At 38.6% G+C, this 60,355-nt stretch overlaps 3 protein-coding genes across 8 annotated transcripts; 1 reads left to right on the forward strand and 2 right to left on the reverse strand.

The window, feature by feature from the left end:
• The first annotated feature begins 281 nt into the window (after nucleotides 1-281).
• SLC27A2 (solute carrier family 27 member 2) lies at nucleotides 282-18,661 on the forward strand. Its single transcript, XM_062584254.1, is given in 11 exon segments — nucleotides 282-773; nucleotides 3,773-3,982; nucleotides 5,214-5,372; nucleotides 5,884-6,008; nucleotides 10,964-11,158; nucleotides 11,515-11,605; nucleotides 13,212-13,287; nucleotides 13,289-13,408; nucleotides 14,011-14,108; nucleotides 16,727-16,857; nucleotides 18,334-18,661. Coding segments are annotated over 11 exon segments (1,860 nt in total). The 5' UTR covers nucleotides 282-295; the 3' UTR covers nucleotides 18,511-18,661.
• A 2,105-nt stretch (nucleotides 18,662-20,766) lies between these two features.
• On the reverse strand, nucleotides 20,767-31,068 carry HDC (histidine decarboxylase). The gene is made up of 12 exons (XM_062584262.1): nucleotides 31,041-31,068; nucleotides 29,393-29,565; nucleotides 28,194-28,307; nucleotides 26,716-26,838; nucleotides 26,012-26,146; nucleotides 24,888-25,031; nucleotides 24,601-24,667; nucleotides 23,880-24,042; nucleotides 23,688-23,778; nucleotides 22,758-22,856; nucleotides 21,920-22,021; nucleotides 20,767-21,735 (listed from the first exon to the last, which is right to left on the reverse strand). The coding sequence occupies exons 1-12, from the start codon at nucleotides 31,066-31,068 to the stop codon at nucleotides 20,974-20,976; spliced, it is 2,001 nt and encodes a 666-aa protein (XP_062440246.1). The 3' UTR covers nucleotides 20,767-20,973.
• Nucleotides 31,069-34,771: 3,703 nt separating this feature from the next.
• On the reverse strand, nucleotides 34,772-57,671 carry GABPB1 (GA binding protein transcription factor subunit beta 1). 6 transcript variants are annotated; one of them, XM_062584256.1, is made up of 10 exons: nucleotides 57,407-57,488; nucleotides 51,954-52,095; nucleotides 50,435-50,542; nucleotides 49,389-49,556; nucleotides 48,717-48,911; nucleotides 47,509-47,620; nucleotides 47,176-47,289; nucleotides 42,361-42,546; nucleotides 40,997-41,112; nucleotides 34,772-35,798 (listed from the first exon to the last, which is right to left on the reverse strand). In XM_062584256.1, exons 2-10 carry the CDS (start codon nucleotides 51,996-51,998, stop codon nucleotides 35,646-35,648), a joined length of 1,197 nt encoding a protein of 398 aa, XP_062440240.1. In that variant the 5' UTR covers nucleotides 51,999-52,095; nucleotides 57,407-57,488; the 3' UTR covers nucleotides 34,772-35,645. The 6 variants fall into 6 exon arrangements, with proteins under 6 accessions (XP_062440240.1, XP_062440241.1, XP_062440242.1 ...); XM_062584257.1 differs by lacking the exon at nucleotides 57,407-57,488 and adding an exon at nucleotides 56,605-56,774; XM_062584258.1 differs by lacking the exons at nucleotides 51,954-52,095; nucleotides 57,407-57,488 and adding an exon at nucleotides 57,645-57,671.
• Between the last annotated feature and the right edge of the window lie 2,684 nt (nucleotides 57,672-60,355).

Genomic DNA, 60,355 nt, shown 5'->3' on the forward strand with positions numbered 1-60,355 from the left:
CGTTGGTTCCGCCCCCCCCGCCGCGAGGCGCGGCCGTTGGTCCCCCGCTCTCCCCGCGGGGCGCGGCCGTTGGTTCCGCCCCCCCCGCCGCGAGGCGCGGCCGTTGGTCCTCCGCTCTCCCCGCGGGGCGCGGCCGTTGGTTCCGCCCCCCCCGCCGCGAGGCGCGGCCGTTGGTCCCCCGCTCTCCCCGCGGGGCGCGGCCGTTGGTTCCGCCCCCCCGCCGCGAGGCGCGGCGGTGGTGACAGAGCGCGCGTGGCGCAGCAGAAGGGACGAGAAAGGGCGGCAGCGCGGAGCCATGATGCCCGCGCTGTGCACCGCGCTGGCGGGGCTGCTGCTCCTGCCACTCCTGCTGCGCTGCGCCTGGCCCTACTTCTTCCAGGACTTACGCTTCGCCCTCACGATGGCGCGGGTAGCGGGGAGGGCGCGGAGAGCCGGCGCCCGCCGGCCCGCCCGCACCCTGCTGGATATCTTCGCGCAGCGGGCGGCGCGGACGCCGCACAAGCCGCTGCTGCTCTTCGGCGGCGAGGTCTCCACCTACGAGCAGGTGGAGCGGCGGAGCAGCCAGGCGGCGCGGGCGCTGCGCGACGCCGCGGGGCTGCGGGCGGGCGGCTGCTTAGCCCTTTTCATGGGCAACCGGCCCGCCTACGTCTGGATCTGGCTGGGCTGCGCCAAGCTGGGCTGCGCCATGGCTTGCCTCAACTGCAACATCAGGGCGACGTCCCTGCTGCGCTGCTTCCAGAGCAGCGCGGCCACGGTGCTGCTGGCGGCCCCAGGTGAGGAGAGCGCCGCCCCGAGCCCCTGCCCGGACGGCCGGTGAGGAGAGAAGCCGCTGAGGCGGGCCGCGATGGCCCGGTAAAACCCACGGGCGAAACGAGCGGAGGCTCCTCCGCGCAGGGCTGCGCGGGGGCAGCAGGGCCAGGTTGCTCCCTTGGGGCCTTCCCCGAGGCTCCCGGGGCGGCTGGGGCCGGGTGGCTGGCTGCTGCAGGGTGCTGAAGAGCCGGGCCTGGCTTCTGCCGCGGGTATCCCGGCATCCAAGAGCTGAATTTGGGGACTGGAGAGGTTACATCAGATCAGGCGGATGGAAGAGTTTTCCGTACAATTTGCACCATGTTTGCATTACCCGATTAAATGCAGGACATGAGAATTGAGCTCGGGTGCTTTGTTATTTGATAAGGTTGATGAAGCCATAGTGCTAAAATAACCCTCAGTCATACACAACATTGTTCCCAGTAACGTTCAGATTGGAAACAATTAAGGTCATGCAGAAGAGTCCTTTTAGTGCAACTGAACAGCAACTTAGACACCTTAAGGTGGTTCCAGTCTGTATAAAAGCTTGTGTCAAGTTTTAATTCAAAGACAAAAAGTGAATGCACCTCGATGAACCACTTTGTTTTTTTCATAAAATAGACATATTGGTATGTTTTCAGTGCAAAAATGCATTCTATTCTGTACTGAATAGTGACCTTATTTCATACATAGTCTTTCAGCTATCTGTATGTGTATTTGTGTGTATGTGAATCTATGAATGCCTGACTGTATGGGAAGTCAAAGGCACTGTTTATCTGGACACATTTAAAAACATTTATACCCATTCTCGGAGAGTTGAACTCATTCTTCTACTGCACACGTTCAAAGTATTTTATATGCTCCAAACTTCAGGAGTTCAGGCACCAAATTTTCGCCTTTCTGGATCAATTTCTACCTCACTGAAAATAAGTACTGTGGAATCTCTGAACTTTCAAAATTAATTGGTGTTTATCAACAGGTATGGGGAAAACTAAAGTGTGCAAGAGAAAATAAAATTTTCTTCTTCCTTCTCAACAATTTGAGAAATCAGGTATTGGCCTCAAATTTTCTAGAAAAGCCTTCATCTCTGGGAAGGGAGTTATTAGAGAAATAGTTTGCTGAAATTTGAGCTTTATTAATGAAATCTTACTGCATGCTTAAATCCATTAGTGATCACTGAATATAAGGAGAGGAAAAAAGTCTTTTCTGTTGGACCTTGATTCTGTCTATCCTTATTATGTTTTATTCTTTATTATCTTGCTTCTCTAAGCAAAGGTAAATATCGCCACTTTAGAACTTACCATCATACGTGATCATATCTGCGTGCTTCTACAGACAAGTTTCTAGGAAAAAAAATGCTGAATTCATTAATAGAGATTATATGCTATTAATGATATCTACAACAAAAATGGATTTCCAGGTTTATTGGAGGGTTATTTATCTCTTTGAAAGTTTATTGGAGGATTATTAATCTTTAAGGTGCCAGGTTGTAAAATGTGTGCATAAAAGGCCTTACTTAATTTCTGTCATGCCTGATTGCAGCAGAGGAGTGAAACTCTTCTCCCATCCAGCTTTACTCTTTGTGCAGCAAGTATGCCAGACAATATGTTAGAAAAGAGGAAAACAGGCCAGACAATACTAATATTTTGAGATTTCCTTAACTGTTCGCTGAAAGAAGCCTTCATTAAATGTTCACAAGTAGCTCAGTGATAAAGGGAAAGATATCCCTTGTAGTACCAGGATATTGTTTGTTTTGGACCAAAGCTGCAGCAGGGGTTCAGAACTGCTTGATAAAGAATTCCAAAGTCTGTCAGGCTTGAAAAGTTTGCTTTTGTGCAATTGGGACGAGCTTCTAATGCAGGTCTTGGCTTTATCTATAGTCAATAACTTGGAAATACAGTTTTGAGTGAAAAATACAGAGATTTAGTTCTCAGGATTCCAAAGAGCTGTTAATTTAATAATAATATATTTACTCTTTGTTTTGAAATAAAATGAGTGCTGAAAAATAGATAACATTATGAAAAAGTTTTATATTATGATGTTTCAATGAAACTGATGTTGAGGATTCATTTAAATTTGTTTAAATGGATAATTCTTAGGGAAATTGCCTGTGATCTGGAGACATTTAATCTGGATTTTTAAGGAAATAAGGTATATACAATTGTATCAACTGTCTGCTCATCTTCGCTGGTAACTCTTGAATCTGTTACCCAGTTCAATTCATTAAGGGAATGAAAGTCTCAAGGATGATTACGTACTTTCAGACTTGGCAGAAATTGTCAGCAGGTAGAAGAGAAAGACCAACAATAGTGCTTCAATAAGAAAAAGGCAGGCAGGACTTGATGATACAGGGAATATGCGTACTCAAATTGCATATAACTGCAGTCATAGTATCTCCTGTTGGTTGGAGATAGTGGAGGGAATATACAGGGAAATGAGATGTGGAGAAGACAAGCATAGGAAGAGGTAGAACATAACTACCTAGGAGTCTAGGCGTTAGTAGTTCCATTACTTGCGGAGTAAGTCACCTTTGCAGTTTTTTTCTGTATGCTGAGACTTGATGAAGGTGAAGTTCATCTTTGTGAAAAAAACACTGAGATTTAAGCAGCACCTACTTTTGCGTGGGCAGTTGCCAGGTAAGGCGTTTACGACTGTGAAGAGGGAACATGAGCAACATGGAGCTGGTTAGGCCAAGTGCATGCTCCCTCAGGGTCCCACAGGGTATGCAGGCACAGGGAAGCGTGCCTGGCTGCCATCCCTTTGATTCTGTTTGTCCATTCAATCGCCTGTTGCAGAAGATCATATCAGTTCCAGTTTTGTGGGGAGACACTGTCTCTTCAGTCCTTTTGCTGGATTCTGAAGTGACTTGAGCATGAATTTCTCCAACAGAAATTAAACATAAAAGCTTCTGAGGCAAAAGAAGTGATAGTACAGTTCACTGAATAGTACAGAATTTTCTTGTAATACCTTTTTTCCTCTCTTTAAGAGCTGAAGGAATCTGTTGAAGAAATACTGCCATTCTTGAAGAAAGAAAACATTAAAGTTTATTACCTAAGCAGGACATCTGTAACAGAAGGAGTTGAGAGCTTTCTTGATAAAGTAGATGCTGCTTCAGATGAGCCTACTCCATTGTCGTGGAGATCAGATATAATCTTTAAAACCCCTGCCATGTACATTTATACCTCTGGTACTACAGGTAATGTAAATTCATAAAAGCTACATGGAAGGCCACACATGCTTCCTGACACTGTGGTTTTCGAGTGAGGATAGAATCTATTACTTCACATAATTCTTGTGCTTATTCATTCCCTCTGAGGTGACTGAAAATTTGATATTGATATCTAACACCAAAAAAACGTATAGAACGTAGACTGACTTTAAGCATCAAGTCTGTGTGGAGGGAAGGGTGTGGAAGCCAATTAAATGTACATGTTTTCTGCCAGTAAAGTAACCATGCCTCTGCTGTCTCTTATTCCTGGACACACTGCTGCCTTAACTATATGTCTCAACACCAATCTCACACCCAGAACTTTGGATCATGTACTCTAGATGCCAGCCGTTAAGTCCTCGTGTGCCAGAGTACCAAAAATAGTGAATGCAGCACAAAGTACAGCTAGTCATAGGCACTATGCAGAGCTGTAGCTGGTGTAGGAGCTGTTGCCTGCTTTACATAAGGTATCTAGTGTTAAGAGCACTTGGCTATAACACAGACCGAGTGTCAAGGATGAAGAAAGGGTAGGGTATGCTTCCACCCTAGCTTAGTCCTTTAGCCTTTCAGTGAACAGCACTCCCTTGGAAGGGAGGAAGCATGAATTTGAATCCTTTTAACCTGTGGAATACCAATCACTCAGGTGTCTTTCCTCCCTGGTAGGAGTTCTAGCAGCTCTATTCTTAGATAAGCAGCAAGCAGTGCCATCATTTTGTCTTCTAGCATCTGTTTTGCAAGAATAAATAAGAATAAGAAGCAAGTTCAACAGTGTATGATGGGAAACCAGGAAAAGATCTTGTAATATAAATTCCAATTTCACATAAAATCATTCAGAGCTATAAGGAGATACCAAATTCCGGGAGAGACGCAAGATTTGTGGCTCATCAGTGCTTTAGCATTACTGTTTCCATTGCTTGGCACACTAGATTCTTCAAATCCTATTCCTTGGTAGCTATTTTTCCCCATTCTCTACTACTTATTCCTAAATACCATAGTATTGGAAATTTGGACACTTAATGGGAGATAATCCTCTAAAAGTTACTTGTGGGAAGACACAGCCTCACTAAGGCTAAACCCTAATATGTTTTCTACTCTGGAAGTGTAATTTGCCTAATCAAATGCAGGCATCAGAGAATAAGGGAGGAAACCCTTTCTTAAACCCTTGTGAAACTGAGTGGTCTTACTGGGTTTATTGTTCATCTTTTTGGTTGGCTTTAAGGTCTTCCCAAGGCTGCGGTAATAAACCATGAACGAATAATGCTAGCTTGTGGTTTGTTTGATGCTGGCAAGGTTACCTCAGAAGATACTGTGTATACTGCTCTACCACTCTATCACAGTTCTGCCCTCCTCGTTGGAGTCCATGGATGCATCGTGAAAGGTACAACACACTTATTTGTACAAAGTGTTACTGTGCAGAATTCATGCACAGATAGAGTTGCTCCTTAGCTACCAATGTTGAGGTGAAATAGTTGGTTATTTAAATCTCAGTAATCTGGAACCCCATAAGCCAAAAGACGTTCTCATTTCTGATTCTTGTCTGGTTTTCACACAACTTGCACTGATCCTTGCCATAAGCATATTTTATTTCAGCACCTGGACAAACAGGATATGTCCTATCCTAAATGACAGCTCCTTGCATAACCTTTGGGTTAAGCAGTACAGAGTGTCATGTGTTTCATCTACCATAATAGCTTTTAACTCTTTGATGAATAGAAATAGAGGTTGAACTAATTATTCAGCATGGATCATATTTCAACATCTTTTAGGAACAATGTTTCTAAAAACCTATTAAATCTTAATTCTACAAGTTTTCTACAATGTTGCACTAAGAAATTCTATGCAGTATTATAACAACTGTTCCTTCTGCTGTTTTTCTTCTTTCTGCACAGGTGCAACTATTGTTTTGCGTACCAGATTTTCAGCAAGCCGGTTCTGGGATGACTGCAGGAAATACAACATAACAGTGATACAATATATTGGGGAAGTGCTTCGGTATTTATGCAGTGTGCCACAGGTAACTTAACTACTTTGTGTGTGTTTGTGACTAATTAGACTTCTAGGAATATTGTCTATGTTAAAAAAAATCTAACTGTAAGGAAGAAATAACACACATTAACAGTCACACATGATCCATAAGTGAGCATCTATCAGGTAATTGAGTTTACTGTGCACTACATGGACAAAAACCAGGGGAAACCTTAGAGCAGAAACATACTATTTGGTTTTACAAAAGTTTTTCTCTAAATCAGGTTGATCAGTTCCCAGTTAACTTTTTCCTTGAAAATTTAGCAAAAATCATTACTTTATTGGCAAAACATTCTTTGATAAGTATGAGCTGCATGTGATTCACTTTTTCATTATGCTTTGTTAATCAAATTTTAGTATACTGTTACTGCAAAAGGCTTCTCACTGTTTTTCCACTAGATGTATGCAATGTGCTCTCTGGTCTGGGAATGCTTTTGAAAGCCAAAGTATTATAATGAAAAGTGCATAGACTGTAACAATAATATTGTTGAAAATGTTTAGGTATAATTTTGTGTAGTAAGTTTTACATTTAGATAGTTCTTTGTGCATGAGTACTAAAGTAACTTTTTGCAGAATATTAAAGATATTACTCAAGATGAGATCTTGCTGACTTCCAGACGTGAGCTGGGACTAGTAAGAGTTCAAGGAACCAATTCTAGATGAAATAAACCATTCCAAAGATTTGAGTTTGGAAAAACTTTACATATTGATCATCAAATACATCCAATTAATTAAAATAACCCAGTAAGCAGTGTTCTTATTTACCATTTGTACAGTACCAAAGAAAACAGATTGTTAATGTAGGAGATCTTAGGTAGTACTAGAGAGCTATACTCTTCTCTAATGAGGTTTACAATCTCATAGCACACTAACAGGCATTTTTTTCAAGGAAAAAGGAGCTGGTGGCTTGATTTAACCACTCCTTTCAATAGTGGAACAATCACAATTAATCCTTTAATTGACATTCTGTTAAAGTATATGGAAAAAAACCCACAGACTTTATGTGATCACTTGTGCTGCAAACCAAAAATCAGTGAGAGACTCCCTAGGAACAAAAGGAGTTGTGTCATTTCATATTTAGGCAATGTGATACTTAGGTTTTTTGAAGGTAGGAATCTTAGCTCAAGACAAAGAAGACATCCCTCCCCCCCAGTGAAAACTTTAATGTGATTATTTAATGATAGCTATTTCCAAAGATACACTTAACATACTGTCACCATAGTGCATCTATTCCTAAATACTTTCCTGCTAAGATCCTTCCAGTCATTTTAGTTAATCCTTCATTTCAAAAATGTGCTTGCAGAAAATTACTGTGTGGAGGGAGACCTTGTGAATAGCAATTAGAATTTAGTAAGAATGCAGCTCATACCAGTTTTCCTAGTACTGCTTGATAACCATAAGTCAGAACAGAGAAGCGAGTCTGCAGTTTCTTTGTGATTTATGTATGTGTGCAAAATATCAGATATAAAGAGCTTTTTCTGTTGCTGGTTACAGAGATATGAAATAACTTCACTGAAATCAGTAGAATTTTTCAGAAAACTGGTATATAAGCAAAGTTGGGCTATTCTTAATATTATCTCTTCATGAGTTGTTAACGCAAAATGAGCAGTTAATAACATAAAATAAAGTTTTATAGTAATCTTAAGAGTAAGCCTCTGGATCAGAGCAGTAGTTGTCATCAAAAAGTGTGAGTGAAAAAGATTTAAGCTGTATTAAAGAAACTGGGCACTTGAAACATGTACTTACAGGTGGTGGTAACTTACCTAAGAGTCCTGCTGTTCTTGGAAAATCCCGATTAGCAAAGCGCTCATCCAGTACTCAGTTGGTATAAATAAAATATACTGGGGGGTGCGGGAGGACAAAGTGAAGAATTATTTACTTCAATATAGCAATTTTATTGAGGAAAACAAGCTTAAAGAATGAGCTCATATACTCGTGTGATAGAGTTATATCCTTTTACAGTCAGGATTCATATATGAATATAACTGAATCACAGTGCATACTCTGTAACTTCCTGAGTTTAATCAGTATCTAACAGACATTTGCAGTTGCTGGCAAAGTATAAATCAGTTCCTGAATGGTCTGAGTGAGTCTGGTACTGCTAGCCACATAGAGACATTTAATTTAATCCTTAAAATGATCTGGTAATTAAAAACAACAGATTAGTTAGATAAGCTGATGAACCTGAAGACTAATGAAAGAACTGAATGGTGCAGCTGAGTTGTATTTGAGGCAGTCTTAGAGGTTACTCATTATTGGCTTATCTATGAAGACTAGATTTTAAGAAAGAGCCAGGTTGCTAAGCTTCCATTATTTAATAGAAGTTTTTTTATTTACTCAGTACAGAGAATGCAACATGAGTGGAGAAAGCACTTTTTACATAAGCAAAGTTGACAAGCTTAGTGTCTGATGCATGATACTTACTTTGAGTACACGAAACTCCCAGAAAGATGCAGTTAACACCTTAGAATACAAGAACTTGATCCTGTGTACATTATTGCTTAAATAGTAGTGGTGCCAAGAGGGTTTGGCCCATTGTTACAAATGTAATAAAGAGACAGTGTTTGCCATGAGAAACTTGCAGCATGAGCAAAATCTGCACTGATGTAAGGTGTTAGCTGCCTTAATTAATGCCCTTTCTGAGCCAGCAATGTGCCCTTGTAGTCAAGAAGGCCAATGGTATCCTGGGGTGCATTAGGAAGAGTGTTGCCAGCAGGTCAAGGGAGGTGATCCTGCCCCTCTACTCAGCCCTAGTGAGGCCACATCTGGAGTACTGTGTCCAGTTCAGGGCTCCGCAGTACAAGAGAGACATGGAACTACTGGAGAGAGTCCAACGTAGGGCTACGAAGATGATGAGAGGACTGGAGCATCTCTCCTACGAGAAAAGGCTGCGAGAGCTGGGCCTGTTCAGATACCTTAAGGTATTCACAAATACCTTAAGGGTGGGTGTCAAGAGGATGGGGCTGGACTCTTCTCAGTGGTGCCAAGCAACAGGACAAGAGGCAATGGACACAAACCAAAACAGAGGAAGTTCCACCTAAATAAAAGGAAGAACTTCTTTACTGTGAGAGTGACAGAGCACTGGAACTGGTTGCCCAGAGAGGTTGTGGAATCTCCTTCCTTAGAGATATTCAAAAGCCACCTGGACACAATCCTGGGCAATGTGCTGTAGGTGACCCTGTTTGACCAGGGGGATTGGACTAGATGATCTCCAGAGGTCCCTTCCAACCTCAACCATTCTGTGATTCTGTGATTACTAGTGCATTTCTTTACTGCACTAGTAACTTATTAGTGCTTTACTGCACTAGTAACTTATTAGTGCTATCATTTATTTCCCTTGCATATCCACAGAAGAAAAGAAGGTCAACGTACGTCCCAATTTTCTGGCTGTATTTGCAGCTAACTTAAGTAGTAATGTCAGAACAAATGAACACTCCAGGTATTACAGAAATCTCCTCAAGGAATACCCCTTCTTCCTTCCAGTAACTGTAACTAATTAATTGCTAAATAACAAGTTTTCTCTATTTGCCTAAGCAAATAGCAGGGAGCGGATTGAAAATACAGATTTCAACAAAAGATGTGGGACATTATGGAGCTAAGCAGCAACCTGTCTCCAGTGAAACAAAATAGATATGTTTTAAGTTTAGACCTGCAAATCCGCAATGAACTAGACTTGGGAAAAAACTTCCCAGGAAAGACAAGGGTATTGTGCACACCATTGTAGAACATCATATGCAAGAAAAAGATTTTGTAAAAAGTGAACAGCAAGTTGTTTGAACAGTGTGCAGACTTTCAGCAGATAAATTTGGTTGTTCCATTTGCAGTTTAGTTCTGTTCTAACATAGTAATGGCAGATCTCTCAGTATCTTAGAGAAGAAGGTATGTTAATACATTTCTTCTTTAGATTAAACTTACTTCACTGCTAGATTGTGTCCTGTAAAAAAATAAACAGTAATAAGCCAGAAGTTATATAAATGAAGTCCAAAATAAAGTTTTATAGTATTTAAAAATTGTACCTATTTTAATGTGCTGGGTTTTGTCCTTTTGGGGGAATATGACATCATAAAAACAATTTATTTTTGTCTCAATGGCCAAATGCCTCTCTTGAAGCACTGCTGAAAAGAGCAACATAGAAAAGTTTGAACTGTCAATGTTCTATGCTTGTCATCTAGCCCCATCGTCTAGAACCTTGTCCTCTGTATGGTATTCCCTGAGAGACACAGAGCTAACATAACTGTTCTGCACAAATGCACGCTCCTGTCAGTTGCTGATAGAATAAGACTACTCTATCAGTGAGTTATTCCAAGCTACTAAGCCGTTACATATTTAAAAGATTTAACTACTTAAAGAACTAAAGTACTTAGATAGTACCTTAAAGTACTATTAAATTATGTATTACAAGAAATAGTTGGGGAAAAAGAAAGTGGGACAAAATAACCTTCCCATATTTTGCTAAAATTCTCTCAACTGTTGTTTCTCATTAGCAAATTAGAAATATTTATAAATTACAAGTGTACAATGCAATTCATTGCTTCCTGTTGTTGAAGATAAATACAAATGTCTAAGAGAAGGCATAAACAGGACTATCATTACCAATATGTATTTGTCACTTCACTCTGTAAACAAAGAGGTTTCATAGCACTATTTAAAAAATGAATGAAATGCTGGGTTTCATTCTGGCTTTCTACGTATGGTTATTGTTCCTGTCCTCATCCAAATCAAGTTAACCACTAACAACAGATAGATATTTAGCCCAACTTGTTCAGTAATTTCTTCTCCTTTCATCCACATCATAACCACATGCTTAACTGTAATGATGTTTGCACATGTTTTATTTCAAAATACGCTCAATACTTTAGCCTAAAGTTTCCTTTGGAGTTTTCCAGATGTAGATGCTTTCACTTAGTAGTGAAACACTAATTCATGACTGTTCCTTATTTCCAGAGAAAAAACGATCAGGATCATAAAGTTAGACTTGCCATAGGAAATGGGATAAGGACTGATGTTTGGAGGGAATTTATCCGAAGATTTGGAAATATTAGTATTCTAGAGTTTTATGCTTCAACTGAGGGTAACATTTCCTTTGTTAATTATACCGGAAAAATCGGTGCAGTGGGAAGAGTGAACTGCTTGCAGAAGGTAAGATGGATAACAAAACTTGGCATTCTGGGATTTTTGCTGAAGTTTAGTAAACTGCCAAGGGCCCACACCGGGCGTGATAAATTGGGAAGCACCCAGGGTCCAGATACATGTTCGGCAGATATGCCCAGAGAGAAGAGTTACAGAGAAGTCCCCAAATACAGTCTGTAAGTACCTATGCTAGCTACCACTGACATCTCTCACTAGTTCAGGTAGGAGACCATCAGTACGTGCAGTTGAAATGTGCTATATTTGGCACCAGTTAAAGAGAAAGCTGAATATGTAGCATAATTATGAAAATATTTTTCAAAGATTGAATATTCACGTATGTATACATTTTGCAAATTTTCACTTAGAAAATCTTACGCTATGAACTGATTAAATATGACGTAGAGAAAGATGAACCAGTTCGAGATGAGAATGGATACTGCGTAAGAGTTCCCAAAGGTAAAAACTCCTTTAAAAAAAATTCAGAAAGGTGTGTACTTTTTAAAATACTGTATCTTTGCATCACTTTTTTTATCTGGAAAGATGCTGAGAACTGCCATTGAGTAAGCCAGTTTTTAAACAAAAGTTAGAAAATACATAACAAATTTTGTATTACTGTAATACCACTTAAGAGAAAGGTAAAAGTACCCTGGAGAATCAAGCAAGTGTATACTTTGATTTTCAGAATTCTTCTACTAATGGATACAGTAACATTTTTACCTTTGAGTACAGATCATGACTTTAAGCTGGAGAAACTTACTCTTCCCAGACTTTGTACTTAACATGCCACTGAAGAAACATTTGCAAAACAAATCCATTCCTTTTGTCATTGAAACTGTTCATCATTGGCAACAACAACAACAACAAAAAAAAAGCACGTATGAAAATACTTATACTACTCTTAATATCAGTTTTCATAGCTGGGGGGGGGGGTTATTTATTGGCACAGGCTTACCTGGGTATTACCAAATACTTTAGATACTTGTGATTTTGTTGGATTCTGTTGCATGTTCAGTCATTTGTGTGAGGGAGGAATTTGAGTGAGTACCCCAGGCTAGACGGTGAGACACTGTCTCTATCTATAATAGAACTAGGGTACAGGTAACCAGCTATCTTAAATTCCCATTGCTGAGGAATATACCAGCTATGTTAACAGAGAGTCTGCTCCATAACCATCCTCTCTTACGCTAACTGTCCTTATGGAGTCTCTTGAGTTTAGGTGAGGAGGGATGCCCACATGTACATTCCTCTGTGTTAGGATTTACATACGAACAATTAACATAGTTGTTGAACAGGAAAGGAGTGAAAAATACTTGCAATATAAGAGAAAAAATGTTAAAAAAAAAAAAAAAGTGAAAATGTAAAATCCCAGGCTTGAAACACAGGATGGTAACAGACTGTTATGTTGCAATTGTGTTTCAATTTACATAAACATGTAGGCGTTCCTTCTCTTCCGTGAATTACTTCAGCTATAGCAAATGAAAGAGTAGAGAACATTCTAAGCAGCCTTTGGGGCACTTTTATGTTCAAAGTAAGCAAGTTGAAACCCAGTGCATTTGATTTCTAAGTGCAACTGGTTCTTTTTGTTGAGAGGTCAGCAAGTCCCACATCATCTGAGATGCATGGAAGTAGCCTGTATGGAGAGTGACCTTCTGAAGACATTCCTGGTTTCATGTGTAGGTTTCCTGTGTAGATACAATTCCTATTGAGTTGTATGTTTTAAACCGATGTTTATGAAGCTGCCTGGAGAATCTGAGCAACTCTTTCCCACTTAACTGATATCAGACAAGACATCAAAGACCGTCTTCTGCATTAATACAGGCAGGTGATAATTTGTATCATCTACAAGTATTCCTACTGAAAGCTAATGAATCGAGAGCACAAGATGAAATTCTTAATCTGTACCTCCAAAGCTAATTTTTGAGGAAGATGATTATAGGAAAAAAAAATCTTAAGTAATTCTGTAATGTCTGCAGACCTCAACAGTATAATGAAAATTGATTAGCTTGGGCAATTTCCACTGTGTTTTTTTTAAATGAATAGCAAATGTTTTTCCTCTTCATAGGTAAACCAGGACTCCAGATCTGCAGAATCACCAAATATGCACCATTTAGTGGCTATGCAGGAGCAAAACACCAAACAGAAGAAGCAATTAAGAGATGTTTTCCAAAAAGGGGATTTATATTTTAATAGTGGTGACCTTCTAGTGATTGACAATGATAACTTCATTTATTTCCATGATAGAACTGGAGACACTTTCCGGTTAGTGTATTTAAATGGTTATCACAGCAAAAAAAATATTTATTCAATCTCAAATCTGATTTCATGTTCAAGCATTTCATACTGACTGATGAAAGCTATTTTCTCTGACTTTAGTCAGAAAAAAAGGACTCACTTCTGTTCTATTTTGATCATTTGTGTTTACATGCACAAACTACAAGTTCAGTTTAGGATAAGTGAATGCTATTTTGAATATTTCTCAGTAGTCAGAATCCATTCACACTCATAAACCGTTGTAGTTTAACATTCACTACATTTTTAAAACTCATAGTTTATGGAGCCTAGGATAGACATTAATGTAAGTAATATTTTGGTGTTTTAGTCTATTTAAAGCTCTATTAAGCATGAATTAGCTGAGTGCATTAAATCCTACTGAGATTTGAATATTCTGGAACATGCTGATAAATTTTGCAGCATGTCTTTCTCTACTTTTAATAACAGGTCCCTTGTTCCAGTGGAAAAGTGCTTTCTGACCTCAAGCTCGGAGCTCAGCCCATTATAAAGTCAAACATTAAAATGCTACAGATCACTATGAGATCACTATGCATAGAAATTATGACCTTTATAAACTGCTTATATTCCAGGTGGAAAGGAGAAAACGTTTCTACAACTGAAGTTGCAGACATTTTAGGATTGATTGACTGTGTTCAAGAAGTTACTGTATATGGAGTATCTGTTCCAGGTATAAGTGAAACACTTGAAGTGTGATAACATTTTTTTTTTATATATGTTAACAAATTTTTTTTTACACTGAGAACTGTAGTGTATAGGTAATCCTCCTTTAGCTTCTCTATTTTTCATAAGTTACATTTGATGCATTCTATAATTTCAATGTATAAAATGCAGTATTAATTAGCTGAGAAAACATAGCCAAAGCTTATGTTAATATAATATACTAACAGGAAAAAGGAAGAAGATTTGAGACCAAGTGTCTTGGGTGCAGATGATGATGTATGTTTTACAGCAAAATAGCTCTACAATTACTGTAAAATGAGACAAACAAAATAGATGTGAAAGGAATTTCTAGAAGAACAAGAAATTGATCTTCTGTTGAGATTCACCTGTTCTCCATCTTTTTCAATCTGAAGCAAGGCATAGAGTTCTAAAACACTTGCTACCTTTTTTCTATTCCTCAAAAATTGTGAAATCTTAGAATTAGAACCTCTTTAAGACCTTATGACAGCTACTTAATCCAGATTCCCAGATGTATTGGTGGACAAAAGAGGGAACAGATGGATTTATTTTACTTTCTTGTGCTCCTGTGTTTTGGAGGTACCTTCCTGTCCATTTGGCTCACTTACCTAAGTTCCACAGGATGCCCCTCTAGTTTCTCACAGTAAATGTGTTGTGAGGGACAGTTAAAATGGAATTCATTCTTCTAGTGTAGTGCAGGGATCTGAAATCAAACAAACAAGTTTAGATCCGAAATGAAATCCTGAATATTTAACTTTGTTGCAGTTGTGATTTCGACCTGTTGGCATAATATATCATATGCCCTTCAGAGAAGTTTAAGAATGAGTCTAATAAGGAGGCTGCTATAAAAGTTAACAGACATCAAACTTTTTCCATAAAGCCTTCCAAACTAGAATATATTATAACATAGGTCACATCACTGACAAATTAATATTTCTGAATTGGAAGACAGTATTAGATATTCCACTCTTCCTGCATCCACTACCTCCATCTACCATTTGCTCAACACAGGAGAATTTCCATTAATATTTTGCTTCATCCAGTGTTTTCTCTACTGAAAGTGGAAAAAAATGACAATAGAAATTTTAGTGTTTCTGGGGCTAGAAGAATGAAAATGTTTATAAACCAAGGTGGTCTATGAGAATAGTGAATTTAATTCAAAGAAACAAAAAAAGCTCCTTTCATTAATCGTTCATGCCTCCACTATCTATTGAAGTAAAATTAAACCCTCTCTCTTTAAATCACTCGTGTTTTGAACTGCTTTGTGGTAGCGATAAACATACTGTTGCCTCAGAGACATTTCAAAAGCAAGGTAACCACATAAGTAGTCTAGAGTTCTTTATGTATTTCTCAAATTACACTGTAGGAGAAGAGGAAAATACACTCTTATTCCCAATGCTCTTGTAAGACCGTGTAGAAGAGGTGCTGATACCCAATTATGGATTGGCTTTATGAAAAGAAAAAACAGGATTGATTGTTCAAACCCAGTTCTTGCTTTGCCATTATGCAAGAACAGTGTAGATTTTGTATTTAGGTTTTTTTCTGCTTTAGGTAGTATGGAAATATTTTTACTTCAGTAATATAGCTGGAGATGATCATGTACACCACCTGAGAACTCTAACTTGGTACTCTAGATTCCGAATAAAGAAATATGAATGCCAGGTAGTTTAAGTACATTGTATGAAAGGTAAAAGAAAACAAAGATAGCTCGAAAGGAACTTTAGAGCCATTCATCCTAAACTTGTATATTATTGTGCTCTACTTTTTCTCTAAGTTTAGGTGACACTTTCTTTTTTCACTTGCTCTTGTGTGCAATTTTATGAAAGACTTAATATCATTCAAATGTGAAAATTTTTCCTACTGTTTTCATGTAATCAATTTAAACTGTACTTGTCATTCCAGAATTATGTCACAAAAATGTAACAGAAGTGAGCATAGGATTATTTATGAATAACTAATATACCCAGATCTGATCTTCTTGAAGTATTTGTAACCCCAGGCAACAGAAATATCACCAACAGTTTAGTGTTTATATTGTGCCACATCCCCAGCCCAGCCACCAAAAGGGGAGGACAAAAGCCCTCTCAGTAATGTGGTTAAACAAGTTGTTAAAAAAAAGAAAAGAAAGAAGAAAAGTCTGTAGTACTTGGATTCTTGCAGCACTTAATTCAGGTGGTGGGCAACAATATTAAACTGGGATCTTATTTCTTTCTGTCCTCTTTCTGCATGGATGAGTTTGTCAGTACACTGAGTACAAGCAGTTTTACAATGTTTTATAATAGAGTAAATTAACCCCACAGAGCTGAATGCTGCTGCAGGCAGAATTCCATCTCTAAGCATTGAGACCTGACATTCAGCTTGCATTGAAACATGGAAATAAGGATGATTTTTCAAAATGTGTCATCCATCATTCTGATGTTAGGCTTTCAAAAGAATTTGGCATCTAGGGTGCTGAAGCCATAAGAAAAATCTAATCACTTAGATGTCTAATGGAAAGTGTGTTTTCTAAAATTGCTTAGAAGGAGGGATTCATTTGTGAAAAAAATAAAGAGGATTAGTCTGAAGTCTTAAATGAGCTATGGTTATTTACTGTCATTGTTCCTTCAGGTTATGAAGGCAGAATAGGAATGGCATGTATTCGACTGAAGGAAAACTGTGAATTTAACGGTGAAAATACTTACAGACATGTTCACGCTCACCTTCCAAACTATGCGAGACCTCATTTTATAAGGATTAAGGTAAACCAGTGCTCCTAAATAGCTTCTGTGCGTCTGTCAACACTCTGTTTTCTCTCATTTCTGTGAGGAGTATGGACTTCCTAATTATGCTAGCAATCTCAAAGGGTTTTCGACTCTCACTTGCTCTTGTCATTTACCAATGTGAAAGCAGAACTGGACCCAGGTGTTTTATTTCATCCTGGAAAAACAAAGCTGCATGAGCAGTAACAGGATACAGGTATATTTTAACATATAAAAACAGGAAGATCTTTTAATGGAAAAATATCATACTTCCTGTTGCATTCCTTCAGCACACTGAGTTGTTTTCAGTTTACCACTTCTACAAACTGTTCTGCTCAAAATTATGATCAACCCACACATAACAGCTTGCAAAAGAGATTTTTTTTTCATAATAGTGAATAAATAGCTAAATTGTAAACTAAAGTTTAAGTTGAATTAGGAAAATGAGAGAACTTCACTCTAGCAGTACTTCTCAGGGTATTTATTTAAAATAAATATACCTCATTTTAGTTAGATTTTGTTTTCACTGAAATGATTCAAGAGAAGGAGTAACACAGAAATACTAGCATCCCTAATTACTTAGTTGATCTTTAACTTTTGAGTTACTATACAAATAAAGCAGCTGACCAGTCAAGGTAGTAGTTTGTCTTGCCATCTCATCCAAAGCATGCTGAGATTTGCCCAACTACCAATTGCCATTCTTTTCTGAGAGAAAAAAAAAGTTCTGATGAGAACAGGGTGCAGGTATGCTAATAGCACTCACTGTCATCAAAGGCTTTCCTGTGGGGTCAGTTTCCCTTACCCCGAGTAGTTTTTCTTAGAGCCTGACCTCCATCAGTTTCTTGCAAAGCACTTTTTAAAGAGATATGCATCAATCAAGAACTATTACTCTTTAAAATGATATTGCATCATATTGGTGATCTGAACAACTTAGTTAACTGACTACCACATTAGTTTTACTAAACAAAGTTTTAACTAATGGGTGTTAAGTGAAAACTCATCTCTAGTGTGCGATTAAATGAACTGCTGGATCAAAGCCATGAGTCTTTCTCAGCAGAAGTTGAAAATGGCATGAGTAAAGTCTCTAGTGTTTCCATGTCTCATTTAAAGAGGATAGGGAGGAAAGCCTTTCAGTAATCTATTGCTGTGGCCCCAGAGTTTCTTACGTTCAGATTAATAACTGACCTACATATTCAATAGTTGAACTATTATCAGATGGATGCAGATAGTTTAAACTTTTATTAGTAAGACTTTGACTTCTGTGCTGTATGGATTTATACACGATGCTCATCTCAGAGACAGGAAACATACATATTGTTCATGTTCTAATTACCTGTAACTATATAAAGACACTACCTAGAATAAAAGCTCAAGGCTGTTTTTTTTTCCAATCCTCTTTAAATGTGGAAAATTTAATCTAATTTGCCATAATTATATGCTGCCATTGATAAGTTGAGATTTAATTTTGTTTTGTAGAGCGCCATTGAACTCACAGCAACTTTTAAGTACCGTAAAGTACAACTAGTGAAGGAGGGTTTCAATCCAGCAGTCAGCATAGATTGCCTGTATATCCTGGATGAAAAAGAAAATACGTATGTACAAATGACACAGGCCATTTATAACTCAGTAAAAAAACATGATATCAGATTATAAGCATGTCCAAAAAAAATCCATGTTTTATAATCAGCTTTTAAAGCATCTGTTACTCTTAACAGTGCCAGGAAATTCGGTTTATTAATGTTAGCAAATATCTGTATCTGAAATAATATGTGACTATGTGATCATTTTAATAAAATAGAACTGCTCTGACACCAGTCATATTTCAGCCTGGATTCTGCTCTCCTTCATGCCTTGTATTTCTTACACACCATCTTTTTTTCTCCTGAGTTTTATTTTTTTCTAAGCTGCCTACTCTTAAGTAGGAGTGCTTCCATCACCCAGTGCATCGTTGCTGTCACCTTCCAACTCTCTACTGTTCTCAGGACTAACCCTGATTGTTGAGACATTTATGACTATTGTTCTATCAGAATTGATTGTCACACATTCACACTAAGGAAGGCATGTAAGTAGGTTTCCCCTTCTTGAATTAGGTGCTCAAATAGGCTGTACTAGGATAATTCAAAATTAGTCAGGTATACCCATCTCTTATAGCTGGAACTTCCCTTACCCTTTCCATAAAAACTTCATCATTGCTTGCATACTACATAAAGAATAAACTGGAATGCCACACTATTTGCTTAAGTCATATTCTGTAAGTAGGTCAAGTATTCTGCATCTAAAACTTGAGAACACTCCAGCTGTAGCTGCCATGTTTACCAGCACACTGAGACCATCATCATAAGTCCCAAGTAATTAACATTCAGGTTTGTTCTCAAACAGTTTAAATCATATACACATTCTCATTTGTATTTACAGAATTTTTACTAATCTGCTTATGTGAAGAGAAGGCCACAGTAGGATTAACTATCCTGGACAGCTAGTATAGCACAACCTTTTTCCCAGTGCGTGAATGTATTGTTAAAACTATGAATATTCGTATTGGGCATCTTGGCATTAAAAAAAAGAGACATCTTTATGTAAGTATATTTATATTCATGTTAGAAGGTGAGCCATGATAATTACATTAGTAAAAAAATTACATCCCTAGTGAAAACACAGTATTCATTAACAAAGACTGTTAATGAATCTTACAGGTATCTCAGATTAACTAATCCAAGAAAGTCTAGATTAGATGCTCACATTAACTTTTACCCATTGCACCAGAAGTACCTTCTCATTTTAATTTTCAGGCATCAAGTAATAAATACACAAAATAACAATTTGTAGTAACTTACAGCTATTTTCCTTTAGATGTAAATAGGGTAATGGCAGGCAAGATACTTCATTATGAAGTATGCTTTAAGTTTTTCTATAATTAAAAAATAAAACTCTACAAATAATAATACAGCATAGTATAAAATAAATACATACTTACTAGGAAGAGTTGGCAGGCCAAATTTTACTGCTGCTTGTAACACATGCCTCAGTAAACCCCACTGTGAGTTTAGCTGATGTTGTATAACAGTATGGAAACTGGTTTGATTGACCAGACTTAAATAACTTAAGAACAGCTCTCCTGGCCCAGCACCCGGCCTTGACAAATACTTATTGCAGCTGTCTGGCAATGACTTTGAAGAAGACAGCAAGCATCTAGCAATGCTTCCCCAGGATAGTTCCCTAGCAATCTTTGTTTCTTGACTCAACAGTAGACTTTCTGAATTTAAAACTCCCGTCAGTGGCATTTTCTCCAATTAATATTTTGAATTATTTTTGAAAAATATGTAAATCATTGCCTTCTTGTAGCAATGAGTTTGTTTGCTGCATGGAGATGCCTCTCCTTTTGTCTGGCCTGCTACCTGTTAGTTTAATATACCTAGTTCTTCTGAAATGAGAAAGGGTGAAATCATTCCTGTTCTCTTCTCCCATGCATTTGTGATTTACAGGCCTTAGGTAATGCTGATAAAAGTCACAGGTGCCCAGAAATGGCAAATCTTCCTGGTACAAGAGCTGCACAAAGCCTTCTTTGCACTGTAACTGATTAATTCAGACAGAAAGGCAGGTCTGCTGTGGTTTTAAATTCATAGTCAGTTTAAAACTGCATGGCAAGCCTCTTAGAAAGGTTACATCTTCCTTTTTGCACAGTTTACAAGTGACATAGTTACCCACGGGTCCCTGCAGCAGTCTTTAGAAAGTTTAGGTCATGGTATTAAAAGAATAAGTGGTGCAACTAGTGGGCTAAATTGTTTACACCCTATTGAGACCAGCATATTTTATTTAAATGATTCTACTCTACCAGCTGCGAATGGTCTATTAGTGTATTGTAAGGCAGATACGACAAAAATTTTCTTTTCTACAGTCTACAAACCAGAGTTTTGTGTTACAAGCTTACAAGATTTATTTGACATTTTAATCTAAAAATACACAAGGTTTTTCATCAGTAGAAGCACAGGAATTTTCTTAGTGGTTGTTGCCACTGTTTACATACTGAACAAAAAAAATGGTAGTATTGCATATGAATAAGCAAACTTTGGTTCTTTTCTACCTGGGGAGGCCTTAAGGACCAATCTCTTTCACTTGTTAGACAATGGCTTGCAGAGGACAGCAAGGCAGATGAAGGCCACACTGAATGCTACACTCCGGAAAACTTGGAACACTGTAAAATTTGATCAGTTTTTTGAAGGCACTTTTTTTGAGCATCATCACCTCTTCAGGCAGCCTAGAAAGGATTTGGGCATTTTTATGAGACTCTTTCTTGTCAGTGGCTCCAGCTTTGGGGTTACATTGCTCAAGACTATCAGTCATAGGCATGCTGTTGCAACTGAGGGAACGCGCTGTCTTTTTCTTGCCTTGAACAGATAAATAACTGAATAAGAAGGAGGTTAACTTATGTTTTGTAACATCTTGGACATCTTCTGGAAAACAGTCATCTAGAGGATCCCCTGGACCTTCCGCTTCTTGGTTAATCACACACATACTGGGACTCACTGGTAACTTCTTAGGCTGAACTACTATTTTTCTGGAAGGTGTTTTGTATTCTCCTTCATCTAGATAAAACTGAGAAGCATTATTAATGGTATTAGAACTAGGCTTAACTATCATATTAGGGAGTCTTTCCCCATCACCAGAATTGATGCGGTGCAACGCATAATGCCGGCTAACGATTTGGGCTGCAGTGTGTTGAATGATGCTCCAGTCTTGCAGAATATCTTCCCTGGTTGTGAACTGAGATGTTACAGTAAAACGAATGATGAACTTGTCATGAATGGTTGCTGGAATAAGGAAAAGCCTGCCAGAACTGCTCAGTTCTTTTAAGAGCTCTTCCGTCAGCCAGTTGGGACCCTGTTTTAAATATGGATAAGAAGAAATACTACAGTTACAATTGCTATGACATCCAAACATCTTTGTAAGAATTCTATCATTACAAATTCTTACATGAAGAATTTATTCACAGTAATTAATGCCTGGAGAGAGATCAGCTGCAGTCAATTCATTCCAAGAGAAGATGCAAATGGACCAATCTTACCTTTAAACGAAACACAACCAGTCCAAGGTGTCTCTTGGCAGGAATTTCAAAGAGCGGATCACTTTTAACCAAAGATTCAAAGTATTTGGCTGTTTCAGTACCCTATAATTAAAAAAAAAAAAAAAAAAAAAAAAAAGTAGTTATGCATTAGTTCGTCACAGACACAATATAAGACACTAAATTAAGTAATTAAAACACATCATTCCAACATGAATGATAACAAAGAATGACAACTAAGAATTTTGAAGACTGTCCCACCAAAGCCTATGGTAGGATCAGTTAAGAATCCAGTCCAAAATCTATTTTCAGTGGGTTTTGCAGATCCTTACAGACAAACCCTTGGGAGCAGACAAGGGTAACTGGTCTATACATACGAGTTTTCTAGAGAAAGGTTTGAAACTCCAAGTTAGAATCATCTTGTAATAACTACTGATCCACAGTATGATCCCTTGTATTTACATCTCACCAAGGATTTAAGCCTGTAGATTTTCATAGCAATGGGTTCACCCACTAGCCATCTATTACACACAGCCTCTCAAACAGCTGCCACTTTGCCTCAAAGAAAACCTCTGCAGATAAGTACTGCAGAATTTGCAGAAGACGCTGATTTAGCAAGTTGCTTTCCATTGCGTTCTGCTTCCCAGAAGTGTACAGGAAAAGCTTTATCTATGTAGTAAATATTTTCAGATTACTTAACATTAAAATCAGCATGCATTTAGTGTTTACATGCAAGGTTTGTATGTCAGAAGATTTCTATTATCGTATTATCACCAAGTTTAAACAAACTCAGCTGCCGATAAATGCACAACATTTATGCTTGAATTGTTAATTCACATACATGCCGGACATGAGCTTGAAGCTTTTTCACCCCAAATGAACGAATCACAAACCACAGCTTCAAAGAACGAAATCGACGACTTAGTGGAATTTGCCAGTGCTGAGGAAAAAACAAGAGTGCATCAGCAAGTGCAAAAATGACAGAAAAGAATGTCCTCTTATGTTACAACAGTCTGATTCTTCAGACTTGTACTCAGGTCAGAAATCTTTATTGACACAAAGAATTTCATATTAATGAAAACTAACTGAGCCTAGGAAATAGCCATCAAAGAAGAACTACATCTACATATTTTGTAAGTATTTGGAAAAATAAAATTTTGGCTATTCCCCTTTGTCTAAAGCATTTATTTTTATTTAAATTTAAATTTAGAATTTTTAGTTAACTACCAACTTATAAATAACTCCTGTTTACACTTAAAGAGCCTTATAAATATAGATGTGCCAATCTATACTTATGATTGAGTACTCACTTCAAGTCCTATAATATGCATATTTAAGTGCTGTTCTGAATGGTTTCCCAAAACAACCGTAAACAGTTGGAACAGATATAAGGTTAGACCCTTCCAGAGAAAATAACATCTACTGCACACAAAAGAGTGACAGAGCACACAAAAAGAGTGCTTTTAAGGATCTACAGAATGACTTGCATGGTCCTATTTAGCCACAAGAGGGAGTCAGTGATTTTTTTTTCTCTACACACAGACATACATGCAGATACATACACAGACTCTGCCTAAGGAGAATTGTGATATTGATTTAAAGAAACAATTATATTTTCAGGACATGGATGACAACACAGCTGAAACAACTGATAGTTGAATATTATGTTGTTTTACTACACTGAAATGTTCTGCAAGAAGAATCTGAATTGAAATGCCTCATAGCTCTCCTAATGGCTTAATCTGAAGGATCAACACAAATGGTGACTTACCATGAAATCGACAGCAGCTCCTGAATTGGGATGCCTGAGGTAGACAGGGTTAACACTGAAGGTCTGATGTAACTTGTATTTATCTTTAACCCTATCAATTGCAGAATGAACTGTTAGCAAAAAGACTGTGCAGAGAAAGACTTCGCACTTTGTGTATTATCCTTTCGGCGTTTGTATTTTGCCTTTACTCACCAAAATCCAGTGCAGTCAAAATGAACCATCATCCATTTAGAAGGATTAAAAGTAAATGAATCTGCATATTCAATTCCATCCAAGAACAATCGAAATTCAGGACATACAAATGCAGTTCCTGCATATGCAGCGTCAATATGAAGCCAGAGTCCCTCAGCATCACCTGTTGGAATTGATACTGTTGTATGTAGGCGACATAATAAAATCAAAGTACATGCTTATTTTTTTTCCTCTCTGAAGACTAGGTACATGGGCAGAGAGCAGAGACAAAGCTGCAGGTCTTCAGCAACTACTTGTCAGAATTTATGCTGGAGTAGAATCTGCAGCCACTTCAAATTTATCTGTTGAACTGGTGGCTTCAAAGGATGTTCTACTAACTAGCATTTTCAAAATTCCTTTGCTAGGTAAAATATTTGTTTATTCATTATACAATGGTGCTACACTCTGTACTGTACACCATGGATATTCCCTGGGAAACCACATTAAAGATTTATCCATTGGCAAATTTTTATCCATCTTGAGTAGAAAATATTTTAACATCCTAATGTAAATCTTACAGAAACCAGTGGAAAGACTACCACCAACTCCACAAATCTTCAAAATATATCTGAAAAACTTAGCTGAGTAGTGTGTCTATTCTCCTTGGTTTGGGCATGAAAAATCCCCACAATGTCTTCTCCGTAGTATCAAAGTTTAAAAACAAGCCAAAAAACATACTTACAAATTGGACCCAGTTCTGAGAGATTGTCAAATGCACAGACACCAGTTGTACCCAAAGTTGCACAAACCTAGAAGAAAACAAACTTGTTAAGATGGCATTTTTAAATAAAAGGATGTACTTTAAAACCAGACAAGCTATCAATTCACTCAAAAATGAAATGATACTAAAATATTTAGATGCAATAGAACAGAAATTTTAACTTTCAATTAATCTATTTTAGCATAGTAAGAAATAGACATGTTGACATTTAGAATACAATACTATGTCAATAACAAAGTTGAACATACAAAAACAGGCACTAGGCCTCTGTTTCTGTCTTCTTCAATGGCTTTCATCAAAGTTTCACCTCTGAGGGAAAAGTTCTCATCCACTGGCAGAAATTTCATCTTCACAAGAGAAATCAAGCCAGCCTTTTCTACAGAAGAATGCGCCTTAAAAAAAAAAAAGAAAGAAAGAAAGAAAGAAAGAAAGAAAGAAATAGAAAGTTCTGTTCTAAGACTGAACAACTGTGATGAATTATGGAATTATAAAAATGATCACAAGAAAAGCAGAGACAAGGTCCTAATTATAATTTGGATTAATATAAACCTGAAAGCTTGTTCTTTGTGAATAACTAAAGAAATATTACCCTGTAATTCTAAGGAATACATACACTCCATTTATTCAAATTCTGTTCTCTAAAATGTAATAATAAACATCCTTACGCTGTGTTTGGAAGGCCATTCATCAAAACTCAAATCGTAAAGGCCCTCTAGAAATGGATCAACCTCGGTTTATTCACTCCTCATTGCTCTAAGAGGAGAAAAAACCTGAAGTCAGCCCAAAGCCCCTCACAACAAAGGCCCTTTATTTGTATCAAGGGAGACATGGCATGAGCATGTCTGCTGTTGCTGTATTCACAGGGAATGTGTTCATTCAGTTCAGGAGCCAAAGCATGGAACAGGCTTGCGGGCAGAGTCTCAGCACTGTGCAGGCGTTCATGGTTTTCTCCAAGAACAGCCTCAAGAGCCTGCAGTGGAGAACCCAACCAGGGGCATCACTGAGTGTGCCTGTCTCTGAATGGAAGCAGACTGAAGAAACAAGGGCAGAAGCTGCATGACATCAGCACGTAGTAATGGAAGTTACTGGAGTACAGCTTTGTGGAAGACAGTAAAGAAGTGCAGAAATTAATTATGTAATTTCCTCTTTAAGTCTCTCCTCTGGGCTGTTGAAACCTTGCAAAACAGCTCACCTCACACTGATTCTTACTCCCCATCAGCAGAAAGCAACTTTAAGGGATTCATTCATGCTTGTGAAGCATTTATGTTTGTGTTTTTCTATTGATACAGAAATGCAAATTCACATTGTAATCTGTATGGTCTAGGTGAGACTGCAGAAGCAAATGTGTTTCTTTGTAACCATAAGAACCTACTTGATCAGATGCGTAAGCAATCAGACGAGAATTGAGTGAGGACTCGTCAGTATCTGGCTCAGAAACCTTCATTTCCAAAATTTTGTTTTTTCTTGCTGCTAGCAGTGCAACCAAGGTTGATTCACTCACAGTGCTCTGTAAAGACATTGTACTTTTACTGCAACCAATTGCTACTTTATTGTTATTTAGTCAGGGACTTACTAAAATCATTGAACTGCGCAGCTAACTCACCCCCCCTCTTTCATATCTACAGCTGCTTTTCTCAGATGCAGTGTAAAGACACTAGCTCATGAGCAGCTCTCTGAGCCAGCAACACAAAACAAAGCCTTCAGACCACTGCATATTTTTAATGTGCAAGAGGAAAAATGTGCAAGGGAGAAATCACATCTTCCTTTTTTTTCCTTCTGTGACTAAAATGTAGCATCTCCCATTAAAATTACACACCTGAGCAAAGCTCCTTAAAATACCCAAAGCCTTAGCACTGATTTCAAGGGATACTAGCTGAGGCTTTATGAAAGAAGGTAAAGATTCAAGCTTTAATCCGGAGGTTCTCAGAGACACAAAGTAGACATGAAAAGAGGAAGAATTTATTATGTGGACAAAGACTGCTGGCAGGAGGATAGTCACGACTGAAGTTTTCGCCTTCTCTAATTACATTAGACATTATTACCTGTAATAATTACAAGTAATAATTACATTATTACCTGTAATACTCCTCCTCCCACACTGTTGGGATGGTGGTGCAGGAACTTATCTGGAAGGCCCAGCATTTTAGCTAGCCAATCCATCACGTTCATTTCCAGTTCTGTACAGGCTGGACTGGAGGCCTAGCAATTCAAGCAAAGAGAATCAGCTTACTGCCACATATCACATTGTAATTAATATTTTTTATTGCCTTGGCAAAAATCTCACCTAATCTCTCTCTGTGTGTGCAGATTACAAACTTTGCAGTTCTGGATATTTAGACAGCTAGCCCTGTAAGACTATGGCAGATACCTCGCAGAATACAGTACCACTATAATGAGAATGATGGTGTCTGACCAGGTCTGTAACACAAACCTCTGCTGAGGCTGCAGGTGAGGGTGTGCTTTGGGTATCTTGCTGGTTCTCTCATTATCAGCAGCTTTCTTGGAACTTCAAATACAATCAGACTGTCATCAACCTCCTGAAAAAGCGCTCTCCAACTTACCAGCATCACCTCAGCATTGAGCTTCTAAACTATCAATTATTTTAGATGGTCCATTAAACAGAGAGATCAGGAGTCTTCTGAGACAAAAATCTGGATTTGTATTTCACCACATGTGGCATATGCTTTTGCTCCCTGAAGAGAATGGACACTGATCCCTCTTAAAAATGAGGAAGGCTAAGTTGGGCTTTTTGAAGAGCCATGAAAGTACGGTGGAAATTGTTCTGCAGTGTCTGGTTTTCCACTTATGAAAGAATCAGTTTACACTGCAAACTTAATTGAAGTCTAGTCAAAACTAGAGGACATAGAAATAGGCATTTCTGTTTATACAATGAGGTAATTTGAGACAAGTATATGGAGACTGTAACCTCCAATTTTTATTATTATTATTATTTCAATAGGTTAATGAACTTTTGCTGCTTTCTACAGGGAGACATAAGGCTAAAGATCTGGGCAACTTCACCAGTGGAGAAGATTGGCTTCAGAATGCCACTGAGGGCTGTAGAGTCATACATAACCGAGTAGCACTGTGTAGCTACAGGAGGACACTGGATACACAGACTTTCTGGGACAGGCCCCTTCATTTACAAGGGGAAAAGTAGGAAACTTGCTCTCTCAGCAGAGCAGTCATAGGTGGTGGCTATTTTATTGCCTACTCTGCTTGTGTAACAGTTTTGGGACTGACACTGGAGCTCAGGAGCAATGCTCATGTTGGGATACAAGAATTAGGAAACAGACCTTTGTGGTGATATATTTTTTCATTCTACCTCTTACTACTTGGTAACTACTGCTCTTGCTATGATGCATTTAAAAAAAAAAAGTCTTCAAATATTTATTTTTATGAGAGAAGACATTTTTAAGTTGTACAAAAAATTTTGAATGATTTAAAGTAGAGTTACACAGATCAACAAATCCAGAAAGAATGACAGTGACCTGCTCCCACATACTACACATTGAAGAAAAATATCCCAAGTATCAAAAACCAAAATCATTTACCCATGTGAATCCCAAGCAGTTAATTGCATCAGCCAACATATCTCCCAGGAGTGAAGGCCAAGAAGTAAGAGCTGGAAAGTAGGCGTGCATATGCGGGCTCTGCCAGTGGACTACCTAGAACAAAGTTAAGAAGAAGTCTGAAAATGTCACAAAATTCTGTAGCAGATTTAGCAGTTAGTATCTGGTTAGTGATGGGGAAGGACTGCAGCAACAGAATACGTGCAAGTACAGATCTGCCAGCTGAAAGCTACAGAGATAATATCAACAGGAGTACAATACTAACACATGATAACACTGCCGTTATTAGATAAATTCCAAACTGTAGCAAAAGCATTTATCTGAATTAAACACACAGACAAAGATTTTTCAACAGGAAAGAATGATCTTTTGACAACATTCCATTATGAGGGCTTTATTCTTGTTATAACGAGTCAAAAAGGTTTATCCTTGTACCTGGGAATCCTTGCAACAAAGTGGCTCCCAGTCATTTTATCACCGTGAAGCAACACCTTGCCTTCAGTTACACACAGCAACTTAGAATTATACACGCCCCCTCTGTACTCCTGAAAAGGGGCTTGAATGCTGGACAGTAATGAAAGCATAATAAAAATGAATACTTCAATACCTCTCCTAGACCAGACCAAGTTTGTGTAAATATCTATAAAGGAAATTTTAAAATAGTTTTTGTAACACCTTCTTACATAAAATGTTTAATGAGGCACCATTATCTCCCTTAGCAGAACCTGCAGTATAGATTTACAAGAGGAAGGAAACCTTATTTTTACAGAACAGGAGACAAGACTTAAGTGTATGTGACTTTTGGCAAGAGATAGTTCACATTCTATGTCTCAGTCTCCCCATCTCTGAAATTATGATGATGCTACTTGTCAGGACGGGGCCTTGTGAGGCTAAATTTGACAACAGCAGAAAATCAGTTTCCCTCTAAGCAAATGTGAAGCATTCTAAAGTCTAAAATATTTCAAAAATATATTCATTCTACCTCCTAAAATTGTTGTTAGGAACACCACAGTAATCTCCAAGATCCTTCTCTGGACAAAATCTCTGCATGAATTATTCTATATTTCAAAGTAGCTTGTTTATTTCAATAAATCTTCTGCAGAGTCTATGCATGCTCAGGATTTGGGTGTTACCCAAGCAGTAGTAACTTTTCCCCCAAATGATTATACTTTAATTCTTACCCCAGGCATAATAATCTTCTCGATGTCTCCAAAGATGTTGTCCCAGCTGTCTGGGTCCACTGGGGCAGAATCTGGCAACTGAGCTCTCATGTAACCTGGCTGCACATCCGGAGTCACCCGTCTATCTCTCACATCGCTCAGGTATTGGCAAATGTAATCCACCATCTCTTTCCCTGGAAGAGGCAACTCTACTTTGAGTTTAGATCACAGAAAAAATAAGTAATGAAGTACTAGCACTTCATGAAATTTGTCATTAGCTCTGTTACTGAACAGGGCTCAGAAGGATGCTGCTCCCAGGACAGCCATGGGAACCAGAACACCAATAGGCCAGAGCCCCAGTGCAGGCAAGTCCTACTGCACCCAAGGGTTTCAGGGCACTCAGAAGCAGAGGATCCTTGTGTTCCTCAGCCTCATCTCTCCTGCCTCTCATCACTTTTTTACTTCAGAACACATCTTGAACATACTGGAAATCCACTGAAAGCAAATGTTGACAGTTTCCAGCTGCAGGAAAGTCTACATTTAGAATTCATCCTACCCTATCCAATATCAACTTTAAAGTATAAGCAAAATTTGCAGTGAATAAGGCAAGAATTTCTGTTCAACAATTGATTCTGACTTGTCCTCTGAATGTTAGCTAAAAGTTGTATGATTCATCAGTGGAAAATACTACCCGACAGTATTTCCTGACAGTAAGTTTGTTTCCTTGCCTGTATAAAGAAATACCCCTATATTCCATAGCACTAGCCTCAGTTGACTGTATCATGAATCATCTCATGAACTGCTGCTGGTATTTATCTGGAAACACACACATGACACACCACATATGGCAGGGAGCCATAGGACCTCCTGAAGGTTTCCAGTTATTCGGTGAGTGAACGTTTTCCTACGGGAAGGACACTGGCCAGCAATCAGAGACCTGAATTAATCTCTGCCTCTGTGACTAGGTGATCTTGAGAAAGCCACTCAGTCTTCCCACATCTTACCTCCTCCATCTAGAAAAGCAGCAACACAACTCTTAGAACAGGCTTCACAGGGACTGGAGAGATTGACAGAGTTATTTCAGCATCATTGCTGAAGATTTAAAATGTACCTTTAGAAGTACAATCTATTGGACTACTGACTGGATAGATTTTCTTAAATTGAACAGAAATTGTGCATTTCATGGAAACAGATTCCTGTCCGTATGCCACTACCCCTTTTGCATCCTCTGAAAACAGCTCCACACGTTTTCTCCACTTGTTAGACAATCTCCTTCAGAAGTAGAACCCAGATTTACTCTACCTCCAGAACTGCACCAGTGCCGGTGAATTTTTATGGTGTCAGCCAGGAAACAGCCACTGTGCATAATACACCCTTAACACAAGTTTATTCAGAATCACAGAGTTTGGAATCTTTCCCATAGTATTTTACATGTAAGGCCAAAAACCAAGTCATCCACAGACTTTAAATCCATTAGTTTAAAATCTACCCTGAGAGATAAGAATTATCTTCTCATTCCCAGCAGATCCAAGTCTCAAAGCTGCATGCGTGCAGTTTGAGTGCACCGCTCGCCCTCATTTCTCAGTACCATTCCCAGCCCTACAACAGCGCTTCCCTGTGAGCCAACACTGCCTTTTTGCAAGAGCAGAGGAAGATCACTCTCACTCACCTCTCCGCCTGTACTCCTCTGGTTCCATACTGATTTCTTGCAAAAGCAGCTCTTCGAACCTGGGCCAGGACCGTTCAGCGAGCTGTGGACAGTACTGTCTGGTGCCCTGCTAGCTGCTCACCCTTTATAGCTCTCTTTATCTCGCAGACTCACGCATTCTGGAAAAGGTTTAACGTAGGCAGGTTATTGGTGAGCATTTATCTAACTCCTCCCAACTGAGGGCTTTTACAGTCTCTTGTATGTTCTCATCTGTGCTCTTTTGATGTGCAAGGTGGTATCTCTGAGAAGAGCTGCCTCTCCACTAGTCCATTCCCATTTTAGTATAACCTTTCCGAAGGCTCATGGTAATCAACATGTCATGAATATCAGAAACATCAACATCAGACTTGTGGGAGAGAAAAACTCAAAGTTTCAAAAAATGAATAAAAGTAGTCATCTTATTCTTGTCCACTAAAAACAGGCCAAGCAGCTGTTAATACAATACAGGCATCAACAAGCAACAAGTAACAAATCTGGTGTTGTAGTTCTAAGATGGTGAGGACTTTTTTCTTAAAAAAAGATATTAGGACTGATTTTTTCCAAAAGAGAGTTTCTGCATCCTCACACTTCTTTGACCCTTATGCACTCAGTCCTTTGCTGCCAAAGGCAAGGCATCACAATTACTGCTAATTTAAGAGCTGCAGTATAAAGCAAGGATCCCCCTTGGGAAATCCTGCTCCTTCAGATCAATCTGTATTGCACGATAATGTCCCTCCATTGATATCCCCCTAGACCAGTGAGCTGGGAAAACACATCTTCTTCACACACTGTGCTTGCTTTTCTCACATGTGTGCATAAGCACTCCAGTTTAGCCTTGTATTTCCAGAGTTCCTCCACGCTCCTCCACCTGGATTGTTCTCAGTTTTGGAGAATAGGCATGTAGAGCCTCCTCATTTCAGTTTCAGACACAGAAAACACATCCTGACTTGTCTTTGGCAGCATAGCCTTTGACACTATTTCAGTGTTGAGTGCTAATCCTCTTCAGCAGAAGGAACTTGCTCTACACTGATACCAGGCAGTCCTGGGAAAAGAGACAGTGAGGACAAAAATCTTAATGATCTAAGTGGACTAAGCACTGTAAAGAGAAATGATTACGAAGTATGCTTGCCCTATTCTTGCTCCTGGTTATGGCCACTGTTGGGGACAGGATACAGGGCTAGATGGACCTTTAGTCTGATCCATTACAGCTGTTTCTCTGTTCCCATGACACAGAAGGGAACTGGCTGACAGAGCAGCTCCTATTTTCTGCCTGATGCACTATAATACAGCCTGAACTCTTTTTGTTATTCTAGGAAGTTGTTACTTCTCTATCCACTGTGAACTCTCTACAGAACAGTATAAAAAAAAGCTTTCCTATTTCTGCTGTGATTAGATATTTGAGAAGGAACAACTGTTTCAGAGATACAGCAAAGATGCTCTGATACATGCTCATCAGATTAATATACTGAAGTAGAAACATTGATTAAAAAAAAGGCATTCAAAGCAAAAGCACAGAAAGAGCACACAAAAACATATCATACACTTATTCACTTGCTTTTATCTCATGTTTCTTGGGAAACATAGCAAAAAAGTTAACAAAGCTGGTAGCATACCTAATATGAATTTAAGGAACCTTTCTTGGCTTTGCTGTAAATGTTACCACAAGGAAGGGCAAGGGAGATGAGAAGGGGCTGGCATCAAGCACAGGACCAGCTCAGAAAGAGCTCATTTCTCAAAAACATGGGAAAAACTAATTCCTGCTCGTGACAAGTAAATAATATGATTTTAAATAATGAAGCACATCTGTTCAAAAAAAAAAAAAAAAACAAACAAAAAAAACCCCCAAACTGGTAGCTGATTACATTTATGATTTCAATTTGGAACAGCAAATAAGGAGCAATACTTTGTAACAATGTTTTCAGACCTAAACTACACATAATAAACATTTCATGTGACATATATCCTACGTCTTTTGCTCAAAGCTGACAGTCTGGTCAGTTTGATTTTTCATTCTGTGTAGAAAAGAACAAACAGTAGCTCCTGTTTGGAACTAGGATAAGATAGGCGATAATGAATTACAGGTAGGGTAAATATTGCTGGAGATAAAGAAATTTTTGTTACAGTTACCTTGCACTTGGAAAGATTTTGTTACAGTCAATGAGGAAGAGAATATTTGCTCACAGGAAGCAAAATGATTAGAAAAGGTTTTTGAATTGTTTGCTACAAAGGTCTGCACTGTCAAAGCCGTGGGAAATTCTCCACTTGGACACGAACATTACCACTATCACTTCTTAGGCTAATGCTGAAATTCTTATCACTGTTAAGAGTTCACAGAGATTAAACCGTAGTTAAGTTTGTGGGATGTGAAGACAGAAAAATTATTTAAGACAGAGTAATTCAACTGGAGCAATGCCTAAATAGTACACTTCACCTGACTAATTGGTTCCTCCATTTCCTAGTAACATAATGACTAGTTTCTGAAAAAACTTTAAAATATAACTACTTCCAATTAGTCACTGCACAAGGTTTGCTTCAAGTCCTAGCACTATTTGAGTACAACTACATCCCTGAAAATAGTTCTTCTAAAAAACACCACCACAGATGTCAATTTTTACCATCTCTTGATTTTTGAATCAGATTTGCCAAGTTTATACTGACACTAGGATTCCCCCCCCCCCCTCAACTGCCAATTCTATAAATTCAAAGTTTGGAGTAAGAAGAGTTTGATTTGTGTTGTTTAATGCAATTCTTTTCCCACTCTTCCCTCCTACCTTTGAGGAAATCCTGAACCTAAAACAGATTTTTCATATTTTTCTGAATGTTTAACACAGCACTATTTTGATCTTCTAATACACAAAAATTTAAATGGAATTGATTCTACACTATATATATGTGGAAAAGATATTTAATTGTAAAATAGAAAAAGTAGGCCAGAGTACAGTTTTAAGGGTAATTCTTTTGTATACAGTATAGGTAAACTAGTCTTTTTGCTTAAGTTTATATAAACAATTTCATAAAAGCAGTGAAACATGGAACAACAAAGCAAAGCACAAAGTTTTATCTTACAAAAGAAGAAATCTGCACAGTAGTTCAAAATTCAATGTAACACAGCACTGAACAATCTTAAGGCAGCTTAGTTCTAAGCACAGGACTAGAAGCCAGGAACTCCTGAGATCTATTCCCAGGTCCACCACAGATCCACACGGTCTCGGACCAACCATTTAACTCTCCCTGTTTTGCGCTTACACCAGTTATAAAACTGAGACAATAACACTCACTTACCTGCCTCAGCAGCAAGTGATGGTTTGTTCTTTAAAAGATTTTACAATGCTTTGAAGATGTAACGTGCTATATAAATCCTAAGCATAACAGATCACTGCACAGACGCACACACAGTATCACAGTGAAGAACGATGATGCTAGGTAACAAGAGCATCACTACAACATAAAAAATTACTTGTCCAATTGCATAATTAAAACGCAAAAGCCTGTTTAGAAAAATGTATCACTGAAATAATTTCAAGACTACTGGGGAAAGCAGATCAATAGGAATATTCTAAAAGAACAATTATTCCTGTTCCAGTGGAGACATTCTTTTATACTCATTACTGAATTTTAAAATATTTGTACACGAAAACTGTAAGTCACGAAAAGTCTGTGAAGTTTCAATGCTTCTGCTGCCAAATTTTAAATTGTCTATATGTAAATTAAGATATTTTTCAGTATTTTTTTATTACAAATTACATTCTTCCAGGAAACATACCATTCACAATAAAACCGGCTGCTAGCTTACTTCAAATGACCTAAAGGCTAAACATTTTTCTCATAATTTTTCTCATATTTGCTGAAAAATACCTATGCAAGATGTATGTGTAGAAATTATAAAAACATGCAGCATATGTACAAACCAAAAAGTTTAAAAAATATTAGCTTCATATACATGTAAATCTACTTGGATATATCTGAAATTAAATACAAAAATTTCACTGTCAAAAAAAAAAAAAAAAAAGAAAGAAAAAGAAGAATTGTTTTTTTAGAGAATCTGAGACAACTACTTAAAGCTTTACAAAAATTTCCACCTGGAAATGTCTTATTCAGAGAAGTTTAAGTTGTTACCTTGTAGAAATAACTGTTAATTAATTTTGTCACATAATTCATTTTCAAGTTGTCAGCTCAAATCAGTAACATCACCCTTAAAACTGTTCTGTTTTTCAGAAATTAGATTCATACTAAAATCAAAAATTTCACAAAAACATTGGCTTCTTGTGTTTCTGGATCCCTTCAAAAAGATTTATCAACTCATTTTGAAACTGTAAAAAAAACAACTATTTACAGTATTTCATTTTAAATACTTTTCACAATTTCTAAATTCAGAGTTTTTATGTTACAAGAAATTCATCAGAGCTCATGGCTTAAGTCCAGTTATCAACTTGTAGCATCTTCTCTATCATGTAATCCCGTGTCTGTACCTATATAGTGTACAGTTCAAGATTGTACTGCAGGTTTTGACTTAAAGTAACAGGTTTTGCAGTATGTTCCTTTCTTTTTTTTTTTTCTTTTTTTTTTCTTTTTTTTTTTTTTTTTTTATTAAACAGCTTCTTTATTAGTCTGGAGGCGGTTCATTGCCTCTAACTTCTGCCGATAAGCCTCTGCTTCTTGCTCTTTCTTTAGAAGTTGCTGACGATATTTTTGTGCTTCTCTGTTTGCCTCATCCAGCTGCTTCTGAAGAGTTTCTCTTTCCTATTAGAAACAGAACGAGCAATATTTTGTCAAGTATGTATCAAATGCAAACTAAAATGGCAAATACTTTTTCTGTACATACAGCTCAACTGTCTGGGCATCATGTAGAAATTCAGTTCTTACCTGGGCAAACCTAAACGAATGCCACTGTACAAATTAGACATGAATTACCGTACCAGACAACTTCCCACAATGAGCCTTAAAGTTTAAGTAGAGCAAACCTAATTTCCTTTAGCTGCAAAAAGGCCAAGGACGTCTTCATGAAAAAATGGTGGAATTCAAAAGTGGAAACATGGTGGTCAAATGCTAACATAACAAATCAACATTTCTCCAATGAGCCCATTGACTTTAATACAAAATTTTAATCAACTTCCAATAGGATTGGCATCCAATCCAATAGGACTAGCTCTGTATTTCTAATTAGATATTGTAAGTTACCTGGCAGCATTTTGCACCTGATTTCTAAACGAGATTATCTGAAGGATATCACACAATCCAGAGACAAAACTACTTCCCCAAGAACATGACATTTTTATGAATTAATAAGCATTTGGTTAGGTAAGTCTCTTTAAGTTAAAGGGAGTAACATAAGGCAGCATCCTGCATACAAGTTGGTTGAGGATGGCTGTGAAATGGTTTCCAAGCAAAATAATACAGGAAAGTCATTTCCTACACAGCTGCCCAAAGTACTAAGGAGAATGTATTTCCATCTCCAGTGACGTGCATACTGTCATCTTGTTTGATGCTGCACTGAGCCTAATTGAAAAAAACAATTTTCTTGGAAAATAGTTTTGTTTTGATCCTCAACCAAATATCTTTTCATTAAAGTAAGTGCATTATACTTTTATGTGTAAGGTACTATTTGATTTCAAATCCTTTTTTCCTACTGTAGTCATAAGTAGCCAGAGGAGGGAGGCTGTCAAAGAAAAAAGCTATCTCCCAGAAAAACACAACTCAAAAACTGTAACCCAGTGAGAATATGCATTTTCATCTTATTTCCCATCCCAGTAGTTCAATATGTAATTTCCAGTTCTTATCTCAAATAGTTTACAGAAGTTCTCCCTTCAGAACAGCATCCCTACTCTTCACATTTGATGCACTCACATATTTTCATGATCAGAGCCTGAAAATACAAAACACTGCCTCCCTCCTACTTGCTACTGCTCTCAATACGTGTCACAGCCATGTTTAGTAGCCACATGCTGTGCTGAATGTGTTGGAATACAATGACATAAGTGATCTGATCATTGCTAACAGCAGCATCTGTATAGCAAAAACAACAGGTGAAGGAGAGACGTTATTAACAGGTTTATAAAGATTAGCTCTAAAAACACAGGGCTGTGTGTGTATAAATGGAACCAGAGTTCATATATGGCTTTAATTTTTAACAGCTGAATGAAGGTAGTATTAACGTTTTTTGTTTCATTTGTAGTATACGTGAACAAAAAGAGAGCTCGTGTGATCTGGCTCGCTGATTTGAAAAGGCGGTTCAGCTACCACCTCTGAAAATCTGGATTCTGCTTTATAAACAACTCAACCATGCAGCAGCTAGGTCGACCAATGCCAAGTGCTGTGGCAAATTGAACGGCAGAGCCTACATTTCACAAAGGACCTAAAATACACCAAGAATGATGCTCCAGCACCAGCGCAGTGGATTTCCAAGACATCCAGCAACATCCAGTACAATTTTTCTCAGGGGTGGGGGAAGGCAACTGTTGCTGTTGCACACTTACCCTGGTTCTGAAAAGCAAGTGTATTTTTATGAGTATACATGGTACAGTGAACTTTTTCCCCCCATCTTGGAGAACCCAATCTTAGAGGAAAGGGTTGCTGACCTCAGAAGCCCAAAGACATCCCAAAACATAGTGCTATTCCTGTAAATTATCTGTGTAGCCTAAGGGGGACCTACAAACATGGCTTAAGTAGAACAGTCTTGTGGAGCATAACGTTGAAGGAAAAGAGCTACAGACAGCTCTCAGGGAAGCAGCCAGAAGAGTTCATTCTGCTGTATGTTGAAAGTAAGCCTTCCCTCCTGAGGACATAGAGCTCCAGGGTCTACTCAGCTGGGCATCATCTATCACATAAACTCGTCACAAAACAAACAAACAAAAAAAAAACCAACAAAAAACCCCACAGAAGTGTGCTATCAGCAAGAAGTAAAGCTGCTCTGTCTACTGGGCTGCAGAAGAGTGAGAAGCACCAGCAGCTCTTTGGCCAGTGGTTCTGAGCTGCATTACACAAAGCAAGGCACTGATCACTACAAGAGATGCTGTGCATGTTGCAGATGCCTGGTGGCGGAGAGGTTCTCAAAGTAAAATTATGAGTACTTCCTACAGATAGGAAAAACGTATCCATAATGCCATACATTGGACATGACAGCACATTACGGAAAGACAGAAAAATCTCACCAGCAGAGACTCGAAGACAAAACTAATATTTATCAGGCAGACTAGCAACTGAAAGCAAGTAGATTACTCCAAGAACTAATATTTGTAGTTTAGAGAAAGACATGGTCCTAATGTAAACAGAATGAGTTAAGAAACTGAGGCCAAATACACTGTCTAACTAGGCAATGGAAAGAAACTAGTTCTTCTGGAGAGGCAATACAGACCCACTGTACAGCAAAAACAGGTTCCCTAACTTTGACAGGTTCTTTAATTTTAACAGGTTTCCTAACTTACCCATTCTGTGATTCTGTGACATCTAAAATAAAGAGAACTATATCTAGAAAATGTTCTCAGCACAGTCTTTAGAACACAACTGAAAGTGTTCTAATTATCTAAAATAATTTTGTAGCAATCAATATGAAACCTTATCCACTTACAAAATAAGTTGGAGGATTCTGAGTACTCCTAAGCAATTTTCCCATTTAACAGAGAATTCTCTTCTGCTACATTAGATTTTTAACAGTCTATATATTGAAGATAGGCATGCCTATAATTAAATTAACCCAAACTCAGAATTTTTAACAATAAAAAAGCAAGGATGTGAATTTCCCAAGATAAATTAATTTATGATTACCTCTTTTTTTTTTTTTTTTTTTTTTTTTTTTTTTAAGTCTAATGAAATGATTGTCCTGGTCATATCTAATGCATGTCATCTATTCAACATGCAACATGAGAAATACCACAGTCAAATTCAACAATGAAAATAAAAATCACTGTATGTTAATGAATTATGCATGAAAATGAGTAAAAATATTTGTTTAACAGTCAATTTTTTTTGCTGCCATAGTATGTTTCAATTAAATATCAGAACACTTAATAAAATTGCTATCACTTTTCAAAACCAAGTGTTTGAATATAATGGACCTGAATGAAAAAATCAAAAAAAAAAAAAAAAATTGCTACAGTTTTAATCCTTCAATCTTTCCACAAGAAAGGTCATCACCTCATGTGAGCGGGAGTTCAACTTTATGTAAAAATTTTCAAAGTACAGTTAACTGTAGATACACTATTAATTAAAAATGGCTGAAGAAAGCAGTCTTAGCCCAAAATCAACTCTACAATGAAATAAGAGAACGAATCACAAATCACTCAAAAAAACTTAATCTTCAGTAAGAGAGACAAGTAAAGGTTTCCCACATTCAAAAAATATTTTGGTTAAGGAGGGGGTCTTATTCCCTCCAAATCAAGAATTTACCATCTTGCACTACGACCAAGTTTAAAGTGAAATGACTTCATGTGCACTTATTTAATGCTCCAGTTAACAAAGAGGTAGCACCATACCCTGTGACCCACTGACTGCTGAAGGCTGAGCCCCTGCAAGGCTCTGTACAGAGGCAGGGGCCTGGATGTAAATTTTCAGTTGAACAGTCAGGGACTAAGTCTTCAAAACTTGCACTTAAAGAAATATATGAAATCTTTCATTTTAATCAACTGTTTTCAGCATTTGAGAAATGTGTTTAAAATGTTTAAGTGAAGCCGGCAGTCTCTCTAAGAATTATTTCTACTGTTACATCAATTATTTGTATCTAGAAACAGGTCAATTTACACCTTAACCAATCTGGATTTTGTTCCTTTGCTACAGAATTACTAAAATGCTTAAGGAAACAATTTCCTTTAAGAATAATTCAGGCAGATGTTTAAAAGTGTGAACAAAAGTTTTGTTTTTATTGTAACAGTCATACATTTTAAAAAATGCAGCAAGAAAATTTCAACTGTTATGATAATCTGTAATGACCACAAGGCTGCAAAGGCCAAAGATATTTGATGAGACAACTTAAGGACAGGGAAAGTCAACGATGAAAGGTGATAATTATTGTTATTAGACATGGATAAAGTATATCACAAACTTTACAATAAATAGCATTCAATTAGGCACAAAATGTTATTCAGTAATATGAACAGAAGCTGGAGAATACAACCTTTGATAAATGATATATCATGCAGTTAACAGAATGAGAACTGCCTAGTCAAGGCAGACAGCAACGTTTATAGACTTCTGACCATAACTAGTGAGCACAATTAGAAGTAACAGAAAAGGGAATGAAATGGTGGACCTTTGATGAATTATAAAAAAAAATAAAAAAAACCCACAGCCTTAAATTGAACAGCTATATCTATTTGTCATATATAAAAAGAAAACTCCTCTCAATATAGTTAGGCCTTTTGCACTATTTAAAAAAAAAAAAAAAAAAAAAAAAAAAAGGATAGTGCAAAGAGTTGTGTAGTAGCCCCTGCTCTACAATTAAAAAAGGATGAAGACACAAATTGATAAAAGACAAAATCTTACTGTTTCACATGTCCATTAACAGTTATCTAGATATCATGAATGGAAAGGAAATACTGCTGAAAATATGATCTCACGATCAGGACAAGCATGTGGTCATAAACAGACAGATGAGGGAACAGTGTTCTCATTCACTGCTAGCGGAAGAGTCAAATTAGACGATAATATATCAGTATCTAGTTGTAAAAACTAGCTAGTGATCTTAAAGGAAAACAAAAAAAATTTAAGTTATCAAGTACTTAAACAATTGTCATTTATGTGCACAAGCGAGGATGTAACAAATGATCCTATCTTCTTTTTATAACAACTTTGTAAAAGATTAATTCCAGTAACAGGGGACATGGAAAAAGTTATTATACCAAATTCTTCATTCTGTGGAAGCACAGAAACTTAGCTCTAAAACAACACAGAAAAAAATTCAGTTCTGAATACTCTGGTTAACACACATCACGTAATAGACTCCTTACTTCTATTTCTGCAGACTCCACACGATTTTCAACAATCTCAATGCACTGTCTCTTGACTGGTGGTTCTTCACTTATCACAGTTTCTTCAGCAATGTCTGTTGCTGGAACTGTTAATACTGAGAATATATTTGTAAATATAAATATGCACATTTCAGGCAGCATTTGCATCATGTAAAATTCATATAATTAGATAATCTTATTAATAGTAGTAAAATACAAAGACTTTCCTTTATGTAAAGGCAAGAATGTTATAAAACTGATGCAAGAAAAATGTCCTGAATGTTCTAGTTATCCACATGCTACTAAAGAATTTCAAAATTCTACAATACTTAGCTGTCACTCTGGAGCACCACCACCATTTTTCACAGCGTAAACAGAGGCATGGAAGTGATCTGCAGCAGAGTTACCAAACTCTCAATTCTGCAACTTAAGTATCAGACTATATCTTTTAACATTTGCTTAAGAAACATTATAAATATGAAATTAACTTATTATTTTGATTAACTAGAATACTTAGGTAATCCAAAAATCCAATAGTTATTAACCTTTGGGGGAAAACAAATCAAAACAAAAAAAAATGAGGAATTACAGAAATTCATACTCCAGTTTACTCAGGAAACCATCTGGCACATATATGTTCTAACAAACACCCCAGACAAACAGCAGACCAAATCATTTGTCTCCAGTACAGAGCTCTTCAGGCTCCACACTGGAATGCTGGTGAAGAAACCAGGAAGAAATCATGTTTGCCTGAAGAGCTGTTGCAGAGCATGTTTGACAGAAAACACTCAAAAAACACATACACCCACATGAAATAACACCAGCAGCTTCCATGATCTAACTATGATCTGACAGGGATATTTGTGTCACTCTGGCTCCTTCAGGTCTGCCACTGCTCCTCAAAAACCTCACGTATGTTAGGCTCAGAGTGGCTTCTTCCAGAACAAAGCCATAGAACTTGCACAGCTTGCCCTGTGCATGAGATTCCCAATCCAAGTCTTAATTTTCTAAAATATTTACAGTAAGGCAACCATATAAGAATTGGAGATTCTTCAATATAGTTTTCATACCAAGTTTGCAAGAATCAAACTTATTGAAGGCAAAGCAAGTGGTCACTTTTCCCATCAGTGCCCTATTTCTCTTTCATAGTTTAGCAATTCTGTTCTTTCTCCCCTAATGCAGAGACTCAGCTGACATGTGCTAACTGAACTGCTGTAGCTCTCACGTGTCCAAGTCTTTCACAGTATACAAACTCAAAAATTTATTTTTATCAGTAATTATGCAAAATTTTCCAAGCTATTTGAATTTTTCTTTTCTAAAGCAGAATGGTTCCTCAAGCTCCCCCTGTACAAGTTTCCACTCACCTTGCTGTCCATCTGGCATGGTCACAATGATCGGTTGCCCTATCCCGCTGGTTGGAATCGAATGGAGGTTACCAAGCTGAATGCCATCCGTAACGATAGTGATAACTTGCTGACCTCCAGAACTGACAACTTGCTGAATAGCACCATCCACTGATTCTGCAGTCACCACTTCTTCTGTGGCCACAACTATCAATAGATCAGTAAAGGAAATAAGTCTACACACAAATTAAACTTTATGATTTAAAATGCACATTGCTATAGCACAGGAAAGAATTTCTTCCATGGCTTTTCAAATTTGATGTTTTTTTCTGAAATTAATGCATTACTACATAATATACTGTTAATGGAAATCTTTCACCAGGCCTATATAAAGCATTAATATTTGGAAATACATACGCAATTCTGGTCTGGTTTACCTTGCTTGCTATAATCAATCTTTATTTAGCATTTTTCCTAACAGATATAGCCACTCAAAACAGCAGTTTTGCATTCAGTGTTAACACAGCAGCAAAAGTTGTTTTAAGAATGCAGAATACTTTTGCACTGCACACAAACTGCACTAAGTTACATTAACAGGTGAATAAAAAATGACACTGAAAGCACTGGCTTGAGAAGCATAGCTACTCCTTAATTAAAGTTGTCATATCCACCACTTGCAGAGTCTGGAAAGTTTCACATACCAATAAAACTGTGAAAGTGATACAGATTTACTGAAGAAAGGATTTACATTATCTTAGCGCGTCCTACAAAAAGAAAAAAATCACAAAGCAGCCCTTCAGAGAGATAAATCCAAGCAACCCCACTGAAGTCAACTGTTCCCTTCTACTCTTTGCCGGGTATACCTCAGGACCCGGCCCCCGACTTCTGTGCTTACCATAGTGGTTCAAGGCAATAACAAACTGAAGGACTTCTACAGAATCTTAAAGCTTTCTTTGTACCACACGGGTAGTTCAAACATCACCACCACAACTTTAACCATTCGTTATGCAAAGTATGAAACAGGAATAAAGGAAAAGTTTTGAAGCGTTGAGATTTTATTTTTTACTACAAAAAAAGGAGAAGGATAAAACTAAAAAAGTAAAACAAAATACTATATGTATCTAACTTTATAGGTAGAAGTAATAGTAATAATATTAATAATAATAAGCTAAGTATTTCAAATTCATGATTCCGTAATGACTACCTGGCAGTGAACTCTCACAGTTCTGCTACATTACATCTACAGATCAAGTTAAGAGAACTTGGAACATTCAGGACTACATGACACATAGCTATAATTGGCGTTTCTCACCACCACCCTTATTTTTTAAAGCAACAAAGCACTGAGACAAAGAGCAAGATCACCAGCAGCACAATGAAAGAATTTCAAGCACAGTAAGTCTGTTTTTTATTTTCAATTTGTCAGGGCAAAAGCAATTTGTCAGGGCCTTTGATTTAAATAATAGACAGTAGAGGGCTTTCTATCTACAGAGAGGAAATTAAAAAAATGCTATAGACTGTTCTGATGCTTGAGATGAGAGAAGGTAGAAACAACTCTAAAGCTTTCATCTTTTCAGCTAATATAACACACGTACACACATATCGCTCTGCTGTTCAAATGCCTGCAGTCATTGCCTTCTGAACTTCTTTTTGTTCAGAGATTACTGTCCTACAGCACTTCTTAATAATCACAAAGTGTTTATTCAGTAAACCAAAAAGTAATTTGTACATGAATAACAGGTATTGCATTGAACTTGAAATTTTGAAATGGAAGTTGATCTTATGAAAAAGAGAAAGAAAAAAATCCCATATAGTCCTTGCTCTCCCTTCCTTGCTCTCTTTCTGGACTTTATAATCACTAATCGCCACAGTATCTCACATGCCGAAGGTAAGCTGAAGTTGGTTAAAAAATGCAGTGAGATAAGAGCCTCATTCCAACATAAGTACACCAAATACGCATCTTTAATGAGGTATTTCTCTAAACTCTCTTCCCAACCCCAACAGAACTGCACACATACATTATACTTCACCGCACACAATTTGGACATAACACCAGTCTCCTCCCATGCCCTTCTCTAGAATAACAACTGGCACAAGCATGATTCTATTCAGCTTCAGCAAGCAGCATCCCTCTTTCCTCAGTTTTATAAAATTGGTATGTTTTTAACTTCCAGCTGTGAAGAACTAGCAGGAAGAGATCAGGGTAAAGTTAACGTGGAAGAAGGAGAAAAACTAGAAGGAAACAACATTAGAGAAAAAAAGAAAAAAATAAAGCTCTTCTCCCAAGTTTATGCAGTGTTACATACAAGAGGCTAATTTAAAGGTAAAAGCTAAAAATAAAATTCTCATGACAAAGTTTTTGAGTATAGTTGTAATTGGAGCTTTCACATGACCAGCACAAACAAGAAGGGGTGTAGGCTTTGGTTTGTTCTGGATCTTTTTTTTTTTTTTTTTTTTTTTTTTTGCCTGAATGCATAGGTGATTGAAAAGCTTCTTTTGCCTCCTTTATGGTTTATCAACCATTAAAGGAGTAAGGTCCCAGGAAGCTGTCTGCAGGCAAGATACTACAAAATTGCTCACACATCTGCATAAAAATCAAAGCAGAAGAATTGACATACACAGGGGGGTTAGATATGATGTGCTGTATTACTGAAGGTGGGAAGTTACTGCATTAAGACTTTGAGCTTATTTCTTCCTCTCTGTCATCCTCTGCCTCCTCTCTAATAATTTTTTATCTTCAATGCTTTACTGGCACGTAACACAGGTTGCACTGCACCACCGCAAGGATGGGCCCAGAAAACATGAGAACACTTGGTTAGTTACAGAAGCCTATTACTATCGAGTCCTGGATACATTCTAATACTGGGTGATCCTGTGCAAATTTTTCTCCAGTTTGATCTCTCCTACAACTAGATCTAAGTTGCATTCAAATATATTAATTGATTGAAAATTTCATCAGCTTTTCCATAATGAAAGGCACTCCATTTTGGCTTTGAATCATCTTCTTTACTTGCGAAATTTAAGGTTCATAAAAGACTATAGCTATATTTAGGTGTTGTTTTAAAAATGAAAATTCTGGATTAAGCAGAAACCCTGCAGAAGGACTTGAAAATGCTTAGAAATGGAGAGTCATATATATCTGCTGTTGAGGTGCAGCCCTCAAGCCAACAAGCCTGAGAGAAGATTTCTCCTATATTTTCAATGAAAACTATGTCCTTAAGAATGCTGCCTACTGCAGAACTGAATTCTGAGAGATTTCCAAGTATTAAACTTTGGTCACCTGAACCATCTCAGTTCTGCAGAATCATACTGACCATCAACAACAACAAAAAACAAACTCACAAGCATTCCTTCAGAAACAAGACTTCAAAAAAGTTCAGATGTCATAAGCATCATACATCCTTGATCTACAAGGTGGTTACTCTTTACAGTGATCTCCAGTCACTGGCTTGAAGGTTGGGTTCACCTTACTATGTATCACATCAATGTGCTCACAGTCCAAAGTCCACTTGGAAATCAAGCTACAGTGCTGCATGACAATATAAAAAACACTATAAATACTAAATAAACAAACTATCAGCTCTAGCAGCTCAGCAACTGGGCAATCTTATCAGCAGATTCATGTAGCCAGAGAACACTCCTGAGCCACTTTAAGGGACCATACTTCATCTAAGCTGTCATTTCCAAAAGGTAGGCACCTGAATACAGGCCTAGCCATGCGTATCCAGGAATTAAATGAAAGAAAGAAAGAAATCCCATCCTTCTTCTGATTATGCAGGGCAAGCTCTCTCCTTAATCTTTCCACGATATCTCACATTATCCTTCTTTCTCCTCCCTGCCTCCTCCTAACTACCAAGGGAAGTAGTAGGCCCCCAAATCTTCTCCGCAGAAAATACATCCTCCCATCTCCAAGATGGGGAAAAGTGACTTTAAATTTGAGATAAACTTCTACGTGAAAGTTGAAAACAGACAGAAGATCACATTTTGCCTTTTTACTTTACACATAAAGAAAATTCATAGATCATAAGGTTATATCAACAAGAGGGTAAAGAAAAAAGCAATCCGGCCTACCATAAAACTACAATAGCTACATATATATCATATGGCCTGAAAATCTGGGGAGTTAACCTATGCAAAATGGCACTGGCCAAGATGATGTACACAGAGAAAGCAAGAAATATTTCACAGATTTCTTTAGAAACTGGGGTCTCCACCAATACACTTGTTGGGATTTTCAGAATGACCACGATTTTTATTTTCAAGTGCATCACATATCCTACTTCAGAGACAAAAGCTAGGGATTTGTGTCCTACCTGCCCGTATCACTATACATTGTTAGAAATGCAGGTAGAGTGCCTTAAGGTTGAAAAAACAACCACAGACATTTCAATGGGTAATCTGCACATTAAGGTCACCAACTTTTTTGTGTCTACTGGGTGAAAAGTTAACAAAACTGGTGACAAAATATATGGAAACAACTTTAAGCATCGTTTCCCATAATTTAAGAGAAAATAATATTCACAGGAAATATTTTCCCACCAAATGCAACTAGGCTGAATGTAGATACATTAAGATGCTTTCAGAAAGATGAATGTTCACTCATGTTTACAGGCGTTAGGCCTGTAAATACTAGCTGTAGCCAGAAATCTTATTAAGAAATAACTGTACAGATGAATCTGCCAACTTTTCAGGTAAAAGGAAAGGAACACCTAATTTTGTTCAATTGAATAAAGATTATCATTTCATTTTTGTATGAACAGTACCTCAAAAAAAACAGTATTTCCGTGTACTTCATTTTAGTTCATTAAATGAGATTACATTACTTAGATTTCTTACCTGGTGTTTCTGAAGAATTAGACAGTGGGGCTGATGCTTCCGCTAAAGCCGCTAACGTGGCTAATACTGATGTTGATGAATTTCCAAATTGTACAGCAGACACTCCTGTCTCATCTATTAGGAGGGAAAAAAATAGCCTGTAAGTTTAACAATTTATTAAATCTCTTTCTATATTATTACTGTACTGAAAGGTAACTACTCTATTCTTACCATTGTTTTTCTCAAGCCTTTGTATTATATGGTGAAAATCAATTCAAGTGTAAAATCCCAGTATCTATCCTATGTACATCTAAATACCTGTTTCATATGATGTATTTGCAGAAGATACCAGACCTGTTAGGTTCACCACCCCTCCAGGTCCGATGATAAACTGTGGTGTCGCTGCATGTATTGTCACAGTGTCCGGACTCTCTGGATTTGTATTGATTTGGTTCTGCATGGCAATCTAGAAGACAAAGGTAACAATACCACTCCAACTGCAGATAAAATAATTCCAATTGTAGATAAAGTTACTTAGAAGAACTAGAATTATTGCCCATTCCACTCAGAGGCTTTTCTCCCTAGTTATGCAATATGCACACACTGTATCATTCCTTCTCCTTTGCGTAAGTACACAAGAATCATCTCTTGGCTAAAACCTAGAGACAAGAAGTCTGTTGAAGTGGAAGAGAAAATAAAAACAGACTGCTACACCTCCTCCTCATTTGCTGTACACAAAGAGGACCATCTAATCACGCAGCCTTTTTATAGGTGCATATGCTCAAGTATCTAAAATAAAGGCCTAAATAACCAAGACAGCTGAAATAGCTATAGGCCATGAAAACTGGCTCTGACAGTTTGGGAGCTGTCACAAATTGTACATGACTTTAATAATCTTTTTGTCCTTCTTCCAGTATTATCCAATTTTATTTACTATATCCTTTTTTGCAATGAAGGAGAGGCTAAAGGGACAGACCAGAACAAGAAATGATAATATACAGTGGTATAATAGCATTTTCTACTTTATTTCTTGTTCTTTTATTAATAACACTTAACACTTAATTTGCCCTTATGAACACTGAGCTGACATTTTCATGGAAGTATCTACCATAATCCAAATCCCAATGACTTCTCCAGTAGTTCAGTCTCAGTTTTCCTAATCCAGGAGAAATGGCCATCTCTTCTGATGCCTAGTTCCATCAGGTAATTTAATATCCATATACAAAGTTGATGCAACACTACAGCATTGTCAGAACATATTGTTAGAAGGGAGAGTTAAGTTTTATACTCTGCTTGCAAAGACCCCAGCTAGTTCTATGTACTACAATATTCAAGTTTACAAAAACAAAGGATATTCTTCCCTCAGCTTTGTAGATATTGGAAATACTCTTCAGCCACCTTCCCATGCAACTAATGTTTTATTAATATTAATCTAATTTCCATGCCACAAACTGCAGCGGAGTCCAGCATTATTAGTCAATATATGATTTCACAGTTGCTATATTAAAAGCTTGCATAAACACTCTCTTTTAAGTTTCCTTAGTATCATGAATCAAAATTACCTGTAATATTTCAGCAAGATCTTCATTTCCATTGTCTATTGCAATGTCTAATGCAGTTTTGCAAAATTTACTCTGAGCATGGACATCTGCTCCGTACTTTATTAAGAGTTCTACCACTTCTTGGTGATTATGTTCAGTAGCCCAGTGAAGTGCAGTCATCTTGAGCATGTCCTTCGCATTGACATCAGCACCATGCTGCAAACAAGATCATTGGATAAACTGTATCACCAGAAGGATCTGAACTGAATAATGCTGCTCATGGAATGAAGCCCAAAACTGTCTCTTTTTCCCAGCACTAATGTCCTGTTATCCTATATTTACTAATTTGACAGAAGTACCTCAGTGTAAGTACTACATAAATTATGTATCGTAAAGGATTAAAGAGTCCCTACCCAAAACATGTCTTGGTTCTAAAAGCTGTTACCATACAGTGTCAAATCAGGAGAAGTCTTATTTTGAATTAACAGTAAATAATTCACCTGAAATCATGAAGATTTTAAATAATATTAAAATAAATTATAACTGAAATGAGAAACAGAGCAGCCAATACAAATTCAGTATAAATATTCTAATTATTTTGATGCTGGTTTAATGACTAAAATAAAATTGCACCTATTCAATAATAAACCATTGTGGTATCTCAGCTTCATACTTTGTTTCAAGAATTTTTACCTTCAGTAAGACTTCTACTATGCTGGCATGGCCTTCTGATGCTGCCATATGTAATGGAGTTCTGTCCACCTTGGTTCTGGCATCTCGACTTACACCTGCTCGCAGCAACACTTCTGTTGTTGAGTAGTGTCCATACTGTGCTGCTAGATGAAGTGGAGATGTTCCCAGCTGTAATGTAAGGTAAAAAATTGACTTTTAACTGATGTCAGTACAAAATAATTTATTATTATTATACAGCTACCACATTCAGGTGCCAAGCTACCACTTAAAATCTTTTTCCCTTGCAGTCTCTCAAGGGAAGAAGCTGTCAGGGCTTTTACAGAGTATGAAGACATTTTTTAAAAAGTTTAAATTCTTTCCAGTTATCACAACACCACACACTGGCAGCAACTTTTATCTTCAAGGTATGATACATTTCAAGGGGAGCAACGTCATTTTTAGTATTGGTCAACAGACCACACCAAGGTTGAAAGAGACCTCTGGAAGTCATCTAGTCCAACCTCCTGCGCAGACCGGAGCCAACCTGAAAGTTACATTACTAAGTAAATTAAGGCCCTTAAGGCATTGTAAATACCCTCAAATTTTAGTTACTTTACTTAGTCTCTCTACACAATCTATGCAAAGCATAGGTACCTCCAAAAAAACCTCAGAGCATCTGTATCAGGGAAACCTCAACTACATATATTAGGTAGCTGAGATTGCTCTCTAAATTCAGGCCCTCTTACTAAACAAAACACATGAACACAAGAAGTAGGAGGATGATTGCTGCTTTATCCAGTTAACCATTCCAGAGTTCACCTTAATAGACATCAGAAGGAATTCTTTCATAGTTTGTTACTACAACTAGCAGGAGGTCTGACGATATGAAGAAGCAGGTGTAATTTGAAATTAGGTATTAGAAATGACAGCAGAATACCAAAAAGGAAGTCTCAAGACTTCCTCAGTAAGTCTCAGGTAACATAGATACTTAATTGTAATAATCCAGCTTACTTTTCCAGGTGAGAAAAATAACAGAATTTACTAAATATCAAAAAAAATTTCCTTACCCAATCTGTGGTAAAAGGTGCTCCATTTGCCATCAAAATGCGAACTTCATCATCTTGACCTGCTCGGGCAGCTTCTAAAAGTTTCTTTCCCAAATCTACTAGTGACATCTAGTCAAGGAAACAAAGAAATATAAAGGGAAAAATAGTTAATATCTAATATGTTACTAGTACCATTTTAAGCACACAAATGCTGCTGTCATTTTTAAAAATGACTATTTGATCGAAAAGTTCAAAAAAATAAGCTAGTATTTTATCTGTAACAAGTTTTCTCGATTGTAACAAGCAGTTTGATTTTAGAATTACTTTTGTCAGTCAGACAAAACTAACATTGGGATGAAGACTTCAGTGTTATAATGATATAACCACAGCAACCACGCTAAAGTTATGCCACACTAAAGTTAACCTGAAATGGATGCATATTTCTCAAAATAGGAAGTGGTTTTGAAGCTCCCACCTGACACTACAACCTTCTGTAGGTTTGTCCTGCTTTCAAATGGGACTAAGTCAATGCTGTCATGTCCCATGTCCAAAGCCACTGCACTCATTTATCCAAAACAAATTTAAGATGTACCACAATGTAAACATGTTTAGATGGCTACGAAATACAACACCTATCTGACATCTTCTCTATCACTTGATTCTGTCTATCCTAAAATATCATTTCTGTATTCTCACTACAAAATGAAGCAATAGGCATACATTATATTTCTATTTGCAAATGCAAAAAAAAATGTAGTATTTGCCTGAAAATAAACACCTGCATCAAGTCTTTATAATTACTGAAAAAAACATATACAGTGCAAACTGAGACAGTGCAAAGTGTAGCTTGAGACAGTATTGAGGTATTAGCTGAAAAACTTCACATTATCTTTGGATAATTTCCCTTTTTCCAAAATAGCATATGACACCGAGTTAAAGTTCCATATGATACAGAGCATGTAAAACTATAAATGAACAAATGGCACCTATCTACGTTACTGATGCATCAAGGATTCCCCAGTACAACATCTTTCGGAACCCACTCTATTTCGTACTTGCTATTAAATATGTTCAGTAATCAGAAAATCTAGGCTTAAAACACAGTTTATGCCAAAATATACCATTAACTTTTTTTGTCCTATATCCTATATAGTTTTCAACTACTAGGATGCTAAGAACAGAATTACTTTCATCAATTTACTTTCCAGTCACAGAAGCAAGAGAGCTCAGCCTGTATTACTGGTAACAACAGCTGCAAGGGTATGCAACTTGTTTCCTATGCAAAGATCGAGTAAGTCAGTTCAAAAATACCATTAGAATTATTTTTAACTTTTTCTTTTAAATTTGTATTTCTATTGCAAAAATAAATGTATTTAGAAAGTTCTTTGTACCTGGCTCAACTGGCAAAATCTGTGCAGTATATTGCTCAACGAGCTGAAAGGTATGGATGTTGGAAGAAACTAAAAAGCAGGAAATGGGAAATACTGCAAAAGCAGAACTCCAACATGGTTCAGGAGAGCTGCAAACTGGAGTAGGTTACCTTTCTGTCTAGAGAGCAGTCTGCTGGCATCAGTATCACCTTCATCAAGATAATACTCCATTTATGTCCATCCTTCTAGGTCATATTTGTCTCACAGCCAGAAAAGGGGAGAGGAGCAGGAGGGTGGCAGGCAGGACAAATACTGACAATTGGAAAAGGAAAGGAAAAAAAGGAACATACATAGCCAGATGCAGAGGAAGAGACATCAGTCAACTCTCTTGTATGAAAATAAAGATCAGGAGAAACAAGAGTAAGAGAAAAATCCACTATCGCTGGTAAAGGGAGAGACTACAGGCAATGGTATAAAATGATAATAGGACAGTACCGTGCCCCTTCGTGTTGGGAGAGGGGGGACTTAAAAAGGCATGAGCACGCACACAAGCACACACATGAGCATGCACATCTTTTTCTGTGGTTTAATACCACCTCAAGGCCCTCAGGTGCAAAAGGAAAGCTAGAACTTAATCAAAAAAAAAAAAAAAAAAAGTTAGGAATCAATTCAGAAAGATCACAATTAATTTTCCTTGTATTTAATTTTTCACACATCAGTAGAGAAGAAGAATCAGTAAAGTTTCCTCTATGAATCACACACTGGAAGGAAAAAAAAATCACAGAATAACTGAGGCTAGAAGGGACCTCCTGAGGTCTTATAGTTCAACCTCCTGCTCAGAGCAGGAGCAACAAGCTCAGACTGCGCAGGGCCCTGTCCTGTTGAATTTTGGACAACCAAAATGAGTATTTCACCCCTCTTCAGCCCCTGTTTCTTCTTGTCAGAGAAACTGCCTTCTGTAGATGTCTTTCTCCATTAACCAAGGTGAGAACCTCAACAATAAGTTTATACTTGTTGTTAGACAACAAAATAGGTGAATTAAATTACAGTGTTTAACAACTACAATCATTTTTTTATTCCCTTGACCATGTCTATATTAGTAAACAACATGCTAAATCATTATCAAAACCCTATAAAGCATTTATAAATTAAAAATGATGAATTAAAAATTCAATCATGGTGGCCAGTAGAATACAAGTCACACTCTCAGGAGATGTTTAGGCCTAATTTCAGCCAGAGACTAACACTAATTCAGAATCTCTCTGAACCATCAGTGTCGAACACCCATTAAAGTGACACTGTATTTTGCATCTTGTTGCAAAACTAAATAATAGCATTGCACTATATTCAATAAGAAATGTACCAGTCAAGGAAAAACAGGGACATGGAAGATCACATATGACACCACCTTCACCACCACGTATTATTTACATTAGCTAACACTCTCTTGGTTGGTCTAAAGTATTTTTGTGTGTGCCTGTGTTTGTTTTTTAGATAGACAAAACATCACGAGTTTACACGTTTTTCATGATGTAGAATTTTAACTTCAGTTAAAACACAAACATATGATAGAAAAAGTATGTTTTCGTTCTCATGGTGATTGGGGCCATCTAGTGGAAGAGAGTAAAAAATAACAAAATTACACTGTTCCATTCGAAAATAAAACTACATTATGTGTCAATACTACATCGCAAGAGTAACTGATGTGGTGTTTTCAACAAAATGCTCAGGCACATTTAGCCCCTTTCAACCAACTGGTAGCATTCATGGAATTTCTCAAGACTGGCAACCCAAAGCTGACTTCTAGTTGGGGACTATTCCAAGGACCAATATCGTAAGGTCAGGAAACCCCTGAGTAACAATATACCCCCCATTTCCGCCCATACTTTTCCACTACTAGTATCAAGAAAGGTTTTGCAGAGGTTTGTAGGTTTTGCATTTCCCTGCCAGAAAAATTCTTCAGCTGCCCCCTTGAGATCATTTTGTGACATTACAGTAGCACAATGATTATCAAAAGCAAAATACACTTAAAATTGATTTGTGACTTCCACTTCAAAGCAGCACTAAGTTAAGCACCTCTGCTACTCCCTGTAGTGCTACAAATCAACTCTGCTCAAGTGTGTAAAAGGGTAATCTTCAGTAACTGTCATTTCCATCAAGCTTGGGTAGCATGACAGCTGGGTAATGCTTTGTAAGAGCCTTCTTTCAGACACAATAAAAACATCAATGGCTCTGAAATAAAGTCTTGCAACTATTATAGTCACTCTATGGCAACCTGAGTATGTTTTCATACTTCTGAGAGCTTCTACACCAGGTTAATAGGCAAGAGCTTCCCTGTTGGGCTTGAACTCTGCATTCTGCATTCATTTCAACTGGTAATTAAAATTTACATCAAATTATTACTGTTATTTTACTTCTGTTCAGTAGGTAATCAGGCTGCTTTTTTACAGCAATCTTAAGTTTCTGAACATCCTCTAAAATGCTAAACATCATGCTGTCACCAAAAAGGTACATCACCCAACCAGGGTTTAGGTCAGAACTGAGCAAGTGTGTGTGAATCAGGCTTTGCAGGGAGAGAGAAGAGCTGAAAAACAAGGAGCCTGGGGTCCCACACCACAGCCTAGAGAAAGCAGAGTCTGCAGTCCAAAGGAAGACGACTTAGTCTGGCTTAAAATCTGGCAGACTGGTGTCCTGCCAAAAGGATACTGGGCCATGCCTTTACTTCCCTTCGATCACCGCAGGAGTGAACACCAGCTAGTCAAAATCAGCAGGCACAGAACAAAGAGCTGCTGCAGACCCTCCAACATGGAGATCTTGTGGCTGCCACTGCACCTCCACCAATGCACAGGGGTACTTAGGCCAGAACGGCAGGAACTGCAGCAGTGCAGCCTCCTGGAAGCTAAACTGCATCAGTACACACCCGACCTATGGTAGGGATTTGCAGTCACTTCTAAAAAAACTCAGTACAGAGAAAGTTTCAGGTTCCCCCTACTGAAGTGACAAGCAGCAGAACTGTACTTTGAAGACTCATGCTTCTCTCATGCCTGTGTCCACAAAAAGGGGAAGCAAGAATGCCCTTTCCCAAATGTCATTTTCTAATATTTCAAAAAAAAAAAAAAAAAAATCAACTTGCTTTCCCAGACCTGGGAAGAATTGATCTTCTGAAATGCTATCAACCTACTGATTTCAACACTGCACACTATCTCTAACAACATAGAACAGTAATTTCTAATTAGATTTTATATGCCTAGCCATAAAAAGCTCAAAATTTTAAGGAAAGAATATAAACTATTTACACCGTTAATCACTCTTTAATCACTTTAAGCACTCAGTTTTGATCATTATTAGAACTGAAATAATGGTATCAACTTGTTTTAGTATTTTTACATCCTGATATAATAGTACAACACTCAGAACAGTAACTCCTCAAAACCAATTTTCATTTCAATTAGAATTTTGTAACCTTTCAAGGAACTGAAAGGCCTACAATAAATATAATCTTATTTCCATATCCTAATATAGCTTAACAAGTTAAGTATTTTTTAATCCTATATAATGTCATTTAACAGTGTAGTTATAATGATTCACAAGTGATAAACTCAGTAAATAGCTCTTGTATTCTGTCCTAACAGAATCACACCTCTCCAAATGTACTTAAACCATGATTCCACATTTTAAGTCAAATCTTAATATAAATACCACAGGTGTATAGTATGGATGTGCATTGTATGGATGATGGAAATTATATTAGTGAGTGTATTAATAACAATCAGTTTTAATTCCAGGGCTTTCAACTTTCCTCTACAATTGTGCTTTGTTCATAACTAAATTTCTAGTTTGTTTAAAGAGAAACATCATCTTCACGTATTCATCCAAAAAAAAAAAAAAAAAAAAAAAAAAAACTGATCTGAGAAAGCAGATCAGAAAAGTAAACACATTGATAGATAGCCTAGTGCTTAAGGTATTTAAGCCTGTATTTATGCAGCTCTGTCCTGCAGGTAGTTCATACATTAATTTAAATTAGTATCAATCATCAGTGTAACTCTATTAAATAATGGAGAAAAGCCTTGTCCTTAGAGAGGAAAGCACAACTTGACCGTTATCTGCAACAAAACTATTCTTCTAAAGGATATTATTATGCAACAAAGGTGAACCGCTCCGCTGGCACCAAGCAAGATTTGTCACTGTTGGTTGGCACCAAAAATGAGCTACAAAGCTTTCACAGATATGTTTGGCACCAGACACCAAAAAGCTTACATTACAGCAGATACAGTGAGTGACAGGGAGAATCTAATGGTATTTTATGTAACCTTTGAACTGTGCTACACACAGCCTTAGAATGTGTCAGACATACATTTCTTAATTGAAATTACACAATATTCTCAAAGAAAAGTCTCTTTAATTAGAGCAACTGTTTTATAATGTGGAACTTTGACAGTTTCTGTCTTGCATAAAGGCCTGAAAACTATAAAACAAACTGTTTTCAGGAACAGCACAGCTGTATTACTAGAATAACTGACGAGGTACACAGGCATCGGTTGAGGAACACACTGTGACTTTTTAACAGCAGTAACAGACCAAAAGCGGATCAGGAACAAGAGTTAACACCTAGTGTATCCTAGCTCCTGCCGCGTATGTCCTTAACCTTATTTACACAGCAGACAACTTCTGCATCCTCACAAGTGTGTCAGTGCGTACACACACTGTATCCAAACTGCTTTTAGCCTAATACTTTAAAAATATTTAATAATTATATACACACACACACACATATACACGTATGTACGTATAAAGCTGAAGCGCTCCGAGGTGTGCAACTACCAGTAGAGTTTATTCTGATCTGCAGCACCGGCCGTTAGGTAAAGGCCACCTCGGCGGGCAGGTTTCCGCGCCGGCACGCAGCTCTTGCAGCCCGAGGACTCCCAGCGCGGGGGACCGCACCAAGGTGCCCGCGGAGGGCCGCGACGGCGGGGGCCCCGCGGAGCGCGGCCACGGCGGGCTCCGCGGCCCTGCACGTGCGCGGCGCCCCGCGCACGGAGCGCGGCCGCGGCCGCCCGCCCGCGGACCCCCCCCCCCCGCCCCGGCGCACCGCGGCGCCAGGCGGCCGCGGCCTCGCCGCCCCCCCCCCCCCCCCGCCGCCGCCGCCCCGCACGGTGCCCGGAGCGGGCCGGGCCCGCCGAGAGAGGCAGCGGCCGCGCCGGGCGCCGCTCGGCCCCCTCCGCGCCGGCTCGGCGGCGGGGCAGCGCGGCCCCGAGGCGGCCCCCGCGGCCCGGCGGCGCCCCCCGCCCCACAGGCCGCGCTCGGCGCCCCGCGGCGGCGCCGAGGCGGGCGGGCGGCGCGGCCGGGCGGCGGCGCGGCCGGGCCGGCGCCCCCCGCGCGGCGGGGTCCCCGGAAGGCCGGCCAGCGCGCCCGCTCTCCCCAACAGGAAATCCTGGCTGGGCTGGGCGCTGCGGAGGGAGCCGCGGCGCCGGGTTCCGGGGGAAGTGGAATTATTTTTTACCAGCGAAGAGATCAACTTCCACATCCGGTAACAGGGCCCTATACAAAGGCGCAGACTGACCTGGAAAAGCTTGGCCGGCCCGGGGGGGTGGGGGAGAGACGGGGCGCGGGGATGGGGCCTTACCGTGCTGCCGGCCCGGCCGCCGCCGCCCGCGACAACAACCAGGGGCGCCGGAGGCCGCCGCTCTTCGGCGCCCAAAAGCCCCACACAAAAGTCCCCGCTGCGCCTGGCGGAGGGACACGGCGGGCGGAGGGGAGGGGCGCGCCGCGCCGCGCGCTGCCGCGCCGCCAGCGGGGCCGGGCTCGGCGGGGCCGCGCGGGGCCGCCGCGCCGGCGGCGCTTGGCGGGGCGCCGGCACTTACCATGGGGCGCAGGTATTATCTTATTACACAAATATCCCCGACAAAAGGGGCTCGGCGGAGGGATACGGCCTCGGCGCCGCCTGCCGCGCATGCGCGGCGGCGCGGGGAGAGGCGGGGGAAGCGGGGACTGGAGGGGCCCGCCATGTTCCGCGGCGCTTCCCGCCCGGCGGGGGGCAGGGCGCTGGCCGCCCGCCGCCACCTCTGACGGCGGCCGCGGCGGTTGGCGGCGAGCTGTCACGGCGCCGCGGGGGAGGGCGGCGGCCTCCCTGCAGGCAGCCTAGCAGGGAGGGGGCCTGCCCCTCACAGGGCTCCTGTGGCGTCGCCTTTTCGCCACAGGGGCAGCTCTTGCTGCTGGGCTCTGCCTGTGCCCCCGGGCGACGCTGAGCAAGGCTTTAGCTGTGCTTTGGGGTCGTAAAGACAGGACTTGTTGCGTTGTCCAAAAACAGGGCTGCAGCTCCAAAGCGATCCTAAACCCTTGCTGCTCCTGCCTCTGCCAGCCAGCCCTGGCCTTGACCCCAAAATCGCATTGATCCCGATAACCTCAGTCCCTGAAATGTTTTTCCTAGTTTTCTTTCAACCAAGCTACAACGCGGTTGAGCTCACGTTCCCCACAAAGCTATTGGGCCACACATCCTCTGGTACCGCTGTAAAGGGTAGATCCCTTCACCCACGTCGTTGAGGAAAGGCACTGGTCACAAAATTCTCTGTTGCTGTTTTTGGAGGGGATATGGCCAATGAAATAAATAGATGAATATTTGTAACAACATTGTGTTCATTATTTTTTGCCCTTGACCTCCCCAAAATGTGTTTGGAGAAAAATAATGAGCTGGCAAAGAGCTAACCTCACCTCAGAAATATTACAAGACTGAATCCTCAAATTGCCACTGAAACATGGGATGACTGTCCCATACTAAGTTCAGGAAACAACTGAATTTTCTTCTCCTACGTGTGGAGGCAGGACTGAAGCTTCCTGCCCAAGCGTACGGGCTGGTGTGGTTGGCATGACTGTCCGGTTCTTGCAGAATTTTTGCTTTGGGTTAGATTAAAGGGACAAAATCTCCCCACACTTTTTGGGAAGTCAGTTAAATCCTCCTGGATGCCACTTCCCTCAGGGACCTGTTGACATGCTGAGGGCCGGTTTACTTATTTTTCTAGGACTGATGAGCCAGAAGGGGGCACTAAAAAACAATTGAGACCTCATTCTTCAAGTTCTTGGAATCAGAGTAAAGAAACCTTAACTCCAAAATTCATTATGTCTCTTTTCCATTATTGATAAGTGTTTTGTGCTTCTAAACAAAAGCATTTCTCCTGGTATATGACGGATGGTCACTTACACAGTAGCAGTTGATTATACAGAAAATGCTACTATGTCCTCACAGGTGTGCACCAACCAGCAGGAATTTTTTGTGGTCTTGGCTGCAGTACTATGGAAAAAAACGAAATGCTCTGTAGTATTGAAAATCTTTTATAGAGTTAAGAATGCAGTATACATTTAGTCAAGGTTGCATTAACACTGTATATAGAGTTTTCGTTATCATGAGTACAATTTCTATCTTTATATCATCATCTCTAATGGTATTTTCATTTGACAGAATTCATCAAAGGTACATATGAGAGAGAGACATTTGATGTCTAATGTAGGCAAGTCAAAACATGGTTCGCATCTGTGAAGTACTTTCTTTTCCTTTATTTACCCAGCCATATAAGAGTAATTCGTAATATTTTTAACTAAATAATCTAACAGACATTCTGATTTCTACTGTCTTAAATTCTTTTTTTTTTTTTAATTTGGTCAGTACGGCTACAGAATAACGTATGTGCTGATAGGAAAATGTGTTTCAACTTAAGGCAACACCACAGCATGTCATGACACAGTCAGCATATTAGCATGTTTTATCAAGTTCTTGAATATGGTAAAACCAATTGTATAGGCAGTTCCTCCACAATACCTATATATGGTTTGGTTTTGCCCATACAAGTAAGACTGAAAGACTTTCTGACATAGTTCCTTCATGTAAGTTAAATATTAAAAGGGACACTGAGTCCATTTTGGACAGCAGCTAGTATGATACTCAACACTAATTTGCACGCTTAGTCTTTAACATCAGGAAACTTAATCTTTTCTTGTTGCTGTCATAACTTTCTTGCATGGCTTCCTACCCATCTTTGTTCAAACAACTGCAGTCATTCTGAAAAAGGTATTATACAAGAGCATAGTGTTATTAATATTATTCAATCCTGCTGAATGTTGTCAAGAGTGTATCAACTCACTTTGATATTCATCTCTCTGAATGCACAATATAGGAGAAGGCATAGAGCTGTTTTTAACTTCTCCCAGGATCTTTTGCATATCTAGACACTTACATGCATTGCAAATTAGAGATGGAGGATATTATTTGAGCCTTTCATGATACCTGATGCCAACCAGCATTACAGTATACCACTGAGTATTGTGATATGATTCAACCTTCTGGACAATCAGTAGAGGTTTGCAGAGTTACCTGAGGACAAGCATCTTTCTCCTTCTGTCCACCTTTGTTAACTTCCAGTTTCCCAGGCCACCTCATCTTCCTGAGGGAGGGGAGGATCTGCCTTAGGCCAGCTTCGTTCTGCGCTGCATCCTGCAGCGCAAAATGGTATGAGCACCATTTCTTCTTTCCCCACCTCTCTGAGCAAAGAATTTCCAGCACAAATGTTCTTGCCTGGCCCTG

The sequence above is a fragment of the Rhea pennata genome, chromosome 10 (genome assembly GCF_028389875.1).
Source record: "Rhea pennata isolate bPtePen1 chromosome 10, bPtePen1.pri, whole genome shotgun sequence".
Taxonomy (NCBI): Eukaryota; Metazoa; Chordata; class Aves; order Rheiformes; family Rheidae; genus Rhea; species Rhea pennata.

Excerpts from the sequence above, each read along its gene's own strand:
- HDC (XM_062584262.1), bottom strand. The coding sequence starts at position 31,068 with ATGGAACCAGAGGAGTACAGGCGGAGAG. Across the intron at positions 28,308-29,392 it reads AGAAGATTATTATGCCTGGG|GTAGTCCACTGGCAGAGCCC; the intron begins GTAAGAATTAAA and ends ACTTTGTTCTAG. Across the intron at positions 24,668-24,887 it reads GAGGCCTAGTGCCTGTTTTT|GTTTGTGCAACTTTGGGTAC; the intron begins GTATGTTCAACT and ends GTTTTCTTCTAG.
- GABPB1 (XM_062584256.1), bottom strand. The coding sequence starts at position 51,998 with ATGAAGGTGATACTGATGCCAGCAGACTGCTCTCTAGACAGAAAG. Across the intron at positions 50,543-51,953 it reads ACTGCTCTCTAGACAGAAAG|ATGTCACTAGTAGATTTGGG; the intron begins GTAACCTACTCC and ends TTCCTTGACTAG. Across the intron at positions 41,113-42,360 it reads CATGCCAGATGGACAGCAAG|TATTAACAGTTCCAGCAACA; the intron begins GTGAGTGGAAAC and ends ATATATTCTCAG.